The 72089-nt window shown below is 37.3% G+C and overlaps 1 protein-coding gene across 1 annotated transcript; it reads right to left on the reverse strand.

Annotated features, from left to right (window-relative positions):
* Nucleotides 1-3520: 3520 nt before the first annotated feature.
* On the reverse strand, nt 3521-60283 carry LOC136987070 (talin-2-like). Its single transcript, XM_067284706.1, is given in 61 exon segments — nt 3521-4365; nt 9774-9956; nt 12259-12321; nt 15119-15244; nt 15502-15626; nt 15697-15802; nt 15900-16004; nt 17829-18014; nt 18084-18200; nt 18293-18418; nt 18726-18909; nt 20802-20971; nt 21042-21188; nt 21333-21452; nt 21542-21643; nt 21760-21906; nt 21972-22142; nt 22213-22314; nt 24959-25091; nt 25168-25349; nt 27915-28055; nt 31357-31518; nt 31599-31742; nt 31822-31944; nt 32766-32855; nt 32932-33025; nt 39449-39588; nt 43149-43346; nt 43432-43551; nt 43639-43866; nt 45235-45318; nt 48273-48401; nt 48553-48687; nt 49868-49981; nt 50069-50182; nt 50253-50381; nt 50560-50691; nt 50792-51019; nt 51104-51205; nt 51369-51536; nt 51609-51650; nt 51653-51712; nt 51786-51939; nt 52015-52066; nt 52310-52562; nt 52633-52653; nt 52748-52836; nt 52917-53011; nt 56972-57048; nt 57112-57213; nt 57293-57358; nt 57427-57516; nt 57876-57980; nt 58061-58124; nt 58382-58509; nt 58582-58724; nt 58797-58866; nt 58943-59031; nt 59134-59263; nt 59357-59454; nt 59521-60283. Coding segments are annotated over 61 exon segments (8268 nt in total). The 5' UTR covers nt 60233-60283; the 3' UTR covers nt 3521-4107.
* Between the last annotated feature and the right edge of the window lie 11806 nt (nt 60284-72089).

A 72089-nucleotide genomic window follows, 5' to 3' on the forward strand; every position in this document is an offset into this window, starting at 1 on the left:
AAAAAAAGTATCATATACATATTTTGATTTTGAACTAATAGGAAAGGCATCTCGATTTGGCTTTCTCGGTTTGACGACACGATTATAACAAACAGTATCGTGTAACTTCTTACGTTCGAGTCGTGTATTGTCTGCCACTTAATACATGTTTGAAATAGTTTTTAATTACTTTGCTTATTTACGATATTTAAATAAAAATGCGAGTTTTACTCCTTCCACCTTTTCCTAGCCAAAATTGTAATTTTTTCAATCACCGATATGAAATTTCGTTACGCATTGTTCCCGTGAGTGAAGCTGTATCTTACCAAACTAAGATATTAATTACAATATTCATTGGGCTAGTCCATGGTTAGATTTTTTATTCCTATTACTTTTATCTTTTTTAGGTGAAATATAAAGATGTACTGTTTAGTAACGAAATAGTTTTATTGTCGGCATATTCTTATCCACGTTCTAAACTAGACTTATTTTAAGCAAAACATTACCAAACAGAAAAGTCTTTATGTAGTAGCCTATTGATCCACATCTTACATATAAATTATTGTTATGTAACTTTACATTTTTAAATTTAAAGGATTAGTTAGGCTATGTGAAACATACGTGTTTATAAATTTGTAGTTATATAAACATTTAATCTGAATTTTAAAGTAATTTGATTGTTCAATTTTTAACAAGTTAATCTCGAAAAATAAATCGTCGTTGTCAAACCTTAGCTTGCGAATTTCGTTATAGAATGTTACGGTGTTAGGGAAGCGTAACTAAGCAAAGTTCGTCAAACTGGTCCGCGGGCTGTCCACGCGGGTTTTTGTGTCCATTATGTAGTTTTATGAATGAAAATTTACAAGTTGTGAAAATGCACGTCAATATATATAAGTGTCGTCTCGAGTTTTTTCTCAGCTACTTTGGATGCTATTGGAATCCATCTTTTAAATTTTCTCTTTAAAAAGGCATATTTTAAAATTATAGATTACGATATTACGGATGCCTCTCTTTTTCACCGTCGTTCGCAAATGTCTACAAACAGCAGCCCGGCGGAGCCACCGCTATTAATGTGGGCACCGTAGGGTGTCTTTACTCTATCACGTGACGCCTGCGAGGTATAGTGCAAACAGAACGAATTCTTCCGCCACAAGAAAAAGTTGTCCGGAAACGCGTCAGAGATGTAGTCACGTGAGCGACTGACGTCGAATCCAGGTCACGTGACACGCTGTGTGCGCGTCCGCCCTCCAATGTGCAGCTCCACGACCAATACAAGCTTAAGCGATGGCGGTGCATAGTCGGTAAGCAGTCCTATGATTTTTTGTTTATAGCGTTTTTTAAATGAGTTGTCCTTCATATATTCGATGTGTTTTGGACATGTCTGGCATGTATGTCTCTATTATAAATATAATTAAGAGGAAAAACGTTGGTGTCTAAAGGATAAACTTTTACCAAACTTTCTTCTATTGAGCGGTGTTTGGATTGTGCGATAGTTCAAATTTACATAATGACGTGGAGAGGGGTTGAAACGAATCCAAGCCCTCTGGTGGTGTTTTTTGGACGAAAGTATTAGGATTTTTGTTTATAGTATATTTAGCCAGTTTTTATTTATATTTATACTTATGTTTTTATTGATACAATTTTTTCAGTTAAGTATAGCTACACTTTCTTTGAACTTTCTATTATATGTCTTTTTCTTTGTACAGAATTTTGGTGTTATCCTTATCAATATTGCAGTTATTTATTAGGCAGTGATCATGGAAGACAGATTGCATTCTTTGATGCTTCATATCAGCTATATGTTCTTTTATTCGTATTTTAAATTTCCGTTTTGTTTCCCCAATGTAAGTATATGGATTTTTGCAAGTACAGTACATGGTATTTCATAAATACGTTTTTGGTTTCTTCTGTATTTTCATCAGCTTGTCTTTTTCTTTTATTTGTTATTCGAGATTGTCATTTTCATATTTTGGTGCTAACTTTATATTTATTTTCTTCATTTCTTTGTAAAACGGCGACATTAAAATAACTGAGCTTACCTTCTGCCGGTCAAAATCGTCGCCAAGACGAGTCAACTGCCGACTATCGGACCAGTGCCGTCTTTAGGGGAGGGCCCCGAGGTCGTAGGGGCCCCCGAATCCGAAAGTAATAAAGTTACAAAGAAAACAAATAGGTTACTTGAAATGAAGAAACCATTGATAATACGATTGAAATTACTCCTCCAACACGTAGTGTGAAGTGTTGAGTAAAGGGTGAAAAAATCTCACTGGCTAAAATAAAAATAAAAAAAAGGTCAACAGATTTTCTGGGATATGTTAAAAGGGTGATAGCACGATATCCGTAACCGGTCTCGCCCGTACTAGCTACACCAGCGACCCCTAGGTCTGTAATCTAGTATTGATTCTGTTTCTTCATGGGGGCCCCCAACATTCTTCTGGCCAAGGGCCCCTTACGTTCTAAAGACGGCACTGTATCGGACGTGACACACCGCAGAAAACGTCGAATTCCGCTGGCTTTTTTTTAATTACTTAATTACGTAAATAATATAAAAAGCTATTTCGATAAATAATAATCTTGTATCGTTCGATATAATCAGTTTTTTATTATCGCCGCCTGGATATGTAAATTAGCCGCGCCCGCGTGGTTTTTGTTTACCTCGCGTCGTAAGTCACGTGGTCGCTATCGCGCGTATTTATCTAAGTATTTAAATTGTAATAAAATCTTTAGAATTTCGTCGAAAGTTTGTTTATTTTCCAGAGAAAAACTCGCAGTTTGTTTTTGCAGGTTTTTTAAAAATTTTCCATATACTCATTGACCAGGATTTATTATAATTACTAACGGAAGTGGAATATATATTCTATCGGAAGAAAGATTCTTAAAAAAAGACTTTTCTTTAAACTTTCTTCTTAAAACGGCTTCTTTAATGTTATTCTCCTCGGATACTAAAAATCGCGTCTGGCGCCATCTGTCGCGAGATTTTATTAAAAATTAATTACAGTAGAGCATCGATTATCCGACTTAATTGGGGACTGGGGTTGGTCGGATAACCGAAAAGTATGAAAAAATACATTATTAGTATAGTGTATTAGGCCTGGTTTAAATACTAGCCTCCCTTTCGTGGTCGAGCCAGTGCTGCCAGCTAAAACACGCAAAAATTTAACAAAAATAATATTAAAGTAGCCAAGACATAACCAATATTGTAGCGCCACATCACTAGCGGACATTTGAATTTGCCGACTAGAACGCGGTCGGTTAATCGGGGGTCGGATAATCGATGCTCTACTGTATTGTTAATTAACGACGTAAATGTCCTTTCGACGTGATTATTTTCGTGGAAATTTCCATCATTCGTTCCAATTCCGATATTCGAGTTGGCCTTCCTTTCAAAATTTGGCCGCGCGTCGCACCACGCCACGTCGCGCCGCGGCTGCAAAAATTTATCTATCGAAAAAAATCGCCAATGCGGTCGCCGATCTTTATCCGTCGCGTACCGTCGCGGTCGTCGTCGCTTTGGCCGAAAATAAATGTGGCAAGGTCGAAGTACAAACGAAATCAAGCCTTTATTAAACGGAAATGACGTACAGAAGAGAATTTCGTAGCACGGCCGTTAACGCCATCTGGATAAAATAAACATCGTAATAAAACGCCGGTAAGAGAGAGACACCCCACCAATTCTTCGATATGCGTTAACGATTAGTATAATAATCTGTTGATATGTAAATATTCTCTGTTAAATAATATAATAATAATAATAATAATAATAATAGAAAAAAAAAACGGAATACGCAACGTTTCGCACGCGACACGTAAATGAACGGCCGGCGTAAGCGGCACGCGCGGCAAAAGGACGTCTTGCTTGATATCGGGCTTCTTCCCCGGCAGTCGCTAACGACTCTCGTACGTATATTTTATATACAGGTCGGGTAAAATATGTCGCAACGTTCAACGGTAACTTTCTTCTTTTTTAATATCCGAAAAATACAACAGAGTTAACGGCTCGGATTAAATATTAGTCAACGATTAACGACCATAATTCTCTTAAATAAACTATTTTAGCGGACGAGTTAATAATAATAATACAAAGGAAAATCTAACTAAAATTTGTGGTTGCCCGGTGTTTCGGGCGGCCTAGGAGGAACCGTAACCGTGGTAGTCGTCGGCCGGTCTGTTTCCGTACTTGGCCCGCCTGATGGCGGCCAGACGCTCCCTGGCTTCTTCCAGTTCCCTCTCCTTCTTCAGGATCTCCTCCCGGGCTACGATCTCCTGGGCGATTCCTCCCACCATCCTCTTGTTGATGATCAGACTTCGCTCTTCATCATGCTCTATCGCCTGTTGCGCCGCTTTCACCAGGTTGTCCGTCGCTCTCTTCACCGCGTTTCCGGCAGCCTGCGTCCGCAAATGCCAAAATGTATTAGAGTTTCCGGGGTTTAAAAAAGACTTAACATTTTTTAAATTCAAACCTGAAAAATCGCCAATGCCGGTCTCGGCCGTAATGCTACGAAAGTGGAGTAATAAATATTTCTGCCACTTCGAGCGCCGTAATCGCTTTCAGGCCAAGGTTTAGCTCGAGCGTATACAGAGCGGGATGTAAACGTTCGAAATTGCTTTTGTCCTTTTAAAAGATTATTTGTAATATGGGATGCACTCGGTGAATTATTTCCGAGTCGGGAAGAAAATGCGATTTATGAGAATTAAATAAATTTAATTATGGTTATGCATAGAAATATTAAGACAAGAGTTGGGATAGGTTCAAGTGTTACAAAAAGGGGATTTAGAGTGGATTTTGGCGTGTATCCCGGTTTAAGCCCTTGTCTTTTATTATTTTTTTTTTATTATTAATATTAGGCGAATTACTGAAAAATGCAGTCGGTGACAAAGGAGCTATAGTATATGTTATTTATAATTGATATTGTGTTTATTTATAAGATGGAGAGTAACTAAAGTTGAGACAAAAAAGGTTAAGAACAGATTAGAGAGAGAAGGATTAAAAATCAGTTTTCGTATTTACAGACAGATAGATATTGACAGTAATAGCAACAATACGGGGTCTAAAAGAAATGTTACTTGATATTTTAGTCATATATATTGTATATATGACTAAAATATCAAGCATACACATATGTACACCTAACTACATATAAAGATGTGAGGAGTAGGCTATCGATAATCATGCGTTCATATTCTACTTTTAATGGTGCAGAATATCTTATAAACTGCTAAAATATATAGATACAATGCGAATGTCGTAAGAAAAGAAAAGCAATTTCGTGTGTCAAAAATACATTGCGTATGATATCCCGAATACTATTTATTATTACCGAATCAAATAAAATTATGTACTTTACATAGTATTAAAATTAATAAATTATTTGAAAAAATAAAGTTTGCCTTTATCCGAATTAAATTTCTGTGGCTGCTTAAATGCATTTAGAGGTTAAGCCGTGATTATCCCAATTATATTGTCACAGATATGCAATGGAACATAATGTAGCAAAATGCAAATGCACCTATCTATTAAACAGATATGCTGTATACAGAAAGAGAAAACTTGCGTACACAATACATAGCGACATAACAGTTTTAAAATGAGACATTTAAAACCGTAATTAAAAATTAAAAAATATCATTTTCCATCTGTAATTTCAACTCTTTTACCCTTGTATTATATGCACATAATTCTTAATTGGAAATCTTTTGTCAAAATGCGAGTCACGTATTGAGTAACCAGACTTACACCCGGTCACGAAACACTTATTTGGCATGCTGTTGTTTCTTTTTCTCGTAGAAAAAAATTATAAAAATGCTTGCAAACGGTAAACTACCTACCGACCCAATGGATAAAGTGACTCGAGTGCCAGCTATCGCCAACCGGACGCATTAACTCTACTTTAGAACGTAGCCGAGAGACCAGTATATCTATGGACTCTGCTAAAAATTTGTGTAGTATCAGCGAAGTGTCTATAATTAATGATTTTTCGAGTTTGATTTAAAAAATGTTAACAGTTTTTTTCGTACTTCAGAAAATTAAATGCACTTATAATTAATTAACAGACTGTAATTTGAAAAAAAACTCTTACTTGTTAGTGTGGAAAAGGAATGGTATAATTTGGAACTCACTAGCAAAATACAAAGCCTTCTTTTATAATGGCTGATGTATTTTTGGAATGTGTAACTTTTAAGTTTCGGAAGGGTTTTTCGATTTTTACAATACTTTGTTATAGTTTGGCAGTGGAAGATAAATGCATTAATGACGTTAGCCTATTAGAAATGTTTTCAACCGAAAAATTACTCTTCCTACCATTCCATGCTTTCGCCTAGCACGTGTTTTCGGGTTCGGTTGTTATAGTCCGTGTAGCGAAAGAGTAGATATTTTTTGCGAGAGTGATAAAACTATTTAAGAAATGTTTACCCTGCTATGTTTCCATTAATCCTCAAAAAAATTTCAATGAATGTTTTATTACCCGTCGGCGTTTTGGCTAAATTTCAATATTCACACTAGATCTAGTGGGATTTCTGCTACACTGGCAACTCGTGCGCGCAAGAAAATGTTTCGCCCTCTGAGCAAGAATCCATCTGGTGGATTTAGGCATACTTGAGTCGACGGACTGCTTCCCTTGGGTAAAAAATGTCTTTATGCAAATTGTTTTGTTTGATCAAGTTGCATCAGGACCTTCATAAACTTCTGAAAAAACACTTTTGACTAAATGTGCTCTAAACTATTTTGTATAAAGTCATTTTTGCCACACGTCGGCCACTAGATTACACCATTTTGTGTTTTGCAATTATTTAGCCAGAACCAGTGGCAACTGTGCTGTCTAAGATGGAGTACTGAGTTGTGGCCGTCAGCCATATTTTGTTTATATGTATATATATAGTTCATAAGTTGTAAATACACATATATTTTCTATCTTCCTTCTTCCTTCATTTCTATTCTCTTATTTCTGTTCCTTTATTCTTTGTCTAAACAATATAACTGTTATCGCTGGAGGGCAGGATTACCCCTTCTAAGAACTAAGGGGGAGTGTGAACAAAAGAAAAGAGGAACCCCTGAGGACTAAAGGGTAGAAGAACGATCACTTTTTGGCTGGACCTCGGAGGGAACAGACGTCGTAAGCAGTGCTCCAGATTCAAGAGAGAGTGGAAGAAAGGGGACTGCAGCCGAGAGAGAGGACCTGCCAAGACCAGAGAACGTGAAGAGGTACGAGGGTCTATAGGACACTGGGAGAATTGGAGATCCTAGACATCGAACTGCTGGTTCAGTAGAGACAGAAAGGAGATCACGATTGTGAGAACACAAATCATTAAGGATATCGACTAAACCACTTGGACCCCGGGTACTTTCTATCTGCCTTTCCATCTTTTCTTTACTTTCCTAGGTCTATCTGTTTCCTTTCCTTATTAGTTTTAAGATAGCTATAAGGTTAGTTTTAAATTAGTCATTAAGTTTAGTTTTTAAGTTGTGTATAAAAGTTTTATGTTACGTGCGCGTGTATCATTGCTTGTATGCGAATAAGTGGCGACCTCCCCTTTCCCCAGCGGGAATACTCAAGTTGGGATCTTATTGTAAATACGAAAGAAAAGAACCGTGTTCCGGGAGTAATAAAGGATTATTTAATTGTATACAGAAGTTTTGTTTTTTGTTTCATATTTGTAACGTTTATTCGCGGACTTACAATTATCCCGGTACAAACAACCACAGAGTAACAACTTGTGTATAAGTGGTTCGTCATAAGTTGTGTGTCATAGCAGGCCAGTGTATAGTGTACTGGTTATACAGTACATTGCAAAATTTTGGGTCTATAATACTGCCAAACGGAAATTAATAGCACAAAGTTCGTCTGTGGTTGAATCTAACTAATGTAGGCCCAGTTGCACAGTTCTGAACTAACCGGTGTGTTGTGAAGATTGAACTTGTAATTTTTAATTCCCAATATGCAGACGATAGCAAGAACACAACACATTACCAATTTTTTAATGTTTTTACTAAGCCAAATGATCGCTGTAATGAATTGGGTTACTTTACCACCATTATTAATAATTAAATTCTAAGTTGTTTTTACTTTCATTTAAATAAAATTAGATGCAACAATAATAAAAAAAACTGGCAACATTTCACATATTAAATAGAACAAGTTCAATCCTCACAACATACCTAGTTGCAGAGTCACAGAACGCAAGCTGGGTCTACATTAGTTAAAGTGATTTGTCGTATAACCAATACACTATACATTTGCCCCTGATGCTTCTCTACACAATCTCCTGTGGTACATGATTTGTGAAAAACTTGTGTGTGTGTAAAATGTTGTTTAAAGTCTGTTATAAACTAATTTTGTACTTCATATATGTAAGTATATATTGGTGTTGAGTTTCAATGTCTCATAAGGCAGGATACCTAAGTTTCATAAAATACAGTGCTGCTTCATACTTTGAATTTTATTCATCCCAGGAGGCCTTTGGAACTCAATCAGTTTTCTCTTTAGAAATTTTACTGTACCTTATAGTTGAGGAGTGGTGATATCCCATTTCTTAAGGTTACTACATGGCTTGCTTGGCTTTCTCACAAATAATTCTCTCTAGGGTGATATTGTCAGCCAATTACTTCTCATTTATCCCACACTATGAGGAGTTTTTTCCATTTTCTCAATAATGTGCGGTCTCTTGGAGGTCAATATTGTCACATCCTTAGCCACAATTATTGCTTTTTTTGCTTCCTTGTTCTTAAAAATGGTACAATGTTTGAGATGTCGAAGTCAGTCAACTTTGGCATCTCAAATGTTGTGGCCACCAGATTGCCACACATGTATAAGTTTCATGCTTTGTGTTTTCAGTCTTTTTTTCACTTTATTTTTGATATGTTTGATTATACATACAACTTCTACCTATTAACCAACAAAACCTAAGAGGAAGGGGGATTGTGGTGAAAAAGGAACTTGCATTGCAAAGCATGAAAGTGATACACGTGTGAGGATCTGGTGGCCATGTTTAAGATGTCGTGTTAACAATGATGCACACAGCATCATTGTTAAGAACAAGGAAGCAATAAAAATAGCGAGTGTGGCTAAAGGTGTGATAACAGGAGACTGAAAAACTCCTCCTAGTGTGGATAAATGAGAAGCAATTGGCTAGTGATATCATCTCCAGAGAGAATTATTTGCAAGAAAGCCAAGCAAGCTACCTTAGGAAATGGGACATCACTCCTCAACTAAGGTACAGTATTTACATATTTTATTTATTGTTCTTATGTTTTAATTTATTATTTAGAGCATTTATTTATGTTATCTTTACCTTAAATTAACTTTATCGAAATAGGTACCGTTTAGGGTCTCAGAACAGATTAATTCATCTGCCATTATTTCTAATGGGAGAAAATTGATTCGGACTTTGAACAACCTCCTGGAACAAATTAAATTCAAAGTATACGGCACCACTATACTTCTGCTTGTTATGCTCAATATTTTTCAGAATGTTATGAAACTTTAAAATTTTTTTTTTCCATATTAAAGTTAAAATTTCCATATTAAGAAATGATTCAACTCAGTAACTAATTCCCGTCCCACACCCTCCTGTGATGGCACCGTTAAATGATGCAGTGGCCTTTCTCCATGTGGGAGGTGGCACTACACTGTTTAATGGTGCAGTTGTGTTAAGGTGCATGGCAAGCAACCTACCTAATAGGAACGGTATTTATTTTTGAGGCCCCTACAGTCCTGTGGAGCTGTTACTGGTGAGAACTTGTTTATAAAATAAAAGATTTGAACATAATAGAATTGTGTTACAAAGTCTATTCTATTTACCTGTAAACGTTTGGTCGACTGAGAATCAGGATCTGCCTTCACTTTGCAAGCCACCAGGAGTTGTGCGGTTGAACTGGCCACCTGCTTGGCGGAAGAGATAAGTTTTTCTTCAGAAGCGTGACCCTGCACCAACGAGTTTGCGGCTTCAACCAGACTGTGAGTGGCGGCAGCCACCAATCTTGCCTGAAATGACAAATTAATGTCAAACTTAACTTTCACAAAGGAAAACAGTTAATATAAATGGAATCTAACATATTGCAAACTTAGGTTTATAAATTGATGTTGCACCCTGAAAATATATGCTTGTGTTCAAAAATTAAGCATAATTGTTAATTTGGCCTACATTACTGGAACTACTGATTGGTACGGTGCAGAACATTATATTCTTTAGGAAACAAAACAATTGAAAAGAAATAATTTAATTTGAATTATGTCAAACCAAAAAATAAGAAGTGCTAAGCACTGTTGTAGATCTTTTGTACAGAAAACGACTAATGCCTCCCACATGTGCAAATGCTGTTCCTCTATTGCTAGTATCAGTTATTTTGTTCTGCCATTGGGAGCAGAGAGCATCTTTGAGCGTTCTCGGTAGATGCCAATCAAATGTAACTAGTCTTGCTGTGGCATCTTGCATGTGGTCTATGGAATATAGGTTTCAAAATCTTGCTGGCTGTTCAGTTTATTAAATTGAAGACAAAGTATCTTTGCCTTGTCATTAAAGTTGTCAGTGAATGTGTGAGCATTAACATCCATAAAAACAAAATCTGCGTCTGCAGTGCCCCGAACTGGTTTGCAGTTGGTGATATTGCGGTCTCTTTTGGCGACTATATCGGGTTTTCCACTCTCTCCAGATTTCCGAGGAGTCTAGGTACAGTCTGTAAACAGAACATTGTCCCGATGATTTCGACACCATTTTAAATGGGCTCTTCTGTGCACAGGATTCAATAGAACACATTGCACCACATCTGACCATTCGTTCAAAGCCTCCTGCCTAAAGAATATTCTTTTGTTACAGTGCGCTATTAACATCAAATAGCAGTACCATGAAGGAGTAACTCTTGGATGTCCACTTTCCACTCATCATCATATATCTGGGCTCTGTGCCCAGATATATGATGATACGACACACTGCAGCATGTTCGGACTCCCAATTAAGCATCCACGACCGGCCCGCTTTTATCCTTTCATAAAATTGTCTCTGTGGCATCATCAGTTTTGGTATCACACAGTAAAATTGCAACAAACCATCCTTGCTGGTTTGCTGCAACAGAAACAAAGCCACGCCATTGCATATTTATAGAGTCTATGATTACACTTACTTTCAGACAAAAGTATATAAAATTTTTATGGTCATTTTACAAATTACAACAAGCAGATATAACTATTATTGGTACATAACAAAAGATGAAAGTTTAAAATTAAGAGCATTTTTGCAGTTAGTCAAAAAAACATTTTTTTAAAGGATCATTCCAATAGATATCTACACTTTATAACTTTCTATATAAGTGAATCACAAAATCTCACAATAATTTGATGCCTTTCCTTGTCAGTAATAAATAGCTAACAGATAACAAGTAGATAGCACTTAACGAATATTGAGCGCTATTACATATATCTACCCATTGCTCAAATGTAATAGGTTTACTAATCACTAGTCTTTTTGAATTCTTTCCAAATTATAACAACATTACGCTTAAGCATAAAGAAAAATTAAATTTGATATTTATTGCATTATGACAAAATTATGATTTTACGCAGATACGTTCCATCACTTTTATTTTTCTCGATAACAACATTTTTGAATGCTCATCTTTTAAATTTGGTGTGTTTATTTTAGTACTGTTTTAAACTCAAAATAAGCTAAAGGTTATGTGCAATTAATTTTAGCTTTTTAAGCCACTAAACTACTGTTTTAGCCGATTCCTCCTTGTTTTGCTCCTGTTACGTCGACTGGAATTTGTAAAGCATACAAAATTACCATTACTTTAATCGTGTATTTGTTTGCCGTCACGATTCGCGCGGCGTAATTCTCTTAAGTGCCGACGGCAATGAAATTCGTGACTTTTTATTTAGCTGACATTTTTCCACATTCCGTGTGAAATGCTTGATGCAATATAAAGATCAGAAACAAGAGTTTATTATACCTCGACATTTTAACATTTTAATGTAACATTTGCAGAAGTTTGATTTATTCTTTAAAAAGATTCTGGTAGCGATAAAACTAATTTACTTGTGTAAATATTTGGGTAGACAAATTATTCAAAATTCTTGCATTGCATTCAATTTCGATAATGTTCTGCAGATCATAATATCGATTCTTCAAACTATTAAAGAAATACAGGTATTTGCAGTCAGGAGTTTCTCTTACCATGTTGGTTTTTATGGTTTTTGTGGCTTTCTTAGAGAAAAGAGAGGCTTTTGCAAGTTTTATCTTGTTTACCTTTAATATCATTTTAAAAAGAGGAAATAATAAATCGGTACTTACGGCAGAAACGAGACCTTCCGACCACTGACCGTCGTCGGACGTGTACAGGGGATGGGCTCCCACCTAAACAAACAAATTTAAATATGAAATAATAAGTTTAAAATAAGAGAGATATATTTCTGAAAACAAAAAGGAAATTTTCTAAGCCATACATAGTGTTTACAAATAAGCAGTATTTTGATTTTTTTGGTTTGTAAATGTGGTTCCAAGTTTTGCAAACTTTAACGTTTATTTTTCAAAATGCAAATTTTGTAGAACAATACATTAAAATTCTTAATATAAGTAGCCTTAGAATTTATCAGTTCTTAGACTTTTTATCCGATAGACCATTTCAAAAGAACGAGAAGCAATTACTTCCTTAGCTGCAGTTCAAAAGCTAATACAGAACCTCGCACATGGCCGGCCAATATTTATAATTATAAAAAAAATCTAAATGATACTCGGTGCACATCTTATTGTATAAATGAGGCTAAGGGCTAATGACTACTACCGAAAGGGCGAGGACGTCTTGTTACAGAACAGAAAGAAGAAAAAACCGATACCAATTTTGAAAATGTAGACTAGACATTCTGTCTGGAATAAAACTGTGCATTCGATGCCAGAAAGATAGGAGATATTTTAGTAAAGTTGGAAAGAAGCTAAAGTGCAATTTGACCTTTTTCTGAAAATTGGTATGTACTGTACAATGCACAAACAATGGGCAGCTCACTAGAGAAGAAATTATAATAAAAAATTGTTGGAAATTATGAAATCATTTGTAAGAGAATGGCCGAATGCAAATAAAAAGTGTAATATTACTATGGATCGAAAGAGATGATATACAAGCCTTCAATAAAAAAAATTGCCATGAACTTAATTGAGATGTGCCATGGGAAAAATTGTCCAAAGTTTGTTCTTTTCAAAATAATTGTCATGCAATCAAATATATTTGTCTGGCACTTCCGTCATTGTCCAAAGAGAGGCAGTAGTAGTCTTTTGAAATGGATTCTGGTGTCTGTGGACAAAAATGGAAAGTGTTTCTGAATAACAAGATGTTGCAGAGAGTGGAATCAGGCCGTAGGGTGGATTAGGAAAATAATCGACATTGGTGTTGCTTAAGTATTCCACAACTGTACAAGCAATGTGAGATCTTGCATAGTTGTGGTGTGCTTCCATCCATGTGCATGTAAATGTGATTATTGGCAATGAATTGGATGCACATCGCATTCAGTGGCATTAGAATCAAGAAAACACAGTATTAGCATTAAGTGGCACAGCCTGTTGGTAAACCAACAATTGTTGTCTTTTTCAGAGTTGACAATCATGATCAGTGCCATAATTAGCTTTTCATTTGCTCTGTACAAGATTATTCTTGATTCCCTCTTTTTTACTGGAAATAAAATAAAGTACCAAATACAATAGAAAGGGTTAGTTACTTTTATTTTAACCAAAAACTTTATAAAATCAGTGCCCGCAGGAGGCAAAATTTAAAATTACATAAGGATGGATTAATAAATAACCAGCCAAAGGCAATGACGTTGCTGGCTTATAAATATAATAATGATAATTTTTTGGTACTCCATTTTAGAGACCCCTCTTTTTGTCCCGGGCCCTGTGCCCGTGCACCTGCCTAATTATAACACTGTCACTGTCAACGACGAAGCTATGTTTCACCTACACCATTCTGATCCAATTTCATCTGCAATAATCATCATCATGTTTATGAATGCACCTATCGTTTGCAGCTCTTGACAAATTTTCGCAGGAATGTACTATTGCTAAGGTGTCAGTAACCGGGATTTCCACACAAGATGCATTTGTGAATGTTGCAAAGATTGAAAGATTGAGGGTGGTATATGCACTTCCCACTTCCTACTCATTAAACAATAATCCTCTCTCCAGATCACAACAGCAATGGCTGGAGCACTGGGACAGATCTGTTTTCATTAAGATGCTTTAAGAGGGCTTCAAACCTAAACTAAAAGGAAGAGATTAGACTGCTGAATTTATTACAGGAAATGAGCTAAAAAATTTTTTATGACAGTAAAGTATACGGCAACGTAGTGTTTAGTAACTTACCAAGTATAATAATATAATGCACGGTATCAAAAACACTCATCGATCGTAATTTTTCCATTGTCAAGAAATTGTAAATTACCGTGCAATTTTTTGAAAAGGTTTATCCGAGTTAGCGATGGTTTACTTCATAAAAATAGACTTATTTTTGAGGGTAGGAGTGTGTTTTCAAAAACATTGTAATTCCAATAACAATTAAAGTTTTCGTCGTTTGACCCATTCGTAGGTCAAGGGAGTGAGGGAAATGATTAAAACTTTGGTTTCTTGACGATTATTTAAGAGACCCAAAATTAACTAAAGGAAACAAAAGACTACGATTAGTACTTTTTTGATGTCAGAAAAAGTAATTTAACGTCAGTTTTAAGCAACAGTAATTAAGTTAGTTAGCTTATGGTTCGGATTTTGTTTGAGTTAATGTTATATTAAACAGTTTGTTTATTTAACAGTTACTGTTGGAAAGTGTGAGAAAGGTGTGGATTTTCTTTAATCATATATATATAATGTAACTTTGAATTTGGTGCAATTAATAAAATAACTGATTTTACATTTTTTAAAATTACAATACTGTTTGTCTATGCTTATTGTTTGGAAGTATTGAAAAATAAATAAAATAAAGCAGTTTGTTCCTATTAATGTATAAAACTAAACTTAAAAATTTAACATTGTGACACGTATTCCAAAATTAAATAAATGAATTAAGTTGTTTGGCACCAAAGGTAAATAGAAATAAAGTTTGAATTACTTTGTTAAGTATATTTAATACAATAAAGAAGTCCGGTCTAATCTACAATGTGGATTTGCCTACCTTTCCTGCGGCAACCAATTCTCTCTGAGCTGCCGAGGCAGCCTTCACTAGGGCAGAGGTAGCAGCAGCGATAGACTTGGCCGCCTCCAGGATCATCTCGTCGAAATTCATGCTCTCGTCGGTTTCCTGAAAGAAGCATAATGCGACGATAAACTTAGAGACTATTTCCGAGGACTAATTTAATTCTACGTGACGATGACACTTCTGTAGTGTAGTCTCCTCCTTGTCAGCATATGTCTGATTCTTGGTTGAATATAAGCCACAACCAAGAATATCAAACATATCTGACAATTAGGAGAATAGTTTTGCCGTAACCGTCGTCCCTTCTGTTGTAATTTGGATCCCTATCCGTCTGGAATTTATCATTTTGATGCAAGACTTACTCTGATGCTTCTCCTGGGTTTGAGACTTGCCAGCTTCTTGGCGGCCGCGTCGATCGAGTTGGCCGCTCCGAGGAGCTCCGTCTCGGCGATGACGGTCGGGTCGTCCGGGTCCACCCAGTCGGATCCTGATGCCAAACATCAGATTTAAATTTATTCCGATATCTTTTCTTAAAACAATAAATTTCGTAATCATACCTTTCAGCATCTCCGCCCCATTGGCCACTTCTGTGAGAGAAGTGGCTATGGTTCTCGACATGATGACGAGCTGTTGCTTTCCCGTCTGACTAGGTTTTTGGATAACCTAACGTTATACATAAATATAAATAATTGTAATTCTCAAACGAATAAACTTTTATCGATACGCCACTGGGAAAAATATTAATATTAGCATCTCGTACCTGATGGACCATCTGCAGCAGTTCCCTGTAATGAATGGCACACTGGTGTCCCGCATCCATGATCTTGGTCCTGGTATGAATAGTCTCTGCAGAATATGCAGCGGCCTGTCAATGGCAAAAATATCATACATTTTTATCTTTTAAAAAAATATACCGGAATAGGGTATTAATGGCAGATTTAGTCGAAATGCCGTAACACCCAACGTCATAAATACCATTCGGCAAACCTAAGACCACTTTCGGTTTAATACAGACCCATCATTAAATGGAAATTTTAATTGTGATTTTAAAATTTGGTGGTCTTTTAGATTTTATTAACTAACCCAGTGAGGAAATTAAGTATTAAGTTAATTAATTACATAATTGCTCCTCGACAAGTACGAAATTCTAAATGATTGTGGCAAATTTCTGATGTAGGAGTTTCTCAAAGAAATGACCAATGACCGAACTCCGGAGCTAATGCAGGTACTCACGAAAACTTAGAATACAAATAAAATGTTACATATACTCTTTACAGTTTTCAAAAAGATTAAATATCTCAAAAAAATTTATTAAAATTAATAACAATAATCTTGGTGATACTTGCTACTGTTGTTGTTATTTAATAATCTATCAGAAGCAAATTATTATTTCGATATGTATTTAAATTTACTTAATTGGTTTCTCGAGCATTTTGACAAAAAAAGAATTATTTAAAAATAATTGTCGTCATCGTCCCTCGATCTTTTAGAAGAAAAACGAAAGTTTCAATTACGGTAGAGCATCGATTATCTGAAACAATTTGAGACTGTGTTCGGATAACTGATCATTTACAAAAAAATGTATTGAAATACAAAACTGTACTGTATATATTTTGTATCACAGGTCTTACAAATACATACCTTACATAATGTAGTTCATTAAACTAGGCCTACAGTCTAGGTTGGCAGAGAGGGGGAGAGTGCTGCATTGCCACAGCACTAGTGGAAATTTGAATTTGCAGACGAGAACGTTTTCAGTTAACTAATGTTTCGGTTGATCGGTATTCAAATAATCGATGCTCTACTGTATTTTTACCAACCGTACTACAATAATAAAATAAAGAAGTTTTAATAGAAAAAAAACCCAGCAAAATAAATTCAAATTTCGGTAATATTTTTGTTTTTCTTTGACATGGCAATAAATCAAAGTTGGAGGAAGCCAAAACTTTAATCTGTTGCATCGTTACAAAAAAATATCTAATTGAGTATGTTAAGGCCAAATAAAATTATATAGTAAAAGTAATTTGACTCGCATTTCTGTCATAAATAAGTTTTTCTATCTGAATTACTCTACTGCGACTGTACAGAGATCGACGAGAGACAAATATGTACATCCTTTGTTATGTAAATCTTTGCAAAATTATGTAAATGCATTTCTGCATAGAGTGCAATTCAAAAACCAAAATAATCAAGGCTATGTTTACAAACCAACTGTCACGTGCAGCTATGACGTACACATTCCGGTCTTCTGCAACCATGAAATCCGAAGTGTCAAAAACATTCTGCCTTAAATTTCCTAATGTGGTTTCTTCGACAAAACCAAAATCATCAATCTGTCAACCAAGAACTTTCAAAGGACTGAGGAAAAGACAATCAACACACTATTTGTAATCTGATTAAGTTACTAGTCACAGATGGAGTAATTTGAAAAATCATCATCATCTAAATTCTAGATAATTTAAGTATTTTTTTTGTATTGGAATGCATTATTATTTTTCCCGTGTAAAAAGTGACTCACTTTATGCAACGCTCGTGGAATAAAGTAATTGCATAATGTCAGAAATAACAGTACATGACTTGCCGAAATTGAAAGATCCACTTGACTTTAAAATCCAACCAATTATCCAGTATTAGTAAATTTAAATAGAAAAGAATTTCGTATTTTTGACAAATTTATAAAAAAATTCACCTTGCAAGTAGTCAGCAGGTCGACTATCGCTTTTCTTCCCATGTTTGCGGCGACTATGATATCGTCCTGTTTGCAGCTATTTCCTGCGGCAACCGCCTTGCCCGTGGCCAGGGTGACCGGTTTGGTTGCTCTCACCAGATCTTCGGGAAGGGCTTTTCTGGAAGGCGGCTCGGACGAGTCGAAGGCCTAAATGGTCAAACGTGTTATTCTAAAGATTGCTTCCCAAAAAAAGAAATTTTACAAACAATCTCTTACTCTGATCTCTTGTCCAATAGCCTCTATTGTACTCTCTAGTGCTCGAGTGCCACGCGAATGTTCATCTTCTACGGATTTCACAGTTTTTAGAAGAGATGTAACATTTGTCACCATAACCTGCAAGAAATGAAGAAGAAAAAATAAATGAAACAATTCCGGACAAAAGATTCCATAGGGTTTTTCATAAAAATTGAGATAATTACACGCACCTTTGCCGATTCTTTTAAGTAGAGCATGGATGGATCGTGGATGCTCTTGCCTGAAGCGACTTTAGTCGACTGGATCAGGTCGCCCAGTGCGGTGGCCACATCTTTCACGGCATTAATCAGCAACACCTATAAGATCACTACATATTAACATGCATTTGCAGAAAAATTTCAATTTGGTCAGAACGCAATAAATCTTGCTCGTCGGTAAGATTAATGATGTATGTTTACACTGTTATGTTTTGTAAACACAATAAACGTAAAACTGGACAATTCGCCAAAATGTTGTAGAAAAGATATTTAAAACAGTTTTTTTTGAAGGATGCAGATACCAAGAAATATTTTAAGATGTATAAATACAAAGTTTTACAGTTAGCGACTTTAATTAAATATGAAAGAAAGGAAGAAATGCAATCTTGAAAGACCATGGCCGTACCTGCGCCTCGGGATTATTCGATCCGAGAGACGCCGCACCCATCTTGACCACTTCGGCCAGCTGTATGATGGTGGCGACGGCATTCTGTGCCGCGACGGCCAGTTGTTCCTGGCTGGAGGCCGCGCCGGTCACCAACGTTTTCGTGTCTTCTACCAATGTTCTGGCAGTCTTCAAAATATTCTCTCTGTAATGCATGTTACAAAAATGCAATTTTTATCATTTTTAATACAATTTAATGTATCTAAAATGTAAACAGAAAACTTGAAAGAACAGAGTAAGATATACTAATCAAAACTTAAATCTGAGACTATCAATTCTTATTAAAATGCCTTTCAAATCTATTGCACTGTTAAATAAGAAACAGGAATAGTTTAGAATAAATCAAATGTAATTATTTGAAAACAATTATCAATTTTCATTCCTTATAAAGTGAAAGATTTGGATTATTTACCATAGAAATACAAAATAAAGTGGCAAAATGATCTTAAACGAGGGACAAATAAATGTTCTATATTAGTGACAGTCCACGGAACTGATCTGGCCCGTGCACTATCCAAACACTTCCACTATTACGAACAGAAAGTGCAATTCCATATTCCATAGTTACAAATAACATAACAAGGAGAGTCTGTGCATGTAAATATAACCTTGTCAGTTATTTAAAACAATGCGAGATAATTTATTTTGGCAATAACGAGATTTTGATTGCATGTGGCATCGAATCATCTTTGAATATTTTTCATTACCGAGAAATTTGAACACTGCAGCTAGTCTATCAGAAACATAGCATATGCACTTATGTTCGCAATATACTTTGTATTATACGTATCTGCCCATGGGTGCTAAAAATAGTCAAAATCGCCTCAAGGGACAAACCAATCGGATCTGTTACGTAGTAGTAGTGATCGAGAAATGAAAATTTCTTTGGTTTATCACACAAAATATCTTTTTTTACTAATTATAATGTTAGTTTCATTAGCACGAATCTAAAACAATATTGAACAAATTTAACACAATTGCCACAGTGTATTGGAGTTGTCGTCGGGGTGAAATGCCTCAATTAGACGTGTTATCATACGTAATACTCAATTTTTAACATTTACTCTTTGTTTAAACTCTCATAGAATATTTTGCAAAAGTATCTGTCTCATATTTGGTGCACAAAATGGAAAATCCCTTGCAAGGAACCAACTACAAGATAACTTGATCAATTTCAATGTATCAATACATGCAGAATTTGTTTATCACAGAGAACAATCTCGTCCAACCATAAAAGGTCTGAAAGAGTGGGAAAAAAAATCATTGAATGTTTGATTTAAGATAAAATTCAAAATGCTGCAGAGAATTAGAATTGCAGATGAATAGTTTGTGCATACACTACCCATGAAAAAAAGTAAACCTGTTGCAGCATTGTATATAAAAATGCCATAGTATACTTTAAGGCATTTTTATTATAGTCCACCTCCGAGAGAAGTCAGCTCTTCCAAACAAAAGGTGTCTCAATATATTTATTGGTGATATTTTGTTATTTTCATTAGTTTTAACAACACCAATTCACATACTTTGCACTATTTTTCTATGGTGCCACAGTAAACATCTGAAACATGTCCGTAAAATAAGCTATTTACTATGAATACACTTGCATCCAGCACTACAGGCAAGACTACATTTTACGAGAAGACTCTCAGTCAACGTCGGGTCTACAGTTATGATTTAGCATGTATTTGGAAACGAACGTATACGAGTTACTTAAATATTTTATTGATCCAGTTAAAACTATAATCAAACTAATAGATTAGAAATTTGTATCTGCATTACTTAACTAATTGATCTACGAGAAATGTCGCTCATTTTCTATTAATATTTTATGTAGAGTAATATTTAATTTTCAAAATTCAAAATACCAATGTCATTGAATAGTTTCAATTAGAAAATATAGTAATATTTACATTTAAATTGTATCAAAATTATAATGACTCTTAAAAAATTAATTAAATAAATAAAGTGGAAATAAATTAAATGTAAAAAAAAGGTAATTAATTCTATTAAAAACAATTTGAGAATGGCCGCACTTACCTGTGATCGGCAAACGTTTCGGTTTCGTGTTCGGCGTGCAGAGTCCCCGCAGTGGCAAACATGATGGTGGTCTCCAGATCTCCGATGATGCCGTTGACGGTGCTGACGGCGCTGATGCAGGCCTGCGTTCCACGAGATCCCGCCTGGAGTGCGGCTAGCACGAAGGAAACCTATTTAAGAGAATTCCAAAATGTAACAGCAAATCGAATTTGAGAAAAATAAAGAGAATTTCTTTTGTACTTTTTCTGCCACGATTCTGGAATTGTCGGCGATATCGTGTTGGCTGAAACTGTCACCGGGATTGCTCTGACAGGAACTAGCAGATTTTGTTAAATGTATGCATGCATTCCCCAGATCCTGAACACTTGACCGAATTCTTCCGGCAACCTGCATATAATACAACATTCTTACTCGTACACTGTTTAATTATAACATGTTGACAAAAAATAATATAATATTTCAGCTATAATGAATTATCTATCTACAACAAATATAATACAACGGATCCAAATACTTTCAAATAGGACTCACGTCTACGTTTGGAGTGGCAGAAATGGCTCCTCTGGCATCTGAAGCCAAGTTAGCAAATTCGTGGGACATTCTTGCCGTAAGTGGTCCCAGTTGAGCCACGTTGGTTGTAGACTTTGTTATCTACAATTGTAAATTTTACAAATTAGATTAATATAATAAGTAACATAACATTGTTATAGATACTGGGTTTTATTTTAACATAATCTAACCATTTCCTGGGCAATTCTGGCAATCTCTTTTGCCGAATTTACCATTCTGGTTTGGTAATCCACGAAAGAATCTTGACTGGAACTAACTTGATAATCATCCATCTAAATATTGGAAAATGCACTGCCACATTAGATTATTGCATAATAATTACTTGGCAATGCATATATTAAAGATATTTGTAGTATTTAAATTATTTTTATCAATATTTGTTATTTACTTTTGAGACGGATTTATTTATGGATTCAATCACTCCTGTGATAACTCCCGTTTCTGTGGTGGCAACTTCTAATGTGTGCAACAGGTCCTGTAGGGCATCTTTCATGGCGTCTGCCGACTCGTCTATTTCGCCATGCAGGTGCGTGGCCTAAAAAGTAAAACATTAAGAGTGATCCATTTTATATTCTAAAATAAACCGAACAATTTATTTACCTTAGGATTTCCGCCAGATTCTTTTGCAGTGTACACTAACTGGAGTGCACATTCTGCAACTGTTTTAGTCTGATCCAAAATTGCCATTTGTTGTTTGGAATTTAATGTTTTTGATGCACTGCCGATAGCACTTTTAACTAGCGGATCGAAATAGCCGACCATATTCGTCACCTATGCACGCACAAAATAAAGGTTTAATCGTTTTGCTATAAATTTGAATTTTTTTTACACGTATTCTTACCGAATGTCCGAGTTTTTCTGCTTCCCCTTTACCAGCAGAACCGACGACGTCGATTTTGTCTAAAATTTCGGAAGCGCTGTTTTCCATTTGCTCTTGAAAACCCTGTTAAAGTATTAATAAGCAATTAAAATTTAGTCAGTAAGTGATAAAAGTCAATAAAATTCCATAATTCGGGGGAACTTATACCAACACTTCGGTATAATTGACTCAATCTATCTAGGAGCCCTGGCCGAAGAGGCAATGTCTGCATGTACGACATGATATTAGAAGTATTTGTAGTATTTAAATTATTTTTATCGATGGGATATTTGGAGATCTTGATTACTCAAATACCTTTTAGTATTCATGGATAGTATTCACCTGTCAGTAATTTTTACAGATACTTTTGGTGATTGGAAAACATCCGATAATTACATTTTGGAGATCTGTCTGGTTATTGATCATCCTAAAATAGTTTCAACAGATTTATCCATCGAATTACTGTCGGAATTGGCTAATTTTTCCAAAGAGAGCGTTCTAAGCAGAAAACTAGCACAATATAAAGATGCAGTTTCGGAAAGAACGGCAAATAAATTTCTGGAAAAGTAACGGGAGAATAACGACGGCTTCGACCAAACTGGCACAAAAAATGCCTTTAATTCTATCATTTGCCGACGTCGAAAAAGTTTTTCAATTGCAGAAATCATTTTAAGATCCAATAGAAATAATCTAACCAAAGAAAATTTGCGTGTCCTTACGAGACTAACCGGTAACTCGACGGAGATCGACGCCATTCACACCGACAAGGAGATTTATTGGGAAGACACAAATTTCCACGTAAGAATAATCTAAGTTATTTTTACATAAATATAAAATTATTATAAGAAATTATTTGTAAATATGTTATTAAGACATACAAAATTAATCAAAATTAGACAGCCCAATAGTTCAATCAATGTTAACTCGCTTATAATTAAAATTTTTAAAAAGTAGGCAAAATTAAATAAATAATAAATAAATAAATACAACTTATTTAAGACTAAAAATAATAAAATAATATAATTGAATATGTCAATGTCAGCACTAACTTTGGGCTCTTTGAAGGACTTATCACACACTATTGATGCAGCAGAGAGAGAGATATGGATATAGATAAATTTATATATATACAAAACAGATACAGATATACAGATTTTTATTTTATTTTATTATAAACATAACATTTCAGAAAATGTGGATAAAGTACTTGTTGTCTGCATTGATTAATTTGGTTATATTTCATTCAGGTAGTCAGAATTGAGTCTCTAGTTACAGCACTTCTGTGTAAAGTGTTAGTTTCAGTTTCAGTTGGTGGTGACAGAACATTTTGCTTTTAATATATATAAATAGATATAGATATAGAAATGCATAATTTTTAAAATTTATTTATATAAAAGTAATGTTTCTACTTATCGGCTTCTACAATGCAAATTTCTAAGATGCGGGAGAAGCAGACAAACTGCATTTAATACAGAACTTGGACAACATAAACAGATAAATGTAAGACAATTTAAACAATATGATACTGGAATTTTAGCTCTAGGAATGTATTTTTTAGAAATGCAGCCAAATTAAGCAATATCTTGGACAATAAAACACCTAAAATGGGATTTGGCACACTCACGATAACAAAAGGAATTCTAATCCAAAAAATTACAATATGTGACTAACATGACAAACCAAAAACTATTACTAATACTTTACTAATAAGTAGTATAATTGTAGTTTAGAGATATTAAGAGTAAGAAAGAAATACGACAATTTTTTTTTTATAGGGAAGTTGGCAATGTGGACCCTGCTAGGTGATAGTAGAGTCTTCTATGCAATCATAAGATTGTCTGACCAATTGACAAATTAAAAAAATGAAAACTTTTACTCACAATATCTCCTCTTTTACTCCACATGCCACGTGCTACAGATTTATCCTGAAAATCCCTAATTTCGGGGTGATTACAAGTTCTTTAAAGCAGTAATTCTCTTTTCCCATCTAAATGTTCTAGCCAAAAATGCCAACAATCATTTCTTTCCTTGCCAGGTCTCACCACTCCAAAGTCCCTTTCTTCACCGACTCAAACTTATTCTTTCTGGACCCTTTTCTCTATTCCATCCCATTTGATCAATTTTATAGCATGTAGAGTGTCCATAACAAACCCCAATTGACAATAGTAGGGAAAAATGAAGATGAAGGGGAGACAGAAAACAAAGAAAATGTTTAGGAATACGCAAGAATGATAAAGAGGATTTAAAAATATGGCAAGCAGCCACAAATTTGAATAGGAATATCCAGTATCAATTGAAGTGCGACCCTATTCACAGAGAATGGATTGAATTAAAGTTGTGACATACATACATTGGCGGTTTTGAAAAAATTACAATGCCAGACAAATAAGTTTATCTAAGCACAGATTCGATTATTATAAGTGAAAAATTAGAGCTTGGAAAGCTTTGCGCTTAAATGAAGCTGGAACTAATGCAAATAAACTGTATTTATCGGAAATCAAACGTCCAAGTTGTCGAAACTAGTAAAATTTATAAGCGTAATTCGTATGACAGTACTACAGACTTTTATAACCGATTGGCTTCACATTAATAATGATGATAAATTTCAAATCTTAAAATATACATATTCCAGCAACAACCTTTGATGTGATAAATTTTCTGTGCTAGTGTAATTATCTAATGTTATAAAAGTTAAATTAAGCAATCGACTTCTTTTTACTTTACTTACTTTCAGCGTATTATCAGTACGAGGTTGGAGACTCTGACTGATGATACTGACGGAAGCTCTATCCAGTTCTCTTATGCAAGCACTCAGTCTTTCGATGGCCTGTTCACATTCTTTTTGTCCTGGAGCTTTGTCTCTAAAAATTCAAATTAAGTTTTAAATTCAAAACGTCGCTCAAATAGTGGAAATGCAGTTTAGTTGTAAATAATTACCTTATCGAAGACACCAACGTCTTGATGGCATCGGACACGCTTCTGCTATGATTTGCAAGAGTTTGCCAAGCGGGAGGATCCTTGGGATTGACGGCCAGAGATTTTGCGGCCTGAATCATGTTGCAGGATCCGTCAATGATCGACTTGCCGGCAGAAGTGATGGGTTCCTGAGATGCCCTTGCCTGGCACGTAATATAAAAACTTTAGTTTCGGGAAAGATTAAAGATACAAAATAGTTTTATAAAAAAGTAATCCATGCATATATAGCAAAAATACTTGTTATAACCAAACAATCATTCCAGAGAAAATTATAAATTTGATAACACTTTGGCAGATCCAAATTAATCAAGCTGTTTTTGACGAAATATTTTCGGTAAAGAATACAAACAAAATTCTACTTAAATATTCAAATGACTATATTATTAATACGATGCACTGAAATGAAAATTTAGAAAACAAAATACATTTTGCAACTTAAAATGTAAGGTACACCTACCTTTGGAAATCTTATTCCGCAACGTAAGTATGAAAAGTTGTGATTCAAGTGTTAGTACAAGTAATAAGCTTTTAAGAATGTATGCAATAATAAAGTGAGCATAAAGCAACCAAACAAAATTAAAGATCAAATATCAGAATGGCAAATTTCAAAATAAAGAAATATCGCTCGATTATTTATTAAATTAAAAAGAGCGGAGATAGAATCAAAGAGTAACCAAACTATATTTTAAAATGCCAAATAAAATATTAAGCATATATTAGTTCTAGGGGATAAAAGTTACGATATAAATAAACTTTTTGATCGATAATTTCTAGCGGAGATAACTACAATTTTCAATTACAACAGCAAACTTCTCAGTTTTCTGTCGATTCCGAATCTGCTTTCCAGTAGTTTTTTAAACGTTTGAAAATGCAGAGATTAATTTTGTACGACTTGCATACACTTATTTTATAAATAAAGTTTAGTTACTTTTTGATTAGAATTTGTATTATTATATTAAAATTATTTTATACGAGATAAATCCGAGAACTTGGCAATATTTATCCACCATAAAGAAAAATACACGACAAATAATCAAAGACGCAGAAGGGTATTAATAATAAAAATTTTTAAATTTCAAAACTTTTTTAATTTTGTAATTAAATTGCGGTCGTACTTTTAAAATTATTTAGTCGTTTGTCTTATGTAATGGCGATATAAAAATTTAAAATTGTTTACACAAATGCTTAAATTTTGGAAAATTATCATAAAATATGCTAATTATAATCGACATATTCAGCAATAATTAACCAAATTGTTCAATTAAACGAGTAACTACTGCCAAATGGAAACTAGTAATAGTTATTTAGTTAACAATAATACATTAGTTTTCATTATAAAGCATCAACATTCAGAATGGAGTGATAAATTTGGGAATGTTATATAATCGGAATCGTTCTTTGATAATCAAATATTTTCAATCGTGCATTATTTTATACTAGCAGATAGACCTGGCGTTGCTCAGGCAAAAGTAACGATAGCGAAGATTAAGATTATTACGTTATAGTCAACCTTACCCATTTTCACAGAATGCAAGAATTGGGTCCCCCTGTTTCCAGACTAATTAGAGAATTTTTAGATGGGTCTAAAAATATGTTCAATTTTCCGCAAAAACGAAAAAAACTGCATCTGTGTCTTGCACGTCGCTTTCTCTTAACACTTCCATTGTTACTTAACACGTCCATTTTGATGGAAGTGTTAAGCCTTAATCCTGTCCCTCTCCCCCCCGTGGGGAGGAATTTCAAAAAATCCCTTCTTAGTGTGCGTTCTTGTGACGCACACTAAGATGTTTGAACCCACGACGGATCTTGCTTTATATACCCCCACCAATGGGTAGTCCCACCCATACAAAAAAAGATTTTGAATGGTCCACAATGTTCCAGAACATTCCACAACATTCGAGAGTGTTCTGGAATGTTCCACAATGATCTGGGATGTTCCCGAATGTTCCAGAACATAACAACACTTTCCGGAACCTTTTACCGGTGTTAGACGCAAATCGAAATCGAAAGGTGTAGTTCCAGAACATCCCGGAACATTCTGGAATGTTGTGAGAGGCTCTCGAATACTCTCGAATGTTCTGGACTGTTCTAGAAATTTCTAGAGGGCAAAACTTCCAGCCCTTATATCTTCAACAGCACGCCCTTCAGGTAAAAACGGGAACCTTCTTTATGGATGGGGGATAGAGGGCTACCACACCATATAACTCCCTCGATCGTACCGGGACTTGTTTTTGAGTTTTAGCGGCACGCACATTGTACACCTCCTTTGTAATATATATTGATGATTAATCGTGCAACTTAGACAGAATGTGTGCCAATAAAACAATTATAAAATACATAATTACAGATTAATAACAACGGAATAAGGAATATCTAATAAATGGATTCAATTTTTAAATTTAAATAAGCATTTGAATTTCTAGGTGTAAGTATTCGGTCAGTTAGATGACTTACTCTATTTGGAAATGTATATTTTAAATCTCATAAACGATAAAATCTTAATTTTATGTACATGGTACATTATAAATATACTAAGCATCAATTGATTATCTGTTGAAAAATTTATTGTTATATTCTTACGAAAGCAAACAAAATGAAATATAAAAGTTTACAAATTTCAATTACAATTAAATGCTTTTTAAATTTATAAATCCAATAGAATAAGTCAAAAGTATATTTAAATTAGTTATTAGAATAAATTTAAATACCTTTGAGCTAATTTTTGCTGGCGCAGAAGCAAACTCGGGAGAACTAGCAAATGTGGTTAAATTTTCCACCGCTTCAATTAATGGTGAAGTTGCATAGGCAGTATTTTGTCTGTGAATTTCGGTCGGTTCCTGGTCTAAAATCTGTTGAAATAAGAAATTCAAACATTTTTATTTAAAGTTTTTCAATTTATAATTAGCTTTAATCTCAAAAATTGTGATATATGTACAGTACACACAGTAAAACCTTGCTAAGTCAAAGTTTAAGGGATAAAAAAAAAATCCCAGTTTCGAGTTACAAGTTTAATAAACAATTTTCTCAAATTCTTTCCTAGCCATAAATTTTCCATTATCGAGCCATTTCTCAACCTTCACCCTCACGTCCCAATTGGAATGCCGACGATGTACCGTATTGGTAAAAGAATGCCGACGTGAGGTCGTAATGGTGTGTTGTTGCATTTGGCATGGAGCCACAGTATTTGTTTATCTTAATTATCTGCATTCGTATGGTATATATGAGAAAATGAAGATAGTAGACTTATCAAAAATATAATCATTTTTATATTATATTCAAATTATAATCAAAATATTTTATGCTAATTATATGTGCAAAAATAATAGATAGTTTCTTACTGTTTGTACTTATGGAAAATATTTAATACGTATGGAGTGCAGCAGATTAGCCCAACTGTTTTTAAATGAAAACAATATACAAGTTACATAATTATGATAAATTAATTTATCCTCATTTTGCACTTAATCTTGAAGCATTTAGGGTTAAGACAAGCTGGTGGTACACTTTGGCCAGCCCAGAAAATCACACGGATTGCCCGAAATGGAGCTGCCCATAGGTAACCCATTTTTGTAAAATGATGTACGGCATGCTTGTCGTGACCCTAACGAGGGCTAGAATGAAGTACAACTTTTTAAAGCATTTAACGTAGGGTTCGTAAATAATCACTTTTTGAATATTGTGTTTGTGGACACAATATTCAAAAAGTGCAACAGGAAACAGACTCTATTGTTGTCTATACATTCTTGCAATTGTTCTCTAAAACTTAGTATGACTTTCTGCAACATTTTATGGGAAATTGCTGCTTCATTTGCATTCTTATGCTTCAGTTCTGCCACAGTCCTTGATCAATTCTCACATACCTTACTCAAGTTATCCACAGATAAAGAAATTGCAGGCATTGCTCTCAGAAGTAATTCAATGAAATTGATTACTCAACCTGGTCACATCTGATTACGGTCTCGTGTTGAATTGTTCAGGTATGAACTGTCATCCGTCTCGTCGAAACCACAGAATTTGGTATTCGACAACACACACTGGCACAATTTCAGTTCAAGAAAACTGTGAAGCATTTTAATGCAATGAATGTGAATGCAGTGAATGCAATGAGCTGAATTTACTGTCACAGTCCTGCCTTCTTCGTTTTCAAAGACACATGGACAAATCATTCCAAAAGTTTCTATGCTACATCAAGCAATAACTTTAACTCTGTATAAAGGTTTGTTCATATAACTCACGTGAGTTCTCATACAACAAAATGCATTCTTATTATTTTACACTAATTTTAATTGTTACTAGATGATTAGAATTTAATGGCATGTGTACTCAAGATCACTCTCCTACTCTTACAGTTTCGGTCATGACCATATTTAAAAACCATAAGGTTAATCTGCTACACCTTGCATACTTAAATTTTGATTTAAAAATACATTAATTTCTTCAGCTAATTTAATTTCCATCAGATTAAAATATCCTCATCCAAACAACAAATAAACAAAACAAACAAAACAATCTTTTCTGTAGCCATGCCTTGACATTGATCCAGCATTAAGCATTGGTACATAAGAAAATAGCATACACTCCATCAACACCCCATAATAATAATAATAATAATAATAATAATAATACGAGGGCTATTTTTTAAATAAGGTCCATTTGTGAATGAGAGTGAGAATAACGCGTGATTACGGCAGTACGCATGCGCTTCTGCTCCGAGCAAGTTTGGCGCATGTTTCGATGCCATTTGTAGCCATATCGTCTGTCTGTGTGCTGAGCTGTAGAAGTTTAAAATGTTTAAGAAAATTGAGTCTCCCGACGACTGTGAGAAATGATCTGTTATTCAATTCTTGAGTGCAAGAAACTTGGCAGCAGCAAAAATTCACCATCAGATTTGTGAAGTTTACGGTGATAATGCTATGAGTGACAGTAAAGTTCAAAATGGGTAAGAATGTTCAAAGATGGGCGAGTTAATGTGCATGATGAGCCACGCTCTGGCCGACCTTCTCTGATTTCTGAAGATTTGGTTCATGATGTGGATAACAAAATTCGAGAGGACCGACAATTCACGATTTCAAGGTTATCAATTGAATTTCCACAGATTTCAAGATCAGTTTTGTATACCATTGTTTCGGAAAAACTGAATTATCGAAAATTGTGTTCCCGGTGGGTTCCAAGACTGTTTTCTGACGATCAGAAAACAAAAAGATTGGGCAGTGCTTTATCGTTTTTGACTCGATACGAACAGGAAGGAGATGAATTGTTGAACCACATCGTTACAGGAAAAGAGACTTGGGTGTCTCACATTACTCCTGAGTCCAAGCAACAGTCAATGGAATAGCGATACACATCTTCGCCAACCAAAGTGAAAGACAACCGGACAATTTCAGCACGAAAATCATGGCAACTGTCTTTTGGGACAGGAAAGAGATTTTGTTAATAGATTTTATGCCAAGAGGCACAACAATCAGTTCTGATGCATATTGTGTGACCTTGAGAAAACTACGGCGTGCCATACAAAACAAGCAACGTGGCCTACTGTCTTCCAGTGTAATGTTGCTCCATGTCAATGCAAGGCCACATGTTTCTGCACAAACACAAAATCTAATCAGTTCTTTTGGATGGGAACATCTAGATCATCCACCTTACAGTCCAGTCTTTGCACCCAGTGATTTTCACTTGTTTTGATACTTAAAGAAGTTCCTTGGTGGTCAACGGTTCAATGACAATAAAGAAATGAAAACTGTAGTCACGGATTGGGCTTCTTCACAGGAGGCAGATTTTTTTGAAGTCAGAATTCAAAAAATTGTTGAGTGGTATGACAAATGTTTAAACAAAAATGGAAATTATGTAGAAAAGTAGATAAAAGTATGTAGAATATGGAAAAAAAAAAATTTTAATGATATTTACAGTATTTTTCTTCTTATTAAAAAACTAACCTTATTTAAAAAAATAGCCTTCATATTAATAATAATAAATAATGAAGCAAAGCATAATTAAATAAATAAATAATAAAGTATAATTTTAAAGTAAGAGTACAAGTAACTTTTAAATTTTCTGAAGTCCGTTTAATCTACAACAATGATTAAATAAAATAAATTGTGATATATTTTAGAGTAATTTATTATTTGTCAAAATAACTTAACCGAAACTTACTTTGATCTCTTTAACAAGGTTTGCGGTTGCATTAGCAACGTCCTTGGCGGACTGAACGAACTGGCGTTTGGCCACAGGATTAGTAGTTTTGGAGGATGCCAACCGACAGGAATTACATAAAGACGAAGTATGTTTAGCAATCACAGTGGCAGCTGAAAGAATCTATAAAGATTTTTATTAAGAATGTAATTTATATAAACATCACGGTATTTATTTTTATAAGTTATTTTAAAAACACAAACCTGCTGTTGATTACTTGTCGGATTAATTAGTTGCTGACAAGCCATCTGAATGGACTGGCTGGCTCTAGCGAAATGGACGGGATCGACCAGACCGGGTCTGCCGGTCACGCTGGACGGATCGGAAACTCCGACCAGATAAGCGGCCTGCAAATTTAATTAATTTGTTTCGATAAATTTTAAAGTAATTAAATTTTACTATTGTTTCCATGCAACGAAGAATTACCTGCGCAGCAGATTCGATCAAACCGCAAATGGCATCCGAAACGTCTTTCACCGCTTCGCCAAATTTTTCACGGGCTCCTTGCTTGGCATGATTGGCAATTCCAGTCATTCCGTCTCCTAAGCTCTATTATTAAAATTTAATATTTTAAAAATCCGTTAAATTCCGTATATAGGAAGAAATGGGTAATTAACAATTTAATTAACTGTAAAAAATTTTTTTATAACTACATTTCATATTTTGAAATATTACAAGAAGAAACTGCTTATTTCATAAATGTACCAGTATGTGAAAACAGATACGCAATACGCTCTTCTTATCGTAATCTTTTCGGGACTCATCTATACTTGATTATAATTGCTTAATATTATTAGGTGTTATTATTAAGTGAGTAAATATGATTACAATTAGTAGAAATTCTGGTTTTATTGACGTTGACATTAACATATTAAAACAATTTTTAAAAATGTATAAATTAAAGATTTATTCATTGTAATTATTATGTTATTGGTGTATTGTGTACAATTTACAACCAAGTAACACACAATCCTAGTTGATACTGATGCCTAGTACTATGCTGGACTAGGTTCAGGTATAATAATAATAATAATAATAATATTAATTATTATTATGTTGGGTTAAGTGAGATATACTCGGTTAACACCGGTGGCTGTGTACTATGCCGGACCAAAGTCAAGGCATAGTAACCAAAACAGAAATTAAAGAAGTGTATCAGTGTGTGTGTCTGTATTCAGGAATTTTCTCACAATATGACATGTATTCAATATAGTGGCCTTCTGTAGTGTGATGTATGTGTTTCTATTCAATTATCATTATTATTAACACATTTTGGACTGTTCTAATTCTGACAATATTAAACAATTAATAACAATATATGTGTTACAATAAACAGTCTACCGTAATTAGTATACGTAAGAATTTTTTACCTTAGATTTTTCCATAACATTATCCAAACATTCAAAATAAGTTGCATCATTGACAGCTTCACTAGGATTATCCAGTAAAGGTCTCATCATCTAATTAATAATAAAGTGAAAATTTTTAATTCTGCAAAAAAATAGACAAATGAAAAAAAAAAGAATTAAGAAATACCTGAATATTTCTGATTGCATTGTCACACTCCTTTTGACCCGGAGCGGCGGACGTACACACGTTCACCAAGTGATTGATGCTTTCGGTAACCGCTCTGTAATAAAATTATAACATTCTTTCATAAATATTTCACTTTTAAAATATTATAATTATTTTTAAAAAGTCAGAAAATTAATTTGATATTAACGTTATATCATGTTTTCTCGATTCTAATGTGTGCCTTTTTTTATTTTTCTGGTCTCAAAAATTAGAGTACACATTGTAATTGGGCACAACATCTACTTAACAAAGCCTCATTCTCGTACTTTGCTCCTCGCTCTGCTCGACAATTTGCACATATTATGATGTCGGTACAGACACGATAAGTGTTCGTATCGCCACTTTGATTATAACTTTGGAATGGTTTAGTGGTATTTTGAACTATGGCAAGCCAAGCGAATGACATCCAGCAGAGAATTATCCAACACGCTGAAGAACATGTACTCAGATATTTCAGTGTGATACTATACATAGGCTTACCGCAATATTTTTTTCTAAAACTGGGACAATTTTGAGAAAGCCTACTACGATAAATACCAGGCTAAATAAGACCAGGCTAAATAAAGAAGTTGTTAACAAAAAACGAGTTAAAAGCAATTTTTAATAACTGAACTGAACATAAATATTAATAACTTCTTAATAAGGTATCACTAGTGCGAACTTTAAAAGTTCTTTGTTAGTTTTAATGGCATTGAAAAATTTTCAGCAATTTAGCTTACTGCTAATTTTGCTGTGTTGTAAAGCTTTAATGGTTGATTCAGCCATTCTACCTCTTTCTTCGGACCATATGATATTCATTATTGAGAATACTCTTTTGACTGGTGCAGATGTACCCGGCATGTTGAAAATGTATTCTGTAATTTGAACAAGATTGGGCAATGAAATGTTCTTTTCTTTGAAATGACTGAAAAGTCGCATCCAGTTTTCTTCACCACTTGTATTTTCCAAATTTCATAGTTAGCTAACCAGAAAGCTTTCGCAAATCACTACTTCATCAAACAGTTGATCCATGTTTATTGCATTATTTGCAACAGTTTCGTTAATTTTTTCACCCAAAGCTTCAATTTCAGACCATGTTAATTCATTGTTATTTATCCAAGTAAAATATTCTGCTTCACCAAAACTGTTTTCCCATAGCTCAATGTAAGAATGCCATCTGTCCTAAAATGCTGTAAACTCTTGTAGGATTGTATTGATATTAATACTTCCATTATTTTCTAGTATTCTAAAATGTTCTTTTGCTTCTTGAGGCATAAATTTATTATCATGTCTTTCCTCAAGGTTTATTTTTAATTTTCCAAGTTCACCGACAATATCAGTTGCAGTCGCTTTTGTACTTTCCGTAATCAAGATAGCTTTGTTAAACAATTCGAATTGTCCTTGCTCAAACCACATACATTTCACCACAATCATTATCAAAAAACTGTTTTATCATCACTGGACTGTGTTCTTGTGGAATAAAATAAGATTTCAATCCTTCATAGATTTCAAGTATTCTGTAAATGTGGAATAAAATAAGATTTCAATCCTTCATAGATTTCAAGTATTCTGTAAATAGCTGGAAGCAGCAAAAGAAAACAGGTGTTGTCTTATTGAAGAACCTTTTTATACTCTACATCTACAAATTCACAAAGCTCTTTTAGTTGAGTGACTAGAATCATATAAATGTGAGGATCTGAGGGCTATTCTCTTGTAAAATTTTTACGCAACATGTGTTAAGTTAGAAACTTATCCATTCCCACAGTAATTAGAAAACAAACAAGCAGGTGTTTGTTCTAACAGTAAACAATCGACTAAGATACTTGTGTTAAAGAGGGGTTTTTCACAAAAAGTCCCTTCCCCCTTACATCTACCAGAAAACGGTTCAAAAATATATTAAACAATCAATTGTTAATTGTGAGAAAGTTGTTAGTTAACAACATCCACAAGGAGAATCCAAAACCAAATGGAAGAAATAGGAGACCTATGAGTCGACTTTGTTTAAACTTCCTTGTCCAGTGATGACACATTTGCAGATGTCACCACTGCCAACAGATGGTCGCGAGACCCAATTCCCATGCTAGATGGATATATAATGGTCACACATCCAACCTTTCAGGAGGACATTCTCAGGAAATGATCATAGGGAGTCATTCCACTGTATAGTCCCCAAAAGATCATCCTTATAAATTTTATGCTATGGGCATATATTGTCCCGAGCCTCGGCAGATATTCTATCATCGCATACGACAGAGGTATGATAATTAACTACTTGTAAACTCTCGGCGATCTGGATTTAGGATAGAATAAGTATATATTGCATCTTAGATGTACACTTATACTACCTCTGTATATCTGCTTTATTGTTTTATTTTTTGTTCTGTTAACCTGTCTTTCTTGGAATAACGGACACCCTGTCAACTTACCCATTGTGCTCCCCACTCGACAGTCAAATCAGCCCTCCTATTCAACATTTGTTTACAATTCACGCACTAGGACGCAACCTTTAACTATCCTAACTGGTGTAAGGTCCTGATGTCGAAAGGATCTTACAATCCCAACAACAATTTATCAAATAGCCATCCAGTGACAAAGTGAGTGGGTCTTGCAACTTTGACAACTAGAGGGCCCTCACCCATATTCTCACATAAATGTGGAAATATTTATAAATTTTGACCACTAAAACTTCTATTTTGATAGGTAAAACATCAATTGCAGTTTGAAGACAGTTGTGTACGACATGAGTACTGCAACTAATGCCAACAATATTTCTTCCTAGTTCCTTCTTCAATCTACAGGTACTCCTCACTTTACAACCTATCTGCTTAACGACCACTCACACTTACGACCAATCAAGTTTCGACTTGCAATTCGGGGAATCCCCTTTCTCAGCATGGGTGTCGATCAGTGGCGATTGGTGACATGCGAACTGAGCATACTATAGGTTTACTATACACTTTTTAGTCAGTTTGATGTAATTCAAACAATAGTGGGCCTTGCCAATGTGCTTAATTTAGATGTTGAAGTGGAAGACATTGTTGAATTAGTGGATTATGCCGATGGAGAGCTAACAAATGAGGATTTAATAGAGTTAGAAGCGATGCAGCATTTGGAAGAGGAAGAAGAGGAAAGAACTGAAGAAGTGTAAAAGAAATTTATGGTACATGGGTTAGCTGGTGTTCTCTCCAAAATTAATGCACCTATGTTGGAACTTGAGGCTATGAATCCAAATACTGAATGTTTTAGTAAAGTTGAATGTAGGATGAGTGAACTTTTGAAGTGCTATAAAGAAATTTATCAAGAAAAAAAGATTACAAAGCAAACCACATGAGTTTCTTTTCGACTGTTACATCCGGAACCTCTGCCCTTGAAGGTACAACTTTTCATCATCGTCATCTCCCTTACCTGGACCCTCTATAGCTCCAGATAACCAAATAAACAAATGATATGTACATATGCATGTCTTTTTATTAATAAATTTGAAGTTTGTGCATAATTTGTATAATTTTACAACGAACCTATATTCCTGGCGCAAGCTCCTCGCTTATTCACCAATTCGCTTAACGACGTAGTCATCGGAATGGAACTCGGTCATAAAGCGAGGAGTACCTTTACTGTAAATATTGTTTTCTCTTCTAAGTTTAACACCCCAAAATTAGTATTGCAATTATCTCCACATAATCCGATAATTTTTTTTGCCATATTATGAGTTTCTATAACTGACATTAAATGGTTTGCCCGTATTTTTGCAGTTTTGCCGGGAACTGATCGAAAGTCTAAAAGTTTAACTTTTACACCACAATCTGGTACAAAATACCGCACAACAATTGGCAGAGTTTTAATTTCTTTCCTGTTGGAAGAATCTACCGATACTGTCATAAAATTTGTTTTATTTGAATCTTTGTAAAGCTGCTGAAACAACAGTGGCTCAATCACATTAACAATGAAAGCTTTACATTTTATTCTGGCTAGTCTGAACATTGCTTCAAAGAGCTTCAAAATCAATTTCGATGAACAATTGGCTAACTTAAAGCCGAGATTGTGAACAGCAACATGAAATGCAAAGATTACTTCTTTAGCTGCTATTAAAAATTCTTTGTCACTTAAATTGCTACCTTTAAAATATGAGAATATACAACTATACTCAAACACCAGAACACTTGCCAAGCTTACTGCAATTTTAATTTCTAACGTTTTCAACCTATTTTTATAGGTCATCTTCAGGAAAATTTTACAGTTCTACATTCGAAAGCTTTATGTTCGAATGTAGAACTGTAAAATTTTCCTGAAGATGACCTACAAAAATAGGTTGAAAACGTTAGAAATTAAAATTGCAGTAAGCTCGGCAAGTGTTCTGGTGTTTGAGTATAGTTGTAAGTAATCTGCTGAGGAAGTGAAGATTGTATGAGAATATATTTGAGGAAGTTCCTTCCGCTGCTACTAGGCTTGATTTATGTTTTGCACATTTGAAATGATTTTTAATATCCTAACGCCCACCATGAGTTATTGAAAATTCTGAAAAGTACAGTTCACATTTCACTTTGTCGATACAATTGCAAACTTTTTCAAAAACGAATAATCCCTTTTTAATTTATCGGTAAACACACGGTTTCCTTTCGGAATTTTGGAGATTAAATTAATTTAACATGCGGTACAAAATAATTCCAAATGCCGACTAGAAATTTGAACTTGACTAAGATAGGACGCGCACGGCAATGACGTGGCCAGTGGAAGTTTCGGTGTCGCCAACCCACTTCTCGAAAATTGGGTGAGTATTAGATTTGAGAAAACACACTATATGTAGATTAATCAAACCCTCATTTAAAATTCCCATGTTCAAATGCATTAATTTTTGACATTATACAACACCATAACCATACATGTGTAAGATATTATTCTCTAACACACGTACTATACTACGAACTTTTTCGCTCGATCGCCGAACAGCACGAAATGTTTGAATAGAAGCAGACTTCTTACAGAATATGAAATGGTACAGTTAAAGATAATGTCGGGAATGTTATCAAGAAAATCTAAAATCTCAACATAATCAATATATATAAAAGTAATATTGTTTATATACAAAATTATTATAAATTGCAATGCAGATAGGGAAAGCTTCATAAGGTGATACAAAATAGCAGGGTCGGGCTGCCAAAAATGATCGAGAGCAAAGCCCCTACTATTGCTATGTATTTATGCATATTTGATATAAAATTTAACAAAAATGTATTAGGAAAATCAGCAATGGAATGTAAATTAACTGTAAAGAAGAAGAAAAGACTATTAAAACTGCTTGTCTCAATATATAGCAATTGGTATTAGGCAAATAGCTAAAACAAAACTGAAAAATAAGAGGATATCATCATCATGAATAAAAAATGTCAAATACGTAAAGCTTTATTTTTTTAAGTCAATAATATTAGAATTAATTTTTTTGAGCAAATACGATGTATTGCATTCCTAATTCATTGGGTTGCAATTTGAAAAAAATTGTAGACCCATAAATTCCCGCTATCATCCATCCGTCGTCTGTCCGTCTGTCTTTCTTTAATCTCGAGAACGGAGTTACATAGACGAAAGCAGAGACCACATATGGAAGGCCTAGGGGTAGGAGGCCCTTATTAACTATATACAAACTTCCGACGTAAACTGGAAGTCATGTTATTTCAATTCAAAAATTTCCCCCAAAAGTAATTAGATGATATTAATAAAAATACTTTAAAAGATAAAAATTATTTCGTAAAAAACTCTTATCTTAAAAACCGATAGAGTCAGATAATCAAAGTCTTTTCTTGTTTGTACTGTTTAATAATACACGGATAAATTAATTTTCCAATCTTTTCTGATGTACGGAAGTTTTTATTCAGTTTATGTTACCCCAAATGCATTTCGCCATTATCGGCCTCTTCGGTAGGGATTTTCACAAACGGATCTCGGTACAAATTAGCCGTTAGTGGTAGAAACATCACCCATACAGTGAACATCGCGTATACGGTTGTTATATCTGATCAAGCTATCCCAGCATTTCTTTCCCGACGTAATATTTTTATATTATTAATATCAACATAACAATTATTCGCGTGACAATGTAAGAACACTGGAGAAGTATTAACTTTGAGTATGGGATTTGATAATCCATAAAAATATGGGCTGGATTGTATAGGAATTAGTATTCACAATTAATTAATCTAGATGCAAAATTCTTCGTTATTATTCAGTTATTATATTTTATTATTTATTTTTTACTTTAAGTTTTTCGTTAGCAACGCGTTTTGAGAGTATGTTAATCCGTTAACTTAAAATGCAAATTCAAATAAATTCGAATGTTACCATTTCGAACAAAAATGTAAAACCTGAAGATGGCCTATTATAGTATGCCGAAAACGTTCGGAATAAAACAATAATCTCGGCGAATATAAAACAGGCGTGTTTATTTATTAATTGATTTAAACAGTGCCGAGAAGGAGATAGTTAGATAGAAAAAATTTTATATTACCTGGCTGCAGATGCCAACTGAGTTTTGGAATTGGGAGCGGTCGGATCCGCGGCGACCGATTTGGCCGTCACCAACAACTTGCTGGACACCATCGACACGTTTTTCAAACTGACCACCATTTGACCTCTTACTTCAGTGTCCTAAAATTAGATTAAAATTTATGAAACACATTTATAGAAAATATTCTCTGCTAACGATGAAAAAAACTCAGGAAAATGTAAAAAACACATTTGTAAGATGATAATACAGAATTTAAGCTTTAAGATTTGGATTTATGGAAAGACGTAATATATTTAAAAAACAGATGAATATTTTTCTAACAGTGCCGTAACTAGGATTTTGGACGCCTATGGCCAAGAATAAAAATGGCGCGCCTTTTTAATTTTTGTTATTAGATAGAAATATTTCAGAAATAAACCACCATTTTTATATGTTCGTAGAAATTACGGATAATAATTACTATATAAATATAATTATAGAAGTTTTTCTGCGTTATTAATTTCGAATACATATTATTCCAAAACCTTCTCGTTGGCGCCTTTATTAAATCGGCGCCTACGGCGGGAGCCACGTCGGCCATACCCTAGTTACGGCTCTGCATTACAATTTCATAAAACACTATTAAAACTGAGTCTATTTGAGACATTCTGTTTGAAGAGTGTAAAAGAGAAAAACGAACGGGCAAGACGAAACGCAACTTTTTTATTTCGTGGGGCAAGAACAATCGACATTGGAAATCATATTATAACACTACATTACATGTTCTTTCATTTTGTTTGGTATCTCTTTCATAAATTAAATAAAATAACATTTCATATTTAAATACTTAAAAATTTAAATATGAAATCATTAAGTATCAGAGATCAATGGAATACTACACAAATCAGGTTTTGAAAGTAATAAAATCTAACAATAAGTTATAACATCTTATGTCTGTACATCACTTAGCCGTACGCAAACCGCATTTTATTGATGGAACCTGTCTTTCTTTGGCAACCGTGTTCAAATTCAAATTTTATTGGCATAGTTTGTCGATTGCATCTATTTTTTTTTTTTTTTTCATTTTGTCATTGTTGTTTATTGCATTTTATTGTATTAGATTTCTTCAATTTCTTAACATAACAAAAATTAAAATGGTTTTAGGCACATTTTCATATTATAGAAATTTGTCACACATTATTCTACAATGACTTATAATTCATATTGACAAAGCTGAAAGATTTTTTAGCACGTAATCTGTGAATTACAGACAGGAAATTATGATAGTTATAATGCTGTTTCATAATTTTGTTGAATGATGGCTATATTTGGAAAATTTTGAAGTGTTTCTTCAAACATATAAATTATAAATAATAATAATACAGGGTGTTCTCCTTGAAACTCTGTAGTTTTAAACTGTTCTGTAAAATCCGTTTATTCGGGTATGTGAATAAAATGTGTCGTAGAATGTTGGTCGATACTCTGAGATTCGTGTACATATATTTAAAGGGCTGTCAATGCCACATGGTAACAACCTGGACCTTTGCTGTCACACTTTTCTGTCAATACTCTAGACCAGGGGTTCTCAGATTGGGCACTATGGCCCTCTAAGGGCAGTGAGTAACTCTAAGGGGGCAAAAAAGAAGCAAGTGGGTGGCAGGAGGTGCTGGAGGCAGGATACTGAATGGTAACTGCAGGAGAGGATTGGGGTTACTGACAACCTTTTCCTTTCTTCCGTTAAAATGGGTAAAAAGAAACATTGTGTTTAATGGTTTTCATATATGAAAAACAATGTACGATAAGGACGCAAAGTGTGAGATTCGTAGAAAAGTTTCTCTAAGAATATTTCCAAGCCTTTCTCACACGGGAAAATGGGTTAGAGGCATTGGATATAAGTTTATGGAACCAAAGGGGCAGTGGCTCAAAAAAGGGAATCACTGGTCTAGACCAGCAGTCAGCAACCTTTCTGACCTCATAGACCACTAAGCTCACAATTTTGAATCCCGCAGACCGTTATCATGAATTTTTTTAAAACGATACAAAATCTGTAGAATGATCATAAAAGTTTGATTTTACTATATTAATATTTAACTCATATTAATATTAATGTGAAACTTGCATGTTTAATTATAACAAATTAATGCAACCCTAAAGTTTATTACTGCTTGTTTGAAATGGATTCTTAGCGCTTTTCCACAAAGGATGACAATCGCTCTCACAATATTGCTTATTGTTCATTATTTATTGATGACAGTCACTTCGTATTTGGTTTTAGACTCGAATAAAAATCTCCAATGAGTAAAAAAAAGGCAACTAAGCATTTTGCATTTCTTCTGTAATCCTTCGCATAATCTTCAGTTGATCGATGTCCAAATTTCCCCACGGACGACCCAAATTTTCTCGCGGACCGTGAACCCGGAAACAGGCCAAAATCGAGTAGATTGGATATCGTGTATGTCACATTATAAAAATCTTACATACAACGGGTGATCGGTTAACAAACATAATCCGTTCCAAGACTTTGTTTGCTATCCGAATTGTTCATTAACCGATTATCAATTTACCGTAGATTTTTATGGGAATTTGATTAATTCATTCCGGAGACTCCCAAAAATAAAAAAATTATATACTTTCTTACTATGTTTATTTATGTGTAATAATAAAAATACATATGTACACAGTCTTGCATTTTTATCAGTTATGTTTTTTCTATTTGTGGGGCGTTAAAGAATCTGCCCAATATCAATCGCTTTTCTCTCTTCTTCAAGATTTTTCAGAAGTAATTAATAGCATTGTCATTGTAGAGATCTCCAAGCCTATTAACCTCAACCTGGTTTGGATGCCATTCTAAAAACATTGTTCTGACATCCTCCCACTTCTTCAAAAAGTGTTTAATAGCAGATGTCGGCATTAATCGTCTTTTTCAGAAAACATATCTCGCAGAGTTTCTTGGTGTTCTTCTGTTGTCAGATCAGTTTCGGGTTCCATTATGAACTCTTCAATGTTCTTTATTTCTCAGATGTGATTTTTGTTACTCCCTTAAGCTGCTTGAGTCTTCTTGATTATACTGTATCTTTCTTAGATAAGATTGAATTATGGCCTACGACAGACCTGTTTAAGCCATACTGCCCAGGAACATCAGACATCTTCTGCCCACTCTCTATCTTTGCTATTATACTCTCACCTTTTGAAAATAAAAACCAATGAAAAACGTAACGAGTGTCTGCCTGACGGTCTCGTGAATACTAGAAAAAAAATTCTTTCTGTCAGAAAAATAAAAGGCTAGGATTGCAAGGGGGAGTTTCAAAAGTTCGGAGGAATACTATCCGATCAGTATAATACGGGGTTGAGCGTCGATGTCGACATCTCCCACGCTCCGAAAAGTTCTGAATTGTTGCCCGAAGACAAGGGAAGACCATTTGGTATTCATTATTTTACGTCACTTCTTCTTGTGTTTGTTCTGTGAGGTGTTCATTATCCAAACATAAAAATCTTTCGCGAAAGTGTTCGTTATCTAATTTGTTCATAGTCTGAACTGTTCATAAACCAATCACTCAGCGTATTTAGATAATGGTAACAGACACATTAAGTGGAGTCAATGTTTCTTAACAACTTTTTAAGTATAAATTTCAAATCAATTACATTAAAAAAGGTGTAGTATAAAATTAAAGGAAATAAGCACTAAAATTCAAACTGTTAAATACATTTTAAAACACATTACCTTTGTCTGACCAATAATTTCCATGCCGCATCCCAAAAGATCTTCAAAAGCGGTGCCAAATTTTTTTGCGCTATTAGATAAATTAGCCGGAGTGTCTTTGGACGAAACAACTACGTTACTAGCGGCTTCATTCAAATTTGCTGCGGCACTGGTTAGATTATTTTGAAGTTCGCTGTAAGTCTTATTTGATAATGGAAACTGGAAAAAAATATATATATATAATTATTTTTATTTACATCCACGTGTGTGTGTGTGATTTTTAATTAAGATTGTTTTTAAGTACCTGCTGTGCATTTAATGCATGACTAGCTTCAGTGATACTTTTAATTGCGTCATCTACGTCTTTCTGACCCGGTAAACAGTTTACGCAATTGTTTAGTGCATTTGAAACTAATTTTGCCACCTGTGAAAAAATGAACACATTAAATAAACGAATAATTAAATAATAGCACATTCAAAATTATAATTGAATACTGCACGACGACAATACCTGTGCGAGTCTCTGCTGATTGCTCACATCGGTGGGATTGTGTACCGCCCTGCGAGCTTCTTCGACTAAATGGGCAGACTTATCCATGACTTCTCGGGCGCTGTCGATTATTCTCGTCTGAGTGGGCAAGTCGCTACAGGTGGCGGCCACGCCTCTCACGGCGCTCGTCAAGATTTTCAATGCGTTGGCCGTATCTCTAGCTGCAATTCCCGTATAATTTTCGTTGGCCTACATCAAACATTGAAATAATTTAATGATTATTGAATCTTAAATAATTTTTGTTTTATAATTTATCACAGAATAACTTAACAAATCTGTAAAATTTTGATTTTAAAATAGAAATAACCATAGAGAAACCTGAAATTACTTCCAGTAAGCATTTACTTACAACTAATGGTCTAACTAATCTGCATACGAGATCATCAGGTTGGAGAGTTCCAGACACGATCCAATGAAGATCTCATATGATTTTGGTTTTATATTTATACACAAATTTATGTATTATTAACTATAAATATATTAGCATATAATAAGCATTTGAATACTGAAATTCAATGTAAACAATTACAATATTTTATAGCATAAGATGCAACCTTTGTTCCTCCCAAAAAATTGCTCCAAGTCTTACATGTGAAGTTGCAATCTCTCGTAGGGTAACAAATTCTCCAAAGGGCCTTTTGATAAATTACAGGTAACCTCAATTTAGCCAACTCTTGAATAAAAATGTCATTGTTTAATTAAACATATTACTATTATTAGCAGCACCTAATTTTGCACTGTAATATGTGCATTCAAATTTTACTTTTTTAAATCAGAATACAGTAAAGAGTATTCTGGGACTGAGTGCCGAAGGTATGAGATAGCTTAAATACATTAAATACATTTCTTAAATATTCTGTGCCGAAATGTGCACCTTACATGCCATAAAATACAATATTTATTGTGTTATTGTTTATTTAAAACAACATAACATTTATTACATTAATATAAATTGTCTTCAGCAGGAATTTAATAGATTAAACAGTCACAAACAAAACCTTTTACCAGTGTTGTACTTGATACAAAAACCTACTAACATTTTCGGCCTCCACCAAGGCCTTTTTCAGGTGCTGAACTGACCGGAATCCCCCTTGGACCATTAGAACGAGGCTTCCCGAGTAATAAATATTATACGTATCACTCAGCAATTCCAACCTTATATGTTAAATTGAGGATAGACATTGATCATACTGTCTGGAGCAGCAATTCATTATGACAGGTTACATACGTTCATATATGATTCTGGTTAATAAAATGCATAAAAGCACTTAATTGACATATCTATTTCTAACTAAGAAAACTATTGGATAAGATACACTGGATTTATACATATATAAATGTAATGCCAAAATCTTATGAGAATAATTATATTCAACTATGAAAGATGACAATACCTTAATGAACCCTGCTGCCTTATTTTGTAATATGCTTTGAGTTTCATTTTGTATGTTGTTTTTGTATTTGTTTGTTTGTCTTGCCGTGCAGGGGAAACGTAATAAGCTTCTGCTATTCTCTCACCCGACATTAATAAATAAAGTCTTAACCGAATACAATTACCTGTGAAGCAGCAGTTAATAGTTGTGCCATCGCCGATCCGACTACTTTGGAAATGGCTCCTAATTGTAATGACGATGTTTCAATCTAAAATACGTTAAAATTTATAAATTAAGTTTGTAATAAATTTCAAAACTAAAGAAAAAATTATTATAATAAGAAATTATATAAAAATTTTAATTACAATTCTATAACTACAGATGACATTTCTAGATTGAAAAAACTATATAGTTAAACAATCTAACATTTCTAATATGCATAGAAAGTTGTTCCTAGTATTAATCAGTAATTCTTACAAGATTCAATTATTTTGGGCAAGTTTTGTAGCCACTGTGATGAATTTTCTTGCTATTAAACTAGCTCAATGAAATTACAGTAAAACCTTGATTTAACAGACTTCAGATTTAATAGACAAAATTTCCGGTCCATATCTTATGTGAAAAATTAACATCCTGTTAATTTTAAAATGCTTTTTATATTTGTTTTCAAATCCAAGACTTAATTAAAGAGTATTTTCCAAAAAATGTTTGTCTGTCTATTTTGATTTATATCACATACTCGTTTATTATGGTCTCAGAACTATGGATTTTTAACAAGCATTTGGAAAACCTACTTTATTATATACTGGGCTTTTGGCTTTAACAGACACCCCCCTTGCCTGAATTGGTCTGTTAAATTGAGCCCATCAGTGGCCGAGTGGATAAATCACCAAATGCTGGTAGTTGGTTGCGAGTTTGGCCACGGGACTGGCTGGCCACATGGAGTTTTCCAGATTTTCTTCGCATTAGTAACACCTAAATAGGGGGCTAGTTTCCCATAACAGACATCCCAGGAGGCATCCCTCTTGGCAGATCACCCACCTATCATATTGCCATAACCAAATAAATAAACCAAACCATTAAATTGATATTTTACTTTAGTTCTATTAGTAAACTTTTGATAACTTATCTATGATTAAAGTTAAAGACAGGGCTACTTTTGTCGCTAATTGCTCACACGTTTACTCTCTGACTACGACACCATGTAATTATTTGCAGCAAGTAACACAGATGATGTGTCTACAGCAGTAGTTCGAGCGGGAGTTATAACAGTTGTTTCTATTCTAAAAGAAAGACTTGAAAAGGAGATGGATGAAAAAAAGAGAAGGAGAAGAATATGGGAATAAGACTGCTACTTTAAGATAAGTTTTACACCATTGCTATTAAATGGATTAAACGAACTAAAAATTGCTGCACTTGGTGAAATTATGCCACCGCTGGCAATGCTGCAGTGCTATGTATCTTGCTACTACTAAGTAATAAGTGAATTACAAGCAAATTTAGTAGCCTAGTGTAATTGGTACTCTCTGTGTGTGTATGAACTTGTTCACTCTTTTGGATGTTTGCATGCTAGCAAGTAGCATATCCAATGTAGCAGTAATTAAACCCTTAGCTATAATATTATTAGAATATCAAATTTGAACATTAAAAAAGCATTTGCATTTTGCATAAAAGTTTTATTATAAAAAAATATAAGAATTGTTGATATTCCAACTGAAAATTGGTTCAGTGATTCTATTTAATTTAGATTGATAAATAAACGTCACCGTACAAGATCGATTGCGTCACCAGTCACGTGTTGATCGCATCACATTCAAGTTCCATCTTTGAAACAAGGTCCGGCCTTGTTGTTTTGACCTTCTTGTGACATTTCCTCCATTATCTGTTTTCAATTTGATGTTTTTAATGGTGCTGAAAGAATGGTGGAGGAACTGACACAGCCACATATAGAGCACCAGTTTTGAACAAAAAAACAAAAATGAAACTGCTTAAATCTCTGGATTTGGCTCCTAAAAATGATTAACTAGAAAAAATAATGCAAGAAAGTCAAAATGAAATCAAGGGAACAACTTGCATGGCCAGATCCAGACCCAAAAATGATCAAATTTGAAGGCGATTCAATCGACCCTAACTCGTGATACAAACTGATCATGCAGGACCACATCCGATGCAGTAAGAAATGTTCTATGTTCAAATCCATTACAGTATTTTAAAAAATGACCCGACGATGAGGCAAAGACGCCTTGAAAAATATTTAAGAAAATGCAAAAGAACTATTAGCAGCTCCCACTTATCACACAGCAATGTAATATTTTGTTTATTTAAAATTTATGGAGATGATAATGTCGACAGTTGTGGAAAATTCAATACTGAAACTTTTGCTACCAAAAAATATACTTATATAGTGCTACTAGTCTTTGCAAAGCCTCCTTTGAGTATATATTTTATATGTACAATCTTTATGCAATACATTTTACAGTAGCTCATCAAATAAATAGTCATTGTTGATTTGTAAAGTTGAAAACAGCATGCTTTTATAATGCTGTGCTTGAACACATTAATATTACATTTAATACACAAATTTATAAAAAAAAAATTTAAAACAAATAATAGGAACAAAACCATGTGTAAATCATAAGGGTGAAAAAAAATTACTAGTGAAAATGTGACTAAAACACTAACAAATCCAAATTAGACAAATCAAGGATAAGTAACTATGTCCTATTCTTTGTAGGAATTTAGATATAGTTCTTCCACTGTAATAACAATCAAGAGAAATGTTGATAGCATTAAAAAAGTAATGGAAACTGCTAGAAACTTTAGCTATTCGTATGATCGCGTGACTGTACACTAGTGGACCTATTTATATTTTCTTACAGAACAATTACGATACAAATATGTGTATGTCATAGCTGTATGCCTAAATTTCTGATTTTAAGAAGCATCTAGCAATTTCTCAAAGCATTAGCACATCTGGTAATAGACATTTGTTTCGGAATCTGTCTAGTTTTTGTGATCGCTTCTTGAAATGCAAATTTGGTTTGTGTGAATATTGAAAAACAGGTGTGTATTTCAGTCTGTGTCTAATGAAACTAGGCATATCTAATAAAATGCCTAGTTTCTAACAGTCTATGATGCGAAACGAAACAAAAATGCAGAAAAATATTTTAAACAATAATAATAAATTATACTTCGTTTATCTTTCAAATTAGATTCAATTACCGATTCGCCGGGTAACGGTTTCAGGTTCGACGACAAAGCAGCTTTCTTGATAGCTAATAATTCTTCATTTAAATCGTGAATTTGTTCCAATGCACTGTTAATTTCCAATGTTCCGCACGCTTCCTGTGCCTGAAAATTAATACATTTCTTATTCGGTTACGCAACAATCTTTCTTTCTTTTGGATAAATATTTAAAAATTGAAACATTTCGAAAAGATTAAGAAAAATTCATACATATTTATGATTATTATTATTTAGTATAATTAATAACTTTAACTACCTTGATAATTGCAGATCTGAGTTCTGCAAGAGCTGCTGCCATTTGTCTGAGAGCGTTACTAAGTTGCATAGAAGATGATTGATCGGCAACTGTCGGGAGAGCAGCTTTTGAAGAAGTAATCATTTTATTGCAGGGCTGTTGCAAAAAGAAATTATAATTATTTTAAAATATCTACTTCAAATCATGATTTACAGAATCTTTATAAAAATTTAGTAGTATATACAAAGATGTGTCAATAAATATACAATGGTAGACATTAAAAGAAGTGTAAGCTGTGGATCCATTACAAATATTTATAGTTTTTACTTTCCATATTTAGATAAATAATTTTTGTGAAAAAGTATTGCTTCTGTATTCAAATCTATACATTGTCAAACTTCATTTAGTGCCACCATTCGTATGTCTCCGAAATCAGTATTAAATCGAGTGTGGTGCCGAATTCAAGTACTTCAAAGAATAAAAATTATGTATATAAGTGAGATGTTTAAGTAATTTTTGTATAAAATATTTGAAGGAAAGTTTATCATCAAATATCGCTCCTAAATCACTAACAGAATGAACAGAAGAAATAACTGTTATTAATTTTATACTGGAAAACACATAGGAAGAGCACATAGCAAGGGTTTTACTGTTAATAATGGTAAAACCATTGCTATGTGCCTTTCCTACATGAAGAATACAATCGTTGATATATAGTCTATGTGAGGAATAGTTAAATAAATTTGTAACAGTCATGGGTTGCTATGAATCCATTGAGTATCATAGATAAGGACTTTAGAATGCAGGTTATTTAAGGTAGAATTAATGTACATGACAGAAAAAAGGATGCTTGAAACAGAACCACGTTGTATTCCACAAAGCAGCATAAAATGTATGTAGTACTGCTGCTAAAGTATCTCAGGCCCACATGCAAGTCCTACTTTTTGCACCCCTTAAGAATTATTTCCCCATTTTTTAATTGTTATCAGAACTCCTTTTAACTGATTATGGATAGCGTGAATGTCTGACTAAGTTGATATATACTACCCCAAACAACTTTATTATTCACCAGAACAGGAACTTGTCACTAGGGCTACTTTGCATGTTTGACTGTGCAATATATAAATACATATAAGTATACAATGCAAGCATTAGCACTTAGAATGTTGGAGCTTGCAACTTTACTTTTTCAACATGGTGTTCCATTTTTTGTTTTTTCTAATTCAAATTCGGCACTTAATTGGGATAATGTCTTTCGACACTGCTCGACGATGGCATCTACGTGTGGCGGCTGCAAACGTACGTAATATATATAATACATAAAAGTTGCACTAACCTGAATCATTTGTTCACAAGCATTTATTAGAGTCATCTGGGCATTGGGATTATCAATATCTGCCATAGTACCTTTAACACCTTGGACCACATGAGGAATAACTTCAGCTACTTCCTATTTAAAATTAAGTATATTTAGATTATATATTTGTAAAATTTTCAGTTATATATTTGTGAAGTGTAAATTATATCTTTAACTTACTCTACAACTATCCATTAATTCCCCTTGAGTAACTTGATTGTTATTGTGGGGACGTACACCTTGAGCCGCTGCAATGTTTTGTGTTGCCATTGCGGCAGCATGTTTTGCAGCATTCTGTAATATTTATTAAATATCAAATATCAATTACACTACTTAAAATAAAATTTTGTATTAAGTCACTTACTTCGAGTCTGTGTATAAGTTTTCGCTTCAGCGCATTACTGGCGGCCGCATTGGTGGCACTTCGCAGCTCTTCTGCTGCCCGACGGAGTGCCGCTTGCGATTCAGAATCGTGTGGATTACTGGCACATCCCTAAATAAACAGATATGTTAAGAATTGTCAATATCTGTTGTTATATGTTATTTTTACATTCAATCTTATTATAGGTATTGGGTCCATTTATTAAAATTCGTATTATTTTAATTTATGTAATTAAATTTTATTTACAAAACACACTTATGCTTCGATTGGATCTCTTAACAAAATATACCTTAGCAGCTTCAACCATTTTAGAAGTAGCATCAGCTAATAATTTTGCAGCAGCCAGCAATCTTTTTTGGACGTCGGAATCCGGCTGTGTTTCGGCTTCACCCTTGATAGATCCAATCAAATGAGATGTTGCCTAGAATTAAATAAATTTACAGAAATATTAATAAAAACATAATTTATAAAATGTCAGTTTTCATAGTCAATTTTTAAATTAAATTTAGAAAAAAATTTACCTTTGCCAATATTTTAGCCTGACGAACCATCTCCGTAGCATCGCCGGTACTACTGAACAACCTGTCCGTGGCATCGAGAATTGTGTCCACCGCACCATCGTGAACAGAGGTTCTGGCCCCCTTTTCTGGAAATGTTCGAACGTGATTTAAAAGATCCGACAAAGCTTCGTTTACTTGTGTAACTGCTGTCGCCGAATCTCTCAACAATTTTTCGTCGTCGGTAGCTTCCTAGATATTATAAAATATGCTTAAATAAAACTATCTTCATGCAAAATTAAACAAACAGTTTCAACACGTGAATTTTGAAAATACCTGACATGCTTTCAAAATACCGTCAACGGCTTTGGCAACTTCTTTTGTTGCTTCAATTAGTTGTTGACGACAGTTGGGATTGTTTATTGTGGGAGCAACAACCTAGAAAAGTGTTATCTTTAAATACAACTTAATCTTTGCAAGGGTTTAAAATAAGAATAAGAAGGGCAAAATAAGAATAATAATTGTCAATTAAAAGAATTTAAACTATAGTGCTTTAATTAAAAAGTTTTAAATATAAAGTTTAACAAGAATTTACAATTACTTTTGCACAAGCAACAAGCTGTGAAGTAGCCAATGCACACTGAGTTGCGGCATTAATGACTTTGTTTTGTACGGCTTGATCGTCACATTTACTTGCTACATTTTTGGCTTTCAATACAAGATTTGCTGTTGAATTTGCTACTCTTTTTGCTAATCCCAAGAGGATATCCTAAAATAAATGAATATATAATTATTTCTCTATTTAATTATTTATTAAGATAAAAAACAAACTCTCTATAACCTGTGCTTCTTTATCAATACCATCTTCTTCACCGATAGTATATATAATACTGCATGACTAGCTTCTCCGACGCGACTTGCAGCATTCAACAGATTTTGTCGCGGCTGTAAGACATTTTGACGGTTATTAAAAGTGAATGTTTTACAATTTCGTGTTAAGAGTATTTAATTCGAATACCTCTTTGCTTTCCGGTTCGGCGGCCTTCAACAGATCGGAAAATGCCGAACATAAATTACGAGTGGCATCGATCAACTTGTCTCCGGTTAAATCGTCGTCCATTAGAGCCGCAATCATCTTAACATCTTTAGACATTTCTGTCAAATTGGTGGCTCTGTTTGATGAAATTTATTGCATTAATATCTTATTGAAAAGTTGATTTATAAATGAATTAATTCTTAAAACTTACATTGTTGATATTGCAGCTCCTACAGCAGGATGATCGACTTCTTCTGGTGGACCTATTAGATATTAATTATCTACAGATTAATTATCAACAATAAATCTATTGTTTAGCATTATAATGGAAAATGTTTTGAGAAAGTTTGATTAAATATACTTTATAATTTTTGCATTAAACAGTATAAAAAATAAATTTCTGTCAAAAATATTTTGAATGTTTGTTTGAACTTCTTGTACATAGAGCAAGATTCTTTGTCTTAAAAACTATGCTAAAAATCTCACAACTAAAAATTACATCTTACCTGATGTTAAAGTGATGACTTGAGCAGTTGCAGCATTCATAGCTGCCACTTGAGAAGATACGTTTTGTTTCTTAACGTCCATCGTATTCTGTTTCCACTGCAGGGATGCCGGATCCGTACCCAAGTCGGGTAACTGTATACGAGACTGTAATTCTTTCTGAGCGGAATCTATCGCTTCTCTTCCGGCTCCGATCGTACTCAACAGAGCTCTCTGAGGCTCCGACATGGCACTGTGAACTCTCGGATGTTGAGGCTTTAAACAGAGTATATTTAATTAATAATTTTATTTTATTGAAAATTTATTTACTTAAAATCAATCTCACCTTCTTACTAAATTTCATCAACTAGTAAAGCATGAAAAATTTCAAACTTTACATATACTTTCTCTACCTTAAGCTACTTTTTATTCTAGAAAATAAAATTATATGTCAAACTTACCGTTTTGGGAGAATATGCCGTATGAGCTTGACCTTTTATTTCTCCGAACTGAGCTCCTTGCATCTGACCAGCCGTATAAGGTTGAGCTCCTACAAAAAAGATATAAAAATATAAATTAATTGGTTGAACTGCTCTTCTCAATTAATAACGACATCTTAATATATAGCACCGTTTGCTCCAGGTCTCATGACTGCCGGGAGAGCTATCGACCCCGAAGTTGGATGAGATGGTTTGGCAGCTGGTGTATTTTGAAGAATGGTAGCTCTGTTAAGAAAAATTGTCATCAAACTTAATGGCATATTTTAAAATATACTATAGAACATGATAATATGTTAATATAAAATAAAATATTATTGTATTAACGAAAAAAAGAAAGAAATTTAATATCTATATTAAATACAAGGGATGATCATTTAATTCATAGAATTCTTCCCACTTTTTTCCCCATACATATTTCTGTAAAATAAGCCAGTTGTGTCCTTCGAAGTGCTACGACCAGCCTCGGTATGTAGTGACAGGCTCCGTCGGTCTCAATTCTTTTTTACGTCTTATTAAGTCTGTCACTGACAATCACTTTAAAGCAAATAAATAAAACAAGAGCTGTATCAAGAGATACGAATCTTGTTTTATTTATATTATTCCAAACACAAAATGTATATTTGCATATTTTGCACCCGAAACACAACACACCAAGATTTTCAGAATAAAAACCTTTGTTGTGCCATTTGTGAAAAATATCCAACGCTTTATAATGATCAAACATCTTTACTACACCCGATACATGTTAAGCTATACACCAACCAAAGCCAGTGACTTTGGTTGGTGTATAGCTTAACATGTATCGGGTGTAGTAAAGATGTTTTACACATGTTTGCATGCAGTAAAGATGTTTTACACATGTTGCATGCAGAAACATGTTTTACATTATAAAGCGATACACCAACCAAAGCCAACGGCTTTGGTTGGTGTATCGCTTTATAATGTAAAACAGTTTCTGCACGCAACAATGCTAAACCACACACTGTCAATATTATTTAGCCAGTATTACAATTAGAACCGAGGTCGCATATGTATTTATCGGACACACAGAGGGTCACAATGAAAATACTTAAAAAGTAAGGTTTATCCAAAATGTTTAATCCATTAATTTTGAACAAATAATTGGAAAAAAAAACTGTGGCATTCCAGCAACATGTTACAACACAGTTTCAAAGCAAAATATTTCTAAGGAACACGAGGGCATATTTTAATCGCAATGCTATCGTCCATTGTTATTGCAATTTAAATTATTCATATTCTCAGGTTATTGCTACATGTAAAATTGATGGTCATAAGGCACATAAAGTGTACTTTAGTAAGCTTCTTGGACAAAAGCCATAGTTATCTAAGCAATCATCCGGTCTTTTGGTATTGCCAAACAAACCTCAACAGAAGTGGCGAGAAAGATGGCCAGACAGACAAAGAAGGAATACCCATTAATTGAAAAAGCTTTCTCAAACAAGAAATCGGCAAAATCAAAACTAAGCTCCATTGCGAGTCAGTCGGAAAAGCCAACGTTCGGGGTTCACTCCTGTCGTCAAAAGCAAAGGAAAACCATTTCCGGGAAGTTTGACGAGCACTTCCCCTCACTAGAAGAATCAAATAGGCAATAACACCGAACGAAGCTCACTTTTATTTATCCAACACGGGTGACAGAAAGTCGGCATATTGCAAATAGAAGGAAACTACGCACGACAGAGAACGAGTCGGTTTCTCCACAAACAAGGGAAAGGATTTGCAACTGCGGCCAGAATCCGTCGAAACGCCAAGCTCATTATCCATAGAGTAGAAAATAACAAAGATAAATAGCCAGCACGGGGGCACCCATACACCGAAACACTCGGGGCACAGGCTCATTCTTTTGTCAGGATCGCCCTTTTCCTAATCCCCGAGGGTCCCCCAAATTTCACCACCAACAAACAACAGATGATTCACTACTTCTAGCCTATTCTGCAAATATAAAAGCAACTAATGAACAATTCCCTCCCACTATCCCACGCAACAATTTTTACCTAGGCCTACGATGGTGCCTCGTACTTCGAACATAATTCATTCCAGGCGGTCGTTCCAACTCCAAAGCAATTTTCCCATAAAAAATAAGGGAAAGCGAATTAATTCATTCCCAGACCCCGAACGACACCCATTTCGATAGACTTATAACTGCCGATACACATTATTTAATGTAAAAATAACACAATTACATGCCCTAATAATAAATTAAAACACGGAAACAGTAAATAAAATACATAAATAATGTATAATAAAATGAAAATTGACCTTACTGGTGGCGTAGGTTACTGAAAGTTTATGCATATTTTTAACAACAGCAGCCGTTACTTAGTACAGTCGTGCGATTTAATCGTAACAGTCGCGAAATTTAACAAGTCATCGCTAACGAGAGATTGCATCCTTTGTTTAAAAGCTTATTTTAAACTTTTTACGCCATACTTTAATAAAATCGAGTCGAAATGTCTTCGGATAGAAAGCTACTCTGCGAATTTCGGAAAGGATATAATAACGCCGTATAAACAGTAACAGAGGTTCGTAACGCGTTTGAGAAAGATGCCATTAAAATCGACGAAAAACACGCAATATATATAACCAAACGTGCCATAAACGTACGAGCGTGACGCGAGAGCGAGAGATGACTCTGGCGTTTACGGATCGAACTCCGAAGCATCGTTCGAAACCCTAGCAAATTTTCGTCGAATTTAGTGGGGTACTACCGTAGTTATTTGTTGGTCAAAAGCGATTTCCTCGTTTTCGAGGCCAAGTCTTGTATTGTCTTGTAGTAGCGAAGTTGAAGCCGAAGTTTTAAACGCGAAAACGTGTACGTCGGACGTTCGGCGACGCTTTCCTGTAAGCCTAGAAGTTTGACAATGGCGTTTGGAATGTCGAGCGTGATTCCACTGACTTTCCAAACGCCATTGTCAAACTTCTAGGCTTACAGGAAAGCGGCGCCGAACGTCCGACGTACACGTTTTCGCGTTTAAAACTTCGGTCTCAACCTTGCTAGTATCTAGTTGGGCACGAGCTTCTAGGCAATGTGTGACGTAATTGTCACGTAATAGCAGTCGTATGCGTTTATGATGGTCATTACGCGGGGAATAATGCCTTCCGGGAGGTCTTTTATAACGGTAACTGGACCATATTCGGGCGTTACAGACGCTCCAATCCGACACGAAATCAGAGTTTGAGGCTTCGTGTGTCTCCGGTGGCGAGATTCGGCACCTCTACGTACGGATAGACCCGGTCGAAACGTATCTCCGTAGAACGGGGATCCCCAAAGCCATCCACGTCGATCCCCGGGGGGGGGTTAAAAATTGCGAGTCCAACGGGTAATGTATACGACAATTGGGAACGTGGTAAATTTGCGCACGGTAAGTACATCTTTTCTACGTAAACGGCGACGTGGATTAATAACGGCCCAACGAATTTAATTAGCAAAAAAATAAATAAAAAGAGAAAGGGCCAATAAAACGTGGGGGAATCTTCGAAGGGGTCGACTGTCGAAAAAGTTTGGAGATCCCGACGGTAGAAGGACTCGGCACGCTTATAAAACCGGAGGGGAAGAAACTTCCTACGGTAATAATTAGGAACATCCAGCACCAAAACTCCTCGACAATAAGGAAAAAAACGGCGAAAATTAAAAGATACGCAACCGACATCGCTCCATCGCTTAGATCGACGGTATCCGAGTAACGTAACGAACCGAATTAACCGAATGTTTAACCGAAATAAGAGTTAGCCCTAACAATTAACACCGGCCGTCATTCTAAAAGTTACGACGTACGTACTTATTCCCTAGTACAATTAAGGGGGTCGATACGCGTTACGTAATTTTGGGGGCGGAATGGCGCGCGAAAGAGGCGGCGCGGCGCGGCGCGTTAATAACGCGTCCGATCCAACTTTTTATTAAATAATTACAATTAATATAAATATGTATATACATATGCTAAATATCTTATATAAGAAAAATTTTTTCCCATATAAAACTAAAATTAATTAATTAAATTTAATTAATGAATTAATATTTGAAAAAACTGTATTAACATCAAGTGTCATCCACTACAAGTTTAAAACAATGTATTTGAACTTGAGTGGATGAATAAAAAGTATATGTATATATATACAGGGAGAATGTGAACTAATAGTAGGAATTTAAAAAAAGGAAGAGCCACGTACTTGGCGGGCGACACGCTGTCTTCGACCATGGTGGATCCTTCGTCTCCTTCGATCCCGAAGCGATCTTTGGCCTTTTTCTAGATAGGGCAGAGCGAAACGTCAGTTTGTATCCTTAAAAGAAAATTAGGGGGTGGGCTTACTTTTTTCAGAATGATGTCGATGTAACCGGCGATGAGTTGAGAGATTTGCTCCCCTTCCGTCGTCTGGACCGAGTAGTAGGAGTCCGAATAGTCCCCGAAGTCCTGGAGAAGAAACAGCGAGTTTATTAATGGCGGGCGGGAGGGAGGGCGAACGAGAGGGGGAGGGAAGTGGAGTCCTCACCAGAGTGAAGCTGTTGGGCGAAGCGGCCCATCTTCTGACGGTGGTCAGAGGCCAGGTCTTCATGATCTGAAAGGAGGAGGCGAGAGATGGAGCGGGCAACTCTTCCCATCCAAAAACGCGCCGGGTCCACTTACCTCTTTGGTCCTCTCGTCCAGGCGCAGGACGCTGTCTTTGGTGACGCCCAACAAGCGGGGGACCAACTTGTTCTTCCCCTTCATCTTTTCCTGAAAAGGTTAACCCGCCCGAAATTAAAGAAATTCGCTCTGGCCGGCGGCCGTCAAGTCGTTCCGAATTCCGCCGCCCGGATATTTCCGAATAAACGGCGTTTGGCGGACCCCTTCCGGAAAAATTCCCACACGCCGGATAATCGATTAGAGACGAGAGGCGATCCGTTCCGGGAATTTCTTCCCCGTCTTTAACGGAACTTATTCCTCTTCGGACCGGAATGGGAGAGAAGAAAATAGTCTCCCCCCTTCCGGGGACCGAAATTTCCGAACACGACGCGCGGCGACCGACGAACGGATCGCCCGTTCTCCTCTTCCCGGGCGGTTTTTCGAGCGGAAGAAACCCGGTAGAGTCCTACCTTGACCAGGAAGAAAGTGACTCCATAGGTCTTGAGGGATCGGGCCAGAGACACGTACTTGACTTTGGCGTCCAACTCGGCCAAGCCCGCGTAGTTCTTGTGTTCCTGAAACGAAGAGCGCCCGAAATTAATCGATATTCGGCCGGAGACGGCCAAACGCCCGGTCCGTCCGGTCGGGTACTCACCGAGAACACTTTCTTCTCGATCCCCTTCATTTTGCAGAAGTTCTTAGGCAGAAACTCTTTCAAACTGCGGAAACGGAAGAGAATTTTAACCTTGGATTCCTCCGATGCTTCCACGTCCACGGAGAGGGAGAGTTTCCGGTTAACCGGGAGGAACGTGAAGAGCTCTTTTGGAAGAATCCACCCATACCTCAAGGAACCGCCCTGTTCCTCCGCGCGAAACGGAGGAAAACCCATTTCCACGCTCCCGATTTCCGGATTCTACCTCTCCCCCCTTCGGCCCGCGGACGCAACTTCCCCCGAGTAGGTAAGGAAGAAACTCACTCTAGAAATCCGGGTTTGTGTTTGGACTCGACGTGGTCCCCGAACTGGATCTGGCACTGGATGCCGGCGAACTGGCAGGCCTGGTCCACCGTCACCGGGTGGGTCTCGTTCAGAATGGCGTCCCGAGCCTGCGACGAAATTCCAATGGAAACGGGGTACGAACCGGTGGGAAGGAGGGAGAAGAGGGGGGAAATACCTACCTGGACGTAGAGAAGGTTGAGCTGGACCGGATCGCGGGAATCGACGTTCTGGTCGGAGAAGAAGAACTTCCTCCTCAGCAGAAGGGTTTCCTCCTCGTTGATGCCCTGTTCCCTCAGGGTCATGGAATGATCCACCCAGTCCACTGCCGGTTAAAAAAAGAAAAGTAGGAGCCGTGCCGAAAATCCCGCGGAAAGGTAAAGACGGAGGGACTTACGATCGTCGTCGGTCTTCAACTTCTTCTTCAACTGCTCCATCTTCTGGTCTCTTTCCTTGTCTTTCTTTTCCTGCGAGAGAAACTCGAATTAGCTGGGGCGGAAGAAAAGGCCGAGAGGGAGCAAAGGGCGCGAAGGGGCGCCGAACCTTTTTAAGAGTGAGAGTGCCGGTGGAATTCTCCTTGATCTCCTCCGGAAGATCCCTGACCAGGGAAAACTCGTCGTGGTTGGTGATTCCTGCAAAAAATTGGGCGGTTGAACCAGACGAAGGAGTCCGCTGCGGTCCACCGGAGCCCTTCCTCTCCTCCGCGAGAACGGAGGAGAGGAAGGGAGGCTCACCTATCTTGGTGCAGACGACGACCATGAGGTTGGCCACGGGCTGGCTGTCGTCCACCAGAACGGTCTTGACCGTCCCGTCCAGCATCCTGACTCGAAGAGGGCGGATCTTCCTCCGATACTCCAGAAGATCCTGAGGAAGAGAGGGAAAAACGGCGTCAGACGGTAATCCTCTTCTTCCGGTAATCCCGGAAGAAGAGGAAACTCGGATCGACCCCGGACTCACCCCGGTCCTGAGCAGGTAATACTCTAACTGCCTTCCGGGCTCGAGCCAAACTCCCTTGCGGGGGTCTTCGTCGGCCAGGAACAGGCCGTAGTCTTTGGCTGAAAGAAGAAGAGAGGTTAGGCGCGGAGAGAGAGGAAGGGAGGCGGAGCGGAGAGGGTACTCACGTTGTCCCAGGTTGGCTTCGGTGATCTTGTCCCTGACGATCCTGCAGGCGTCGTACACCACGGTGGTGGGTTCGAACTGAATGGTCTTGACCACGTTCTTCTCCACCACGCCGACCTTCAGCGACAGCGCCATTCTTCGGGCTTTATCTGGGAGAAGAGATCGCCGGTCAGAAGGCCGTCCTCCTCTTCCCGGAGGGAGGAAGAAGTCGGCTTCTCCGCGCGCCCGGGCGGCAGGTGAGACGGCTGCGGCGGCGCCGCACCTGGAAGGGCTCCCGGACTTACCGCGGCGGCCCCGGGCCCGAGGACCGACCGATCTTCCTTCCGCCGCGCTGCCCGTTCGCCGGCCCAATGACCGCTCGGCGCTCGGCCTGCCCGCAGGCCCACCGACCGCTGCGCGATGTCCGTCCGCGCATGGCGGCGCATGCGGCCTTCTCCCGCCCGGCGACGGGCGGCCGCTCCTCCTCCCTCCGCCACGGCCCGCCGCCCCATTCGTCGGCGAAACCCCGGCCGGCGCTTCGGCGGGCGGAACGGCGTCCAATCCCCGTCCGCCGCGTGGCCGGAGCCGGTTGGCGGCCCCTTCGAGCACGCCGGGAGGAGGAAAGAGCGGCGCCGCGGGAAAGGGGGAGGGAGAGGGCCCGCCGGCGGGCTCCCCTCTCCGGGGTCGACGAACCGGGGAGGCGCCGACGGATCTCCGTCTCGGAACGTGTCGCATTGCGGAGCCCGTCCCGGGACCCGCCGCATTGCGCAGCGGGAGGAGAGGACGTTTCTCGCTCCCGTCGGGGGCGACGGAATCTGGGAGGAAAAGGAGGAGGAACCCCGTCCCCAGAGGGTGGGCCCACGGTTTTTCTCGCTGGAGAACGGGGAGCGACTGGGCGGAAGGGGGCTCTTCCCTCCGTCCACGTCCGGGTTCCTTTGCGTTTGCAATTTACTCTTCGTTCTGCCCGGGAGAGGAAAGCGGAAGAGCGAGAGAAGAACGGACTCTTCGGACGAAATCCGGAAGAGAAAAACGGAAGTATTCCGTCGCCCTTCGCACGGAGCCACCGAAGAGGGAAACGCGACCGAATTCTCTCCGCGACGGTCGAAGATCGTTTCTGAAAAAACGTAGACGAGCGCCAGAGTGGAAACGGGACGGGCGGCCAAATGATTCGGGTCCCCTTCCGCAATTTCCGGGAGGAAATCCGAACTCCGCGCGGCGCTTTCAAGAGTTTTTGGAGAGAACTCGCCAAAGAGAGAGGGAGGACCCGGGTTAAACGCGGACAGGACGGAGGAAGACCGAGAGGACCACCCGACCGACGCAGAAGGAAGCGAGAGCGGCTCGCGCCGGAGGAAAACGTGTCGTTTCGCCCGACCCGGACGTCGCCGTTCTCCGGACCGGAAGAAAGACGGCCGCGGCGGGAAACCGGTTCTCTTCCCACGTTTCACCTCGGCGTGGGAAGAAAGGAATCCGACGGTCGAACGGGGGCGCGCCGACGGAAAGGACCCGCGGCATCCTCGGCGTCGACGGCGCTTCGAACCCATCGAAAGAGTGGGCGGAGGACGCGCGCGCCACCGAAGCCGAAACCGGAAGAACGCGGCAGAAAGAAGAGGAAGGCGAAGGACGGGTCGAGAAGTTTCCGGGAGCTCCGATTTCGAGCGACGGGGAGAGGAAACAGAGATCCGCTTCCGGCGCTCGGGCGCGTCTTCCTTCCTCTTCCGCCGCGCGGCGCGGAAAAGAGCAGGGAAGCGATCCGTCCCGTTTAAATTCCCGTTAAATCTCGACGCGGACGAAAGCGGCCGTCTTCTCCCAATCTTTCCTTCCCGGCCGACGGGAGTCGTGGCCCGGCGCGCGCGCCAAGTCCCCCTTCCCGGATCGATATCCGGTTCGAAGGTGCTAATTTCCCCAAACGTCTTTTCCCAACCTCTTCTCCCCCGTCGTCCCGGCCTGGAAATGCGCCGCGCGCCCCGGCGCGCCGACGAAGGGGTCCGGGACGGGACGAGGGATTTTCCGGACGAGAGAGGTACGCGGGGCAAATCTCGTTTGCATCGATCGGAAGTCGGCGGAGGAGAGAGGGGCGAGCGGGTGGCCGCGGCGCGACGACCGAGGCGAGAGTCGGACGGACGGAGCGACGTCGCGTACGCTGGCTATGATTAATGTCGGTCTCTTCCGGTGACTCAAACAATTAAAAGTCGTCGACTCGGTTCGTTACCGCCGGGCCGTCTCCCGCGCTTCCCTCATCGCCTTAATAAAATCCTACATTACGTCGCCGCCTACGCCGCGTGACGCTAAAAACCACGCATCCAGCGCCTCGCGCGCACGCGACGTAAGCGATTTATCCTTTCCTCTGTTTTTATTAAACTAAAACACGCCAGGGCCCGTCCTCGGCTCTCTCCGACGTCACTCACGTAACGTCGGGAATAGACAAGGAACGCTCCGACAGGCCAACCCGGACATCTTCTAAAGCCCCCCCCATACGAAACAGTAAATAATGCTTACGTAGAAGAAATAAACAATAATCAATTAGGAAAGCACTCGTAAGTAGAGAAAACGAATAGAATAAAATCGAAATTTCCTCTTCCGAGTTAAATACGGGGTGTCCCAAAATTTCGTTTACGGCTTGGAACTTTTACAACCTGGCTTCGAATTGGCATACGGAGCCGCGTTTTAAAGCCGCATCAACTTACCAACACACTTCGAGTTGATGTGTCGCTTAAACCACAGCCTACACCACGCCGTAAACTATCTTTCGGGACATCCCGCGCTTTACTAAAACCAATGGAAATTACAGTAAAGGGCGCAGTTTCTGTTTCTCGAGATTTCCCCTCCAGATTTATTATGTAAACGGCGTAATAAATAACGTACTTACTCTAGAAATAAACACTTAGTTTTTGTTTACAAATTACGTCGTTCATAGTAGACTAAATATTATTAGTAATTACACACGCATAACAGAAGTTTGCCGTGTGACGTGCGAATACATTTGCAAAGTGAAACTTCGAGTGTGTACATCGCTTTCTAATGACACTTCGTCCAAGTTAAACTACAAAGTTTTGTACGTATCCCGCGCTCGACGGGCGTAATTATCCGAAAATCTAGTTTAACAATTAATTAACAAGTTTTAAAGCGCGCCTTAATGACGGAATGTGCCGGTAGGCACGGCTGCTCTAATCTACCCCCTTTAATTCTACAAATTTAATGTAGTCGGCGGAGCACTAAGTGGGTCGACCGCCCGGTTTGACCGGAACGGATGCCACGTCCGAGGGAATCGATTACGTAATCCCAAACCACCCTTCCTTACGAATCGGAAGGGGTTCTATTTAATGCATGGACTTGGCAAATATTAATACACAAATCCCCTAACGACGTATTGTTATTGGTCACCTTACATAATTTTTTATTTGTAATTGTCCCTTAATAATAATAAACATTCCCACCCATCTGCTGGGGACCTTCTTTCCTCTTCTTCATCCCCTCACTCTCTTCCTTTGGTCTGCACCCCAGGGTATAGACTGAAGAAATGAAGTCTAGTGGTAGAACTCCTTGGGGTAGGCTCTACCGCAATCCCCTAATAATAATAAACAAATAGCTAAAGTATAAATTCTACAATATAAACAATAAATACACACAAAAAGATGTTTCAATCCAGGGTGTGGACAAGCTTATGTCCTCGGAAGGCATACGAAATATCCCATCCCTCTAAGTATTTGCGTACGTCTATTCAATCTTCTAATGTTACAGAAAGACAAGAATTTGGGCCCCCTCCTAGCAAAAAAACATCATATGATTTCTACACAAACCTAGTCAAATTAGTTGCTTATGCAAAGTTATAATTTGTATGTTATTTATTTATGAAATCTTTGTTACACATGTCAAGCTTGTACTTTAGTAAACTAAAGAATATACATATGTAAAAATCAAAGTCCAAACTTACTTCCAGCACCAAATTTATGTTAGCTTAAAAATAAATTTGGTTAAAACACCCAACAACCTCAGTAGTTGTGACGCTTGCCGGAGGATTAGGCCTTTCCAAACATTTTTAAAATGCTACGGAGCAATTTAGAATTTACCTTTTACTTTTTTTCAAGAGTAGACATACTAGAAGAGAGATTAATTTTATTTAAAACAGAAACAAAATTGTTATTTCAAAATATGAAATAAGTGAACTTTTAACTTGCTTTGTTACATTTGCAAATGCAATGATCGGGTGTAGAATTTAACAAGAAACAAAACCCTACGTTTATTCGAAGAATAAAGTACGAGATCTCTGTCTATTAATTTAATTATTTGCCTGTAGAAGTGATTCCTTTTTACTTTTAAAGTTAAGTAAATGTAAAATCTTCTATTTTAGAGTTGAAAAACCCCAAAACCATAAAACATTCAGTTAAAATAAGAAAAAAATAAATTGTTAAATTGATCCTATATTTGTGTTCGTTCCCATTTCCAAGCTTTATATGTAAAATTAAAAACCTAGCATGCATGTGCACACATACACATTATGTTGTGTGTATACCATTGTAAGTGCATGAAGTACTGTTACAAGAAAGTATGTAATTTTTCTTATAACAACACTTAAAATTAGCTACATTCTTCTACTAAAAATTATTATAAATACATTATTTGAAGTAATCAAAAAGTACAATTGATTATAATTAATCTACTTATGAGAGTCTTAGTATAAATTATATAAAAATACTTTTTAACCAGACGATGGGGATTTCTACAAAGATAATGAAGAGAAAAATGATTTCCATGACTTGCCACAAGATAAGAGATTGCATTGAATTCATAAGTATAGTCAATCTAGGAAATAAATATTAAAATTATTTTATAATGGCGCTGAAAAATTATTAACAATATAGGTATTCAAAAGTTGCATTCTTCGGTTTGTAAGCTTTCGGAGAAAGGAGAACGCTGTCGCACCGTGTGTAGGGTTTGCGAGAGAGTCCGCAGGCCGTTTGACTTTAAATACAATAAGACGCCCGTGCTTTCGTAACATAATTGATTTTAAAAAGTCTAAGCCAAAAACCGAACGTCAGCTCACGTGGGTATTTTGGTTTCGAGGCATTTATATCTCCAAAGATCCGAAATGACAGAGTTGCCAGAGATTCTCATGGTTAAATGTATTAAGAGACTAATAACAAAGTTTTTGGTAAATCCACGTAATATCAATCGTTCATGCCAGGAATAAAATGCCACTTCTTACCTTGTGATAAGTTTTGGAATTAATTGTTTTTACCATAAATTCCTGTCCTAGCAATTTATTTATAAATGTATTTATTTTCTGATAAATGATTCTCACTGCAGAATCATTGTCATCATCCTGTATAATTTAAAATTTATGAAATATAAAGTCAGATAATTTATAATTTAATTATATCACACATTAACCTCTCCATTGGTTAAGACCTAATTAATTTGGCCACTAGGTAAGTGAAATGATTTAAACATTACCTTAGAATTTAAAGAACATGTAACAATTCACAGAAAGCATTTTAAAGTTTATATTAAAAATATACTATCTATTTTAAATATAGGCATATGTATTAAGTACTTTTTAAAGTAGTGTTTTCGAATTGTTTTCTTTCTACGAGTTACGCAAGTAGCCGGGTCCTGGAATATCGCATTCGAAGGAATGCATTCGTACTCTGCCGACACACGTGTTGCTTAACGTTCTGGTAGCAGATTTGCCGATTTAGAAAAGCACGTGCAGAGACGGCGGAGTAGTTGAGCATCCGTCCACGAATAACAAAGAATAGTACTCCGAATTACGGTTAAAAAATCGAAGGTATGGCTTTTAGGATTAGTTTTCATTCGCGGATACTAACTGAGAAATACAGAGAAAGGTAAAGGGATGTAGAAGTATGGATACTTGAGGGTGTGACCGTCTATGAATCCACTCACATTTTATCTGTGCCAATAGTGACACAGGGTTATGCCTCTAAAACCAATAGACTTGTTTATTGAACAAACAACAAATTATGCAAAAGATAGGTAAATAAAAAGAATGGAAAATAGGTAATCCATATAATATTATATCAATGTTGCGAGATCAAAATCATTAAACATTACAATTGAATCGGGATTATTGAGCATAATGATAAAGCATAAACAAACACCAAAAAATTCTTGAACATGTGGTATTTTGTTTTGGTCTCTTAATATACAAAATCAAGTAGAACTTACTTGAAAGAAGATACTGTTGAATATATTAATGATTCTAAAAAATGAGGCTAAACAATGATAATAGATGTGCTGTATGTCACATATAATTCATTCATAATCTGAAATTTCAGAATGTATTCAAAATAGGTACCAAAATAATTAATAAAGAAGGTAAATTAATTTATAGTTACTTCAAAGTATCTCTTGAATTACAACACAGAGAAAATTGATAGCATGTTTTAGAATAGTATCGATAATAAGACCAAAATTCTTCATTACAAGCTTAAAATTATATGTCACAAAGAATGGGAACTCATTATACTACAAACTTTTAAAGAATTTACTTTTTAAAATCTTTAAAAATATACCATACACTAACAAACTTTCGATGCCCAAACATCTCAAAAAGTAGTTTCGGTATATCCTTCTCCACATTAGCAAAGAGTTATATGGAGAAAAGTTCTATAAAAAACAACGACGAATTTATTATAACAAAACAAGCCGAAATCAACGATTTGAATTAAACAGTTTAGTTCTCCGTAAGTGCCCAATTCCACAGCCCTTTCCGACGTCGTCCAACAATTACGTGCAGAGATCCGGAGTAGTACGGCCCACAAAACACCCGTTCTTTGGATCCCAAAGACACCGTACGGCGAGGATTGATGCAATGGCTATAGACTAAACTGTCATATTAAAGTTTATTTGCAAAATGATTAATTCAAAAGAATAGGTGAAAAAATAAGAAAATACAATATTATAGATATATATTATCAGCATAATCTAAACCTATAAAATTATCATGTATGTACATATTTCTACACTTTTATACTTTTTATATAACCATAGATAAAGCTTTAAAATATGTTATTACTCTGAAAATTTTCCTTATCTTAAAATTCTGTCACTGCTTGCTTGTATTATTTTATCCTAATAATACAAATACAATTGATAGTGTTATTAGGAACAAAATATAAAATTCTTTTACATTGAAAAAATATGCTGCATACATACTTAGAAAAACCTAACACTATAACACAAACAATTGCATATAATGGATTTTCATCCCATAAAATGTTCTATATGCATTGTTAAGATGATTCAAACCGATATTAACTTAACACTTTGGAAGCTTTATAATTTTAAGAATATATTTAAAACCGGAGAACAGTCGTATTATTTAAAATAAATACTAAATTAGAAGTCGTAGCATCCAACAAACAGCACATTTTGTAACCAAAGGTTAAAAATTATACACGACACACAATCTTTGATATACAGAATGCAAATAGGCCTACTCTGCCAGTTTAAAACAAAACCGTCAAAGGAGAACCACGGACGGTAACTAAATATTTGCAAAATATCGGTCGGCGACAAACACAAACCTTTACGTTTGTAAGTCGCATCATTTCAAATGCGGACAGAGGTAATTAAAACTTAAATACGGCGACACGGCAAAGGTACGGCCGTCGCGACCGTCCGACGGAAACACCGACATTTCCTTTTCTTATTTATCCGAGGAGCCCTTTATTTTTTACTACCGGCACCGAAATTTGCGACTACGCCACCACTTGTAAATTTGTATAGTTACCAATATTGAAAATTAATTTTAGTGAATAAGTAAACAGACCACGCCCAATAGATAATTCACTTTGAGAAAATTTGCCCTTACCAGCAAACCATTATCCTAAGAGAATAATGGTTTGCTAGTCAGGGCAAATTTTAGACCGGCAAACCATTATCCTAAGAGAAGGCCCGAAATGGCCGAAAGGCCAGAAGGAAAATGAAATAGAAGGCCTGTGATGCCTTTATTATTATTATACCCTTACTAGCCAATAATAATAATGTCAATATCCTAAGGGTATGATAATAATAAAGGTATTCATGGACCTTCCATTTCATTTTCCTTCTGGCATTTGGTAACATCTGGATTGGTGAAAACAGTTTAACTGCAGGTGGACATTGTTAAAAACATGGATTTCCTATTATTGTTTCCCAATTCATAGAAAAGAAAAAAAAAAGAGTCATTCTAAAATTTTCTATAATAGTGTGGTCTATAATGTAGGCCTACAGTACACACACACAATTACCAACAAGAATAAACACCAGCTTTTAAGATCTATATTGTTTTTCAAATTGTATCTGTTATCAGTTACAAAACAGATAATTGAAAGATCTACGTAAATCAAAACACAAAAACCATATTAAATTCCTTAGATTTCTATTGTATTTTTTAAAAGTCATAACAGACACCGCTTTGCACCGTGTAGTTGCACTTTTTTTTCTATTATTCCGAAGAATTTCACGTGGTGACGAAGATAAAAACGAAGAAATGCCAAGCGAAAAGTCCAACATTACTTACAAATAACACCAGACTCATTTAAAATAGGAGCATCCAGTTTAACATCATTGTCAGCTCGTATACAGTGTAAAAATAACGGCGGAAACCTAATTTCTTCCCGATTTCGGGAGGAAACCGGACTTTTTGAGAGCGAAAAAAGGGCGCGAGTTGTAATTTTCGTGCACACGAACCCACGAGGAGGAAAGGGGCTGCATAGAAGAACGGAAGAAAAGGTAGAAGAACAGAGCGAGGGAAGAAAAACAAATTTAGATTCTAAAATTGTAAACGACCTCTCGCATTAGTAAAAGTCGGAGTCACGACGGGAATACGATGCGTCACGTTAACAATTCGAACGGTCACGATGGAAATCGATTTCCGTTCCATACGTATAGAAATCTGCGATTACGTAACGCCGAGGAGATGACGTAACGATAGAAGGCGGGGGGAGAGTTCTGCCACTTAAATAATCTAACGGCGACATCCGACTCCGTCGCCCCGTACAGGGGGAGGCTCCCCCTTCCCCCTGCACCCTGAATCGACTAACAGAAATGGGCCGAAACGGGTTTACAGGCGAGAAGTCCTCGGCGGAAAACCGGTCGCGCGGCCTTAACACTTTACTCGAGAGGGAGACTTTTTTGGAAATTTTTAACTTTCTCGCCCGTCGGGGGAGAGACAGATTTCCGGTTCCGTTCCGGCGGCGTTTCCGGCCGCGAGGAACCGAGCGAAAAGTTTAAAGCGACGGAGCGGAGTTGAAGAGAAAGTTTCTAAACCGGCTGGGTAGGGATTTTCCGAGGAAAACTTCCGCCCGGAACGAGTTTCCGGAAGGAGGGGGGACCGACGGAGGTCGGATTTTAGGCGAGTGGAAAGAGTCGGACCGATCGCGCCCGAAAGTTTTAACGGCGCGGTCGCGTCGCCGCGTCCGACCTTCTCGAGCGACGTCACTCTCCATACCTAATTTCCCCACTTAGGCAATTACGAAACTGGGCTGGAGTCGGGTCGGGCGGAACAAATGGCCGAAAGAGGGGGGAAAAGTAGTTGGCCGCTCCGTGTGCGGGCGTCGGGAAACCCGAGAAGGTGAACCCGGTCCGAGGTAAACAAACGAGAGCGGGCGGAAGGGAAGGAAATTCGGCGCGACGGGAGAGGCCTAGGAAAGGCGCCAAAGTTTGGCCACCGAAAGAGGGCGCGAAGCGGGCGGAGAGAGGAGAGGCTACTCACGTGTTCGTTTCGATCGAAGAGAAGTGGGAAAGAGGTCGACCGAGCGGGGAGCGACTGGCGTGTGTCGTTGGCCGTCGCCCGACTTGTAACTTTCTGCCGGAAGCGGGACCCGCGACTTCCCACTTCGACCGAGTTCCTACGCCGCGCGCGCGGTTTCGTCATCCCGTCCGACGACCCAACGGACGGGTTCCGGTGGCCGCGGCTTCTTTTGTTTCGGACGTGCGGCCGGGGGCCTCCCACCGGGCCCTTCGGATCCCCCGGGGACCCTGAAGGGGAGAGTGGAACGGAAGTTACCTGACGACCCGACGGAAAGGCCGGAACGGGCTGATCCGGGCGGAAGACGACGACGGAAAAACTTTCGACGTCGACTTTGTTTTCCTTCTGCGGCACACCCTCCGCTCCAATATGGCGCCGCCGTGACGTCACCGGGCACCGAGAAAGAGCTCGGCGCCGGGACGCGACCCCGGCGGGCGCCGACGTCACCCGCCCCGATTTTCGGCACCGGATGCGCGCCGGAGGGATCCGGAAGCCAAAGTCGGGCCGGGCCGGGCCTGGGCGAGCGCCCGAGAGTCCAGCTGAGCGCTCGACCCGCCGACGCGAACCCGACACCGATCTCGGCGCGAGCCGCCTTATAAGGCAGAAGGCCGGATCCGAGTCGGCGCGTCCCGCTTCCGCTCGACCGCCGAGACGGGCGGCGGGACCCTCGGCGCGGCGCGGGAGCCGGGGAAAGGGAAATTAGGGCGTCGTCCCTCGGGAGGGCCACCCTGCGACTGCGCTCTCTCCTCTTTCACCACGGCCGTGAAATTGTCCGAACGCAGGGACGGATCCGGGACCGGAAGATCTTTCGCCGCGTCGGGTGGCGAAGCACGCGAGCTGAAGAAAATCGGAGGAATCTCCGCCGCGCGTCGGCTCTTGGTTGGCTTCCGGCACTTTTATATTTTCGGCGGGAGGCGGAAGACATTCCGCCCTGGACGGAAGAGGGAGAAGGACCGGCCGAGTGGCGGCGGCGGCGGAGCGTCGACGCCGAGACGGCGCCCGGCGGACCGGCGCCGGAACTGGAAAAAAGAAACGCGCGACGGCGTCGAATGGCGGGAGAACGACTAAAGTTTTAGTCGTTCTCCTCCCAATTTTCGGGAGGAGGAAGCGTCAACGCGAACAGCACGTACCGGGAATTTCGTCGCGAGGTGGCGACGACAAGATTTCGTCGCGAGGTGGCGACGACAAGTCGCGAGGTGGCGAGATTTGCGGGCGCGAATTAAAAACCAATAGTTGTTTCCTGCGCGAAAACAATCGAACCTAGACCCGAATGGACCTTTTCGCGGAGCGAAACAAAAAAGTCGCTGGCGATTCTCGCGTCGCAAGCTTTCCAACGCGAAAAGACAGCGCGTCGTCTATAAAACCTCCGGTAGTTCCGACGTCGGAGTAATTATAATTGCGAGTATTGGGATTTATCGACGCGTTAAGTTAGGCAGGAGGACGAAGAGACGGACTTTTCAGAGGCGGCGGAAGGTAAACCGGAAGAAAAAGAGGAGGCGAGCGAAAAAGAAGAGGAAAATCGACCGTCGTCTTCCCGAAAAAACGCTGGGAATTGGCTCTCGCTGCACGTCGCGAGAAAAAACAAAAAAGAGAACAGAGACTGGAAGATGTCAAAGATAAGGACGATGGATTTTAATTATTCTGCGTAATTTGTAGATAAGAAGAGAGACGATAAACGTCTGGCGGAAGAAAGGGAGATGAACGGATCCTTTATCGTCTCTCTCTTCCCTCCCTTATTAAAAGCCAGTCGCGAGTCGTCCGCGCCTCCGCCCCGTCGCTCCCCCACGCGGCGTCTTCCCTTCGGGGTTCGGGTTCGGACACCGGCGACTTTTTTACGGTCATTCGGGGTCTTCGGTCCGACAAACGGGTTAGATTAATAATAAAACTGGGAAAGTCGCCACCGAGGGAGGGGAAGAGCGCGCGGAGGGATGCGCCGGAGATAACTCTATCGGCCGTTTATGTGACGGAGCGAAGAGAGGGAAAGGAACGTCCTCCGACCATCGATCGACGGGGCTATTTTCTTAGGCCACCGTGACTTCTGGCGCGAGCGAATTAAATTCCATGGCCAGAAACCGTAGCCAGTTCGAGCCGCGGCGCGACCGAGCGGAAAGCAGACTTGGTATTGCGCGAGGAGAGGCGAACTCTGGGGGAGGCGCGAGAAATTAAATTTTCGTGGTCCCCTCCAGAATATATTTTACTAACGGAGTGCCGAGATCCGGCGGAACGTCCAAACTCGCCTGTTAAATTCGAAAAGTGCTGTTGGCGCGAATCGTAGCGACGACGCGGAGATTGGCCATTCGCCCAACTCGAGTGTCGTCGGACGCGAACTGGTTGGCGCGGTTATGCCCGATCCTAAGCGAAAACGTTGGTAAGTTTTCCAAATGGACGTCGGTTCCTACCTCGTATGAGACCAAAATTCAATGGATTTACTAAAACATTCGGAATAAAGTCGACCGTAAAACCAAAACCACTTTAAATGTCGAAAGAAAAACGAGTAATTCCGTCACGCGAGTGCGGAAGATTATGGCGAAAGCTTTTCATTACGGACGGCAGAAATTAGGCCGATCGAGGATTTTCGGGTATTCGTCCAGGGAGCCGTTTACGTAAAGGGGGCGGAAAGCACATACGGTCTGAAAAATGCAAACCAAAAGTCTGGTACGAAACTCGCACCCCGCGCTCCGAGTCGAATCGATGGCGTTGCGCGACGGAAACCGGTGGAATTACAAAAGTAAAAGATGCCATACAGCTTTTCTCCACCTTACCAGTGTATATTTAATTCACAAAACATCCTTTGGACGAAAAGGGCAATTACGAAAGTCCTTATACTTTATCCTTAGACTC

The sequence above is a fragment of the Centruroides vittatus genome, unplaced genomic scaffold (genome assembly GCF_030686945.1).
Source record: "Centruroides vittatus isolate TY-2023 unplaced genomic scaffold, ASM3068694v2 scaffold_1444, whole genome shotgun sequence".
Lineage (NCBI taxonomy): Eukaryota > Metazoa > Arthropoda > Arachnida > Scorpiones > Buthidae > Centruroides > Centruroides vittatus.